Raw genomic sequence first — 60,948 nt, forward strand, 5'->3', positions numbered from 1 at the left:
AATTCCACAGAAAATTATTATATAGTATAGAGAGAAAGTCAAAAGAGACTTTGATGGATCAATGGATAAAAATGTAACGCAAATGGACACAAAATCATTTAGTTGACGAGACTTTTCACCATGAAATCCCTAAAGATATTTTTGTGATCCCTTGAAATACTGCTGACAGCAAAAAGACACCGAAAACTATGAATTTGATGACTCAATATTAACCGTATCTCTTGCTTCTTGCATTTTCTGAGGTCAGTGAAATGAGTTGGAAATAATTTTTTCCCCTGTGATTTGACATACTGTATTAAAAAAATCAGAGAATATTTATTAAATCTAATATTAAACAAAATGACAAAGAAAATTCGCAGAGGTATCGTAACCACAAGAGTTCGAGCACTTCATTTCTTAATATAATTAGAAAATAAATCAATTTAACACTTATTTTTAGAATTTTCAAGTGAGCAAATCGAAATCAAAGCTGATCAGGAAGTTCGTCACAAGATTTGCAGGTAATTAAAAATCAATTCACGAATTGGCACGATTTTCTCGAAAATCTGCAGATCTACATTAAAATAAACATTTTAAGAACAGGGTCGTATATCCGTCCGCCGAATTTAGAATAAATAAATTAAATTACTGCCTAAAAACTTCTCAAACATTTTAAGGGCATTTTAAGGTCACAGTGAATCTATTCAAAATAGTAATAATATTTATTACTATTTTTTATTGAGTAATGCTGAAGATCTAAGATTATGTTTATGACATAATTTAAGAAATAGAACTTTACTTCAACATGAAAAAATTTAAAAATAATAATTTTTATTTTTGAATAGTACGGTAGAATTTTCCTCGGAAGCTTAGGGAACGTCTTATTTATCTACGCTTATTATACTAGGTGATTCGTCAGATAAATTAAATTGTTTCTCGAAAAGAAAAATAATCTTATTTAAATTTTAAAAGCCAAAATAAACATAAATGCATAGTTTTAAGAACTTTTATTTGATAGGAGACATATTCAAGATAAGTAACTAGTTCCTGTTAGTTTTCCGTGGATATTTCCTATATTAGTATAATTATTTATTTCAAAAATATCAATTTTCTAAAGACTCTTCCGGGTATGAAACTTCCCTACCCTCATATGCTCCGAACGGTGGCCAGGCCAGCCAAAATATCGAAAGCCAAAATCCCGAGCAACAAAATCCCGAACGCCAAAATCCTGAAAAGGCCAAAATCCCGAAAGCCAAAATCCCGAATGTTCAAAATTTTGGAAGGGATAAAATTATATGGAGGAAAATGTTTAGAATAATTTTCCAAGACACAGGATATTTCTTTTTGGCTCCAGCAAGCGCGGGTCCAATCGTGGTAGTAAGCTATGACACTATTAAGAATTCGGGATTTTGGCCCAATCGGGATTTTGGCTTTCGGGTTTTTGGCGTTCGCTATTTTGGCTTTCGAGATTTTGGCTTTCAAGATTTTGGCTTTCGGGATTTTGACCGGGACCCGTTCCGAAGTGTAGCAAATATAAAATTTTAGTATTACATTTATTGGTTGACTTTAGATAAATCTGTAATCCAAAAATGTCATTCGGAATGATAAATCTCTATTAAATATGAAGGGATCGAAAAACGCTTTCATTTTTTGCAGAATTAGTTGTAGCATTTTGACTTTTAGAGAGCTCACAAGATTTTCAATAATTCCGACGTTGCGTTGGTGATTTTAGGTTCAAAGCATCCTGTTAAAAATAGTTTGTTTTCTCTCTGTCCCAAAAAATGTTGTATAATTCGGCCAAATTTCGAAATTAAGAAATTATTTCTAGAAACTCTTTTATTATTATTAAAAATCTTAAAAATGGTCATATCGTTCATTCACACACCATGAAACAGCATGAATGAAACAACGTGATTTTGCTAAAAAAAAATGACTTTTCTCGGTATCAAAGTTTTCCTCAAAAGTATGACTTTTTCTGGGACACGATTATGTTATCATAATATTTTTAAAATCTGTATCCTGTATCTGTATGAAATAGGTCCAGGTCAAAATTCCGAAAGCCAAAATCCCAAAAGGCAAAATTTCGAACGCCAAAATCTCTAAAAGCACCAAAGTCCCGAAAATCAAAACCTAACTAAAAACCAAGAGCCCAAAAAGTCAAAATCTCACATGGACTAAAATCCCAAAAGGCAAAATCCTAAATGGATCGAAATCCTGAGAAGCCAAAATTTGGAAAGTTATTGTAGCTTCTCAAGCTCAAAATACGAATATATGACACTTTATTTGGGCACAATATGAGCCGAACTCCTCGATTTATAAAGTAGAATAAAAATTTTTAATTCTATAATTTATTTTTTTTTAATTCTATACATTTAAATTAAGTACATCCTGTATCTATGTAATATAGGTCCCGGTCCAAATTCCGAAAGCCAAAATCCTTAAAGCCAAACTTTTCTGTTTCTAAAAGCGCCAAAATCCCTAAAAGCACCAAAGTCCCGAAAATCAAAAACCTAACTAAAAACCAAAAGCCCAAAAAGTTAAAATATCACATGGACTAAAATCTTAAATGGCAAAATCCCAAAACGGATCGAAAACCTGAAAAGCCAAAATTTGGGAAGTTATTATTATAGTTTACGCTTGTTGAGGCTAAGGCAAATTATCTGTGTTTTGAAAAATCAATAGCTTCACTTGCTTGTGCAAAGAGATTTTTTATGTTTTTGAAAATGAGAACACGATTTTGGCCTATTCGGTATTTTGATTATTCAGGATTATGGCCCACTTGGGACTTTGGCTTTTCGGGATTTTGACCAATTCGGGATGATGGGGCTTTTCGGGCTTTCGGCATTCGGGATTTTTTCTTTCGGGATTTTAGCTTCCAGGATTCCGGCTTCACCGGTATAAAACAAATCGCAGTTTCAATGAGAACAATATAATTATATTATTGGACTTAGACACAGAAAACTATCCCATAAAAGTATGTTTTGAGAAATCAATGTATTTTTATTACATTTGACCACTATAGAATCAATCCGATCAGCTGTGCTAAGTACCATACCATTATATTATTTTATAAGATTACTGAAATATTATTGAAATAATATTACTTTGGTAAATAAATACAAAATTAAAAAAATTAATTAAAAAGTCTACAGTAGGATGTATTTACCCTATTCACCCTTTCGAAAGAAACGTATTTTCCGTTAAATTTACTAAAATAATTAATTTTAAAATCTTACGATTTTGGTGGGGAAAAATAAGAAAATCAGGGCTAAATTAGCCAGATCTTAAGTTTGCTTTGGGAGAGATCATCTAGCAAACCTTTATTTATTAAAGTCTAAACACATCTGCCTATTAAGTATTAACCCTTTAAGGACAATCGGAACACCGGTGTCCCATAAAGAAAATAATTTTTCCTGACTACCTAAAGTTATTTTTTTTCTTAAGCAGTCTTCAGACTAGAGGTTTAACCCAGTTCCCAAAGGCTTCAAAATCTTAAATAGCAAGCAATTTTATAGATTTTTCAGAATCTAATGAATCATTTTTCTTTAATATCCAAAAGTCAAAATTTTACCAAAAATCTGGACTGATAAGGAATTAGGGAAGTTAAGCCATAGTCCAACCAACCAAGTCTCTAGCTATTTGCTATGCCGTAAATATTTAAGCTCAAAAATGGCGAATTTTTAAATTCTCAGATACATAATTAATTTTATTTATTTTATATACTTCCAATTTTTTATAAGCAAAACCCTTTCGGAAATGAATACTCACAATACTCATACGTAATATATTTCATTAAAGCGAAAAATATTATTCATTGGTATTGTCAGAAAAATTACTTAAATTTTTGGGCTATTTTTGTCCATATCGTTCATAGAAGCACAAACTACACCGAATCAGACTCTGTTGGACTTTCCAAAGTTAGATGTAACACTTATGTTTCTCAGTTTAATTTTTATTGTTGATTTTCAGTGCGAAAAAAGTGTCTCGTCGTTAAAGGGTTAACTAAAATACAGCAATTATTGTCTAAACAATTTTTTGCTAAGTTACGCGATACAAAATTTTAATTCTTTTACTAACATGAAGGCTATAGCCTACCTCTCACACAGGGATAGGAAAGAACGCAAAAATGGAACTGTTCCTTTAGCAAACAACCCCATCCCTAAACTTAAACTTGTTACACAACTTTAATTGAAAATAATTCGTTAATTAGCGATCAAAATCACAATCCAGATAAGATTTACAGTGTTTTGGTGTCACTCAGAAAATCCGTTGTATATAAATATCGCGTGAATATTGCTTTTGTCCAACGATAAACCCTGGTTAAAGTGCTACATTAAAAGTTTCCTGCAATTAGGACAATTTTTCTTATATAACGTCAACGTACAGTAAGCAATACTCTCTCACATGAATCACGCAATTCCCAGACAATCTGCGGTGTATGTTTTAATTTAGTCGTGTGTTATATTTTTTTTAAGTTAATTAAATTTTTTCGTAGCAAAGAAAAGTGAAAAGGAGGGTGAAATAGGCGAAGTGAAAACCCCTTCATATACTTTTTGACAAAATATATGGAGCAATATTACCAACCACTTGTTCCAATTGGTGTGATAATTTATTGCAGTAGCGTAGATGCTATCAGTGGTACATTTTAGAGATATATACCTATATGGCTTTCGAGGGTGAATAGGGTGGATTTTACATTCTGTACGCAAACGAGCATAACTTTCCTTCCTTGGGTACGCATTGGCAATAAAACTGATATATGAATTCTCCTATATAATCGATAGAATCAACTTGTTGAGAGATTTGTCGGATCCCTCATCCAGGAGTATGGTGGAATTTTTAAATTTTCCACCCCATTCCGCAAGATTATATCCAATTTTTTTTTGCTCTTCCATTTTTTTCCACCAGATTCTTTTGCTCACAGTTGAAATTATCCAAGGAGACATCCAAGTCAAGAATTGGGAATTGAAATTCAAATTGAAATCTCTCGCTGGTTGCAATAAAATGCAATTTATTAGACAATCTTCCAACCCTTTCAACTCTCAACATTCCATAAATTGCATAGTTAAATTGGTTGTGTCGCGACTTGTGTGTGCATTTATTTATGAATTCACTTCAAATTCACATCTAATCAGAGGGCAAACCCTTCCATTTTCCTCAAAATCTCATATCTCATGCCACATTTTACTCCATAGATATGCCTTCAACACAATCCAAAATGCATATTAGATTGAATTAAAGCATGAAATGGAGATGGTGCATTGAGAGGTTTGAATGGGGATTATATGGTAAAAAGAAAAAGTGTCTGGAGGGACTTTTTCCGTCAAGGGAATGGGATTCAAAATCACAATAACAACACACCACCAAATTTATGTTGTTACAATTCAACAGTATATATCTTTTTGCTGCAAAATTGGAGGGTTGTCGCGAGAAAAATCACTCTGGCGTCATCTCTCACATGAACCCATCACCAAAAATCCTTCCGCCACATATAAAACGCATAAGATGCACAATAAGGAAGAGAGATAGTACCCCTTTCATCCCTTTGAGAATGAAAAATTTCTGATTCATCAATTTGACAGTGTACAACATCCGTATCATTCACCCTTCAACTTTCATTCTCTCACAATCATTTTCAGCCTCCAGAGTGATGGAATGTGGACGAGGAGAAAATGTGAAAAATTCAGAAGGTGAGCATGCAGTTAATTCCAGGCTAGGCCTGGAAAAAAATCTAGAACGTAGTATCACGAGAGCTTTTTTCCAGTCCCCGTGAAAATTTATTTCGCGACATAAAGAAATCACTGCATGACGCTGGAAAAAAACGAATACATAAAAGTCAGGTTGGAAAATTTGTGTATATACATATATTTTCAGCAGGGAAATGTAAGAGAAGTTTCCAACATAAATTACCGCAAAAATTAAATTTTAATTAAACCTATCTACCGTGTAACGTTCTGTCAGAAACAATAAAACATTGAGTTCATTTCACAACTGGCACGAAGCATTCAAAATGGGCTTCGCCCAGTGAAATCTTTTATTAATTCTCAGGTTTTTTTAATAATTAAATTTTCCTCGTGCTAATTATGCAAGTGATTCAAGCTATAAAGCTCACTTTACTCTGTGAATAAAACATTTTTGCTTATAGTTTTAAAATCATATTGGTCTTTCAACTTTAGTCTAAGATGAGTTTAAAATCGCTTTAAGGCAATTATTACGTGTCATTGCTAAATTTAAATAGAAAAAAGTTAATGCGTAGGGAAAACTCTTAAAGCTTGGTGCGGTAAATGATGTCCAAGATTTATAATTTTATTACTCGAACTCAAAGAGAGAGCAGTTATATTTGTTTTTCAACTTGTCACCGTTCTGGAGCTTAAACGGGAAGAGATATCGACTTCCAGTCTTCGATGACCCCCAATAAAAAAAACAATATCTCTAGACGTTTTTTACAGAATGCCATAGAAGCCGAATCAACTGTATCACTATGTCAAAAAATCTCTTACTTATTAGGTTCGTAATTCCACCTCACTAAACCTCTTGAATTCCTTAAATTTTCCTCTATAGGAAAATTAAAATTTAGTGGCGATTTTTACGAAGCTGCTGAAGTTTACTCAGCTTCGTGCAAAATGTTTCCACCTTATGTAGATACGTCTCATTTTCATCGTAAACATCTCTCCAGACACAAAAAATGCACATCACTATTTAGATAGAATTTTCATCTACTTTCTAGGAGGTATTATGCGTTTTAAAATCAATTTTATGCTATTTTCCTATCAAAATATTAGTTTGACTAAATTCTTATTAATTTACCACTAAGTCGTTTTTAGGCTTGAGTCAAGAGACGGATTAATCAAAAACTGATGGAAATGTAATTTGATCGCTATTTTGACTTATAATTACGTTAAGCCGTCTCTAGCCCTAAGTCGTAAGTGTGTTTAGGACATTAAGAAGCCACAAAACCGTCCCCTAGATAACATTCATAAAACGCAACCATGTTATCACTCTTGCATATTAAAATTTTATTCATTTATTATTTGAGAGGTAGGCTTGGATGGCTTGGACCACAAAAATCGGAATAAAATTACCTCCTAAAGCATAAAAATGATTTCACATTAAAAAATAATTTATTATAATAGCATTAATTTTTCTCATTAATGCTATAAGAGATATAAGTCAATTTGAACTAATTTCTGCGGGTCAAGTGCATTTTTTATCAATAAAATAGATCGAACTCTTAATATTAATATATAAATATAAGACCCAGACCCAAATCATACTTTTGAATGTGCGGTACCAACAATTATTGTGAATTGTATTAAAATTTTAATTAACGTGATATCAAGATTAAAGATTCTCAGACACTTAAAAAAATAATATTTACTGTTTTTAATATTTAGTTGTATTCTCCGTTTGAATGTTTCAATTAAAATTATTTCAATCCCATAGTGTTTAATATTGTGAAAAAAATTGAAAGACAGTCTCTTTGAATTCTTTTCATTCAAAAATAATTACGAATTGAAAATTTATATTTCATTAAACAATTTCAATTTGCAAAAGTGCAATCTATTTTTTTTTAAATATTGTATAGGGTAAGTGCTCATAATTTTGTCCAGTTTCTTATTTTGGACACTTTGAAGATAACATTGGACACTAAAAATAAATTGATTAAAATGATGGATTTTTATTCCAATATTTGATGAAAAATGAATTCTATCTAAATATTTGTTCTTTTTGGAAGATTTTGACACTAAATACGTTAAAATTTGAATATGATTTGAGTTGAAATTGCTTTGTTGAAAATTCAGTGTGAGCAATTGCTTACGAGAAATATGACAGAACTTCGTGGCTTACTTCAGTCTTATTTAGTTTTGGTGAAGTACTAACAAAGTTTGTTCGCTGTTTTTGAGTGATATTATTGAATATTCATTGAATATTGTGTTGATTCACGTTACTGATGATTTGTACATTTGACCTGAAGTGAGATTTGCCTTGTGAATTTTATTTTTCGTGTGAAAAATGGGAAATTTTTTAAGACATTCACCAGTGAGGTGATGATTCTTATTTTGGACAGGTGTTTTTCTCACGAAATTTCGTGAAGTTTTAGCTTTTGTGATGACTAGGTTAGACAAATGCCTGGAGAAACAAAGGAGCATCATCTCTACGAAAGAGATGTAGCGAGAAATGCCTTGAAAGGCTCCCGGAAAGGTCAGGGAATGAGCGAATCTGCACGTACTTGGAGTATCGAAGTCAACTCACTTTAATGAATGATATGGAAAGTTTCTGGGCTTCTGTGACATTCTACTCTGAAAGAAATAATTTACAAAAGGGTGTAAAAGGGTGCAAAAATCGATTAATTTTGGAGATGAATATCGAATTAAACGAAAAATTTGCAATTGGGTGCAAAAATTTGCAATTTGGCAAATATTTACCAATTATTGCCTCCCTTTGTAAATTTTTGCAAATTTTTGCCTCCGAATGAGCACTATAGTAGCGCCATCTGTGGTGAAACACCATAAATAGAATTTGGCATTCTTGTCCGCCGCATTAACACAAAATCGACGTACACATACTCTCAATGAAAATGTTAATTGCACTTTTCAATTTTTACTCCACTACCACCGTAGACACTTTTTTTTCAAAAACTTTTCACTTTATCTATTATTTACCTAATTTCTTAGCAAATTTTGCCCATTTTTCCGCATTTAAACAGTGACATTTGCAAGAATTTTTGTCGTAGGACTATTACTGAATGAACCATCCAACATGTCAAAAATTTTTGCATTGGGATGCAACCTCGCAAACAAATCTTTCAAAAATCTCACTATTTAGGTCTTTTCGTCACAAAATATTTGTCACACAACACTCGAAAGACCTGAGCAAACTTCTCAACCACAAAATTTCATTTTCTCAAAAAAAATGTTTGTCAATTTTGCTGCAAAACACTGCTCAATTTTCACCTTATTTCTGTCGGCACCGTGTTTTTGTGAATCTTAGCACAATTCTCTACCGTAGGAGCTTTTCCTCCCATTTTCCACTATTATAGTTATTAAGAAAACACGCGAAAACTATCACCACTTTGCGAATTAACTGCACTGTGAATTATTATTTTGTCTGCCATTTGACAATTCTGAGCGACACTGGAACTGGAAGCCATTGGAAATTGCTTATTTTGCCGCGTGCAAAATGGCAAAATTTTGCATCCTTTTGCATCCTTTTGCAAAACAAAGTTGATTGAATTCGAATTGACCAAAAAATTGATTGAAATTAATCGATTTTTGCAAAAAACTCGATTGGAGCCAGGGTTACTACCCTTTTTGGTTAATTACATGGAGTAGGTGTTCTCCTTTTGCATCCTTTGGCAAATTATTTTTTTCAGAGTACGTTTCCCTTACATGAACAGAAAGAGGACTTGGTAAAATTGGTTCATGAAATGAAGAACAATGGGCATCCTGTTGAGGCGGATTATCTGTCCAAATTTACAGACAAGTTGTAAAAATTAATAACCAAGTTGTCCAAAATAAGAGTCAAATTCACCTCTACATATCAATTCATTTTTAAACGTATTAAAACTAATTTTAGTAAAAATGAGATGATAAATAGCTTGCCAAGTTTCTAAACAATCCTTCTGAAAAGAGAGTAACAAAAAAAGTCAATTAGTATTGAAAATATCGCACTTCAAACTTAGGATATCGATGCTTATATGCAGACTGTCCAAAATTATAAGCACTTCCCCTACATGGTGTTTGATTGTTTCTGAATAAAGTGTAAAATGTATCTGGTGTTTTATTAAAAAGAAGTGTGATTATAGTATTAAAATTCTCCGAATTGTGAAGAGAATTTTAATACTTGTTTGAATAATAACGGTGACCTAACTAGCACAGTATAAGGAAATACTAAAGAATAGTAAATTTTGAAGATTTAATATCTCATTCTGCAAGTTCAATAAAATAACATGTTAATGCTTAAATTTTGTAATATATTATAATATAGAATATTGCCTTAAAGTTATATGGGCATTTAATTTTAAAGTAGATGGCAAAGCATCGATGAAATTGACTAATAAATCACAAAAAGCATTAGGAAATCGAAAATTTATTAAATAATTGCGCATTTTAGAATATTTTGGAATGAGTTACAAGCACACGAACAATAAAAAATATAAATTCGATTTTAAGACTTTTTCGAAAAGTCAAAATTTCATAAAATGTTTGAAAATAAGTCCCCAAAGCGATTAAACTTTGTAGGTATGTTTTGTAGGGTTGGAGGGGGCAGAGTGAGAAAGGAAAAAAGTCTGGGCTAATGTCTTGGGGGGGGGGCTCCTAAAACCGGAAGTTGATATCTTTTGCGGTTTAAGTTCCAAGTCGAAAAAAGCGTATTATATGACTGTTCTCTCCTTTAAAAATTGTCTTTGTAAAAGTTGTAAAATTTAAAGATAAAAGTTGAAAATAGATAAAATTTAAAGATAAAAGTTGAAAAAAAAGTTAAATTTTGACTACCTACTTAGGAATTTTAATAATTCTCCCAACCAACTAATTTGTTGAGTTTAACATTTTCTTTTCAACATATTTTACTTTCTGATTACTAATGTTGATTTGAAGCTGTAAAAATAAAATTTATCAAACTTGGTGGGGAAAAACCATATCATATTAAGAGAATTTTATTTTAAAATATTTATATAGGAGAGAATGGGGAACTTTGAACTGGGGCAGCTTTAAAATTGAGCTTTTTCTCCTATTTTTCAAAAAACTTAATATTATCATCATACAATTAAGTTTCACAATTGGTTTATATATAACTAAATTATATATTAAGATAAAGTCCAGTTTCATTCAAAAATAGGAGAAAACAACTCTATTTTAACCTCCCCTATCCTTTATTTATTTAATAATAATGATCATTTACTTATTTTAAGATGGCTCCTCTTACAAATAACGAAGAAAGTAATAAAATAAATAAATTAAAAGCATCAATACAATTTTAAAAAGTAACCTCAAAAACAAATATTAAAATTACAATTTGTATATGAACTAATGAAATACTTCTCTAATGCCCTAAATCCTAGATACTTATGACTTAAAACGTGAGACGGTTTAACGTAATTAAAATAATTATAGGATTACATTTCCATCACTTTCTAACTCTGTCTCTCGACTAGAGTCGAGAAACAGTTCAGTTAATGGGAAACTAATGGGAATTTAGTCAAATCACTATTTTGATTATAATTACTTTAAACAGTCACTTGACTTAAGTCATAAGTGTGTCTAGGGCATATGGCTAAAATTATCGATTTCCATAAGATGATGCTTCTCCTATTAAAAAAACAAAACCATTTGTAATTGTGTTAAGTTGCTTAAAGTAAATTAATTTACAGAACTGTGCAACTTTTTTACGGTCCCTTCTGCTTTAATAAATTATACCACAAACACGAAAGAAAATGGAACATGGCGCTTTTTGTCTACTTGATTCCTATTTTTTGTTAATTTGCAATTTGTTTATTTCTTGTACGAATTTTCTTCATCCTGCAAAGAACCTGAATGAGTTAGTGGGAAAATTAGAAAGAAGTCTCTACAAAAGAATTATGTCAGATCCAAAAGAAAAAAGTTTACTCAACTGCAACCCAAAGTTTCTTTGCTGCTACTTTCAATTTTTTTTTTATTTCACTTTGTAAAATAAGTTATGTATGAATAATAGAAAACACGTGGTTATTATTCTTGAGTAACGGAATAGCATGGTTTGAGTGATAGACAAACTTTCCAAGATAATTTCAGCTGAGTAATGCTACAGATATTAATAGTTTGAGATATCCTTTGAGACAAATCAGTGAAAAAGTATCCTTAGAGAGATGGAAACTTTATACACGGAAAAGGGGTGTATTGATGTCATTTTTTGATACCTTCCAACACTTCCCCATCACCTTCTCTCCTTTCTACCAAGAAATGGGTAAAAAGGACTTGTTTCAAGCGTTGAATTATTAATGGGAAGTCTCTATGCAGTGAAATATGATCATGCTGTTATTGTGATATTTTTGTCATCAATTTGATGTCTGTGATGGAAGATCAACCTTAGGCGACACGGGAGATTTTCGTCATGCATCCCAGGGAATGGTACTTTCTTATTTATTATTGAAATTGATGTTCTTCCCAATATTCAAGTGTACATTGAGGACACACTTTCGGGGCAAGGATTCATGAGACACTCATGACTTTTTCGTCAATTTCAAAAGAAAATACCCCTCAAGCATTTTTGAAGATCCAACACCCATATCTCAATCCAGGGCAAAATGTATGACTTTTGGGATTTTCATCCTATTACCGTTCGTGCTGATTTAATGACATTTATTGGTGGGCACGATTGATTTTTATTGCTCTCTTGCTATTTCCCTGATGTAAAATTACTCGATCCTCTTCCATCCTGCCGTGGAAGTTTCATCAATCACGTGTGTGAAGTTTTTTTTTCTCCTTTTGGCGCCTTCTTTCTCCCCGGAAATTGCCAATGTGCGATAAATTTTCACATGAAAATTTTCGATGCTTTTCCCTTCCATGATGGCCTTTCACTGCCTAAATGGCTTTTCAACGCCGCTTTCCACCAAACCATGCTTTTCCCTCTCAAAAACATCACGAAGAATATGTTTGGTGCCTTTCTTTGTTCCATCTTCACTCAATCTCCGATTAAGCGATAAAACTGCTGAATTATTCTTCCTGGGGTGAATCCTTATTTATCCACAAAATACTCATCACGATGCACACTTTCACATATTATCCCAAAACAGTCTATTCTTCTCTCGAAAGATAAAATATCCATCGGAGAGGGATATCTCCTAAACCTGGCAACTTCATATTTGATGAATTTTAAAAGTTTTCTAAGCAATTTTGATTGAGTAACAAGCAAAAGAAATCTCCATAACTTTACCATGAACGTTCCTCCTTTCTGCACGTCCATTTAATATATTTTGTAGAGAATTTATGCGATTTCTGGGACAATCTCTTGCAAAATATTCAATTTATGTCAATAGTAAATGTGAGCAAAAAAAATTCTCATGAATTTTAGATCAGGAAATACTACCCCTCAATCGACTACATTTCTCTTTTTCGTGTGTGACATGAAGAGAAAGAGGGTCTCTTCTCCAATATTTCGTTATTCAATTGCCTCCTTTCTCTCAAGGGACCATGAGACCCTCCTCTTATTCTTCAAATATTAAAGAAAAAAAATCTATTCCAATGCTTCGAACTGTCTCCAAAGTAATTGTTTTTTTTTCTTGCTTTCCTTTGCCACTGATCTTATCTCCTTTTATTTGCAATAATGATCATTGATTGTGATGGACAGTTACTTGGGGATTAAAAAAGTGCATAAATTTATGATATTTTTTCAAAGGTACACAGTGAAAAAATGGTGACTGTTGCACAATTTTTTTACACCATTTTCTTTGTAAAGTTACTGAAGGGTTCTTTTTATGTACTTTTATGCCCTAGACACACTTACGATTTAACACTAAACCTCCCAAGGCCCGGTCAAATTGAACGGTTTAAAACTTTTTAAAATTAAGACCTATTTAAATGGTACAATATCATTATCAAACTTTATGCATTTCTTTTTAAAGTTTGAATTTTAATTTTTTCCCCTTTTACAAGAAAAATTTGTTGAGCATCTTACCCATCTTACCCTACCGTGGTTAGTTATTTGACCAAGCGCGCTTGGGAAAACGGCCAATAACTGTCGGTAGGTTTAGTGTTAAGCTGACAGACGGTTTAACGTAATTATAATCAAAATATTGATCAGGGCCCTTATTCTGCTGTGAAACGCAGATTTATCACTAATTTCGTGATAGTGCTTGTGTGTGTGAGGCTGGCTTCGGCCCACATTAAATGAAATTGTGAACAAAATAATCACTGTAAAGCACACAAACACCTTTCACGAGACTAAAATTGTTGTCCTTTGACTTACCAACTAAGAAAATTCGCGAAAAACTCTGGAAAAATCCGTCAACTACATTTAACTCCACTGCAGTTGTCAATCTTGAGCACACTCTTGCTTTCGCTCGCACTCTCTCATTCGCTCTTTGGCTGCGTGATGAAATTTCAAAATAATTACCGTTGGACATTCTATTTCATAAATTTAGCCAATTTTAATAAGTTTTCTTGCAACTACTGTGCCAAGCAAGAAAATTAAAATTTTCAATGATTTTCTTTTTTAATTTATAATTTTCACTATGTGTTTCTGTAAAACCTCGAGAAATCACAGGCAAGGGGGAAATATTAGCCGTACTCACTATGGCGCTGTTATCTTGTAATATCGTTATCTCGTTATCTCGTTATGTTCTCGTAATGTATTTTATAATTGAAAAATTATAACAAAATAACAGATAACGGAGATTACGAGATAACAACGCCATAGTGAGTACGGCTATTAAGTTGGAAATGGTGTACAAATTTTGAAAGTAATTCATATAAATTATGAATTGTCGCAAATATTTTAGATGGATGTGTCAGAATTGGTATTCAAAAATTTAGCAGTAATTTTTTCACAGCATGAAACTTATGCTCTTGAGTATGTCGCTGGAAAAAAGAAGAAAAAACACGGAATTGTAGAACGAAGTTTTGATGGGTATTGTTTATGAGTGGTCTGAAATTTCGTAGATTTTGTGAAAGAAAATTTGCTTTCCCGGAGTAAGTAGTCAGATTGTAGCATCTACCATCGCCACCATCGCAAAAGTTAATTACAAAGTCACCTATCCGGCAAATTTTGCTGAATTCTATAGAATTTACTCTAAGATGGTTCCGATCATTGCATTGTATGAAAATACAATATTATAAATTTTCGCCATTTTCCACAAGGTATTGTTCTGTTAAAATAAGCTTGGCTTATTTTCTTTGAAATTATTTATCAACTTGGTGGAATAATTTTTTGTACATAGAGTTTGTATCACTAACTTTAAATACTCCTGTTTCCTTCCAAAACTCTTTTTCCCATCCCCGTTTTGAAAGGGGTTTCACAAAAAATCTAGTGAAACAATGGGAATTATATATTTCTTAAAATTAATAGAAAGAATATTAATGCCTATTTCTTTGCGTTAAACAGCAATTTTCCACCTCAAATGCATTTAATTTTTCATCTCGGGACCTCCAGGAGCTCGCGAGATAAAATTTGCGTGATTTTTAAAATAACAGCCATTTTCACGATTTTTCCTCACTACTACACATGCTATGTCGCTGAAAGCGCCAAATCTCCACGCACACAGAGCCAAAGCTCTGTGTATGATGTGTATTTGCATCACGCAAAATCGTGATTTTTAGGCGTGATAAGCTCCGTTTCAACAGCAGAATAGGCCCACGATTACAATTCGCACATTTCCAGTAGTTTATGACTAATCCATCTCTTAGCTTAATCCGAGAAACGAATTAGCTAGACGGAAACTGATGGGAATTTAGTCAAATCATTATTAATGATTATAATTACGTTAAGCCGTATTTTAGCTTAAGTCGTTAGTATGTCTAGGGCATTACACTATCAATAATGTAATGTTTAAAAAGTTGTCAGTAAAATTAAGCTGCAGCAAATTGATAAGTAAATATTTTGATAAAAGTAAGTAAAAATAAAAAATTGATAATTAAAAAATGAAAATCAGTAAGTAGTGAAATATTATTGGCACATGGAAAATTAAGAGATTATGAACCATTTCCATATTTTAAAATTGATTTTTTTGTTTACCTAATTTACCAATTTTTTTTTACAATATTTACTAATTTACTTACCAAAATTTTTTATCCATTGAAATATAGGTAATTTTGCACAAAGTAAAATACACAATTTTAAAGTTAAAAATATATTTTTTAATCGCTATAGTGGCTATAGTAAAAAAAACTTTTATATTAAGTTATAATACAAAATAAGTTAACATCTCTCACCGTTGATAAAGTTGATAAGAATAATAAAATAATAATAATAATGGTGGCACAACGTTCCATAGAGGAACTAGGCCTTACCACAAGGGGAGTTCGGGACATCCATTACTATTTTTTCTTATACAGGGATGGGTTTGTCAGTCCCATGTTCCGTGGAATCAAGTGCAGTGAAGCTAACTGGATACAATTCGAACTCCGTTAACACCAGAAAAATTCCTGGTGACCTAAAGGGGATTCGAACCCGGGACACTTGCATCATAGAGCGAGTGCTCTTCCACTTGACCCATTAAGTACCCTGATAAAAATCATGGGGTGAACAAATATGATCAACGAGGGAACCATCATCACGATTTTCAACCGCTTATCCGTTTAATCGCTGATTAAAATCGTGAAATCTTCATTTAAATCCATTCTGGTATTGCAAATTTCAAATAACCGCAAAATTTTTTTTTCTTAGAACTGCCCCATTTTTGTACGAATTTGCCCCACATTGGGAGACTTTTATGTCTTATGTGACTCGAGTAAAATCTCGGGTAAAGTTGATAAGAAGTAGACGGAAAAACGAAAACGTAGTATACGGGAAATCGAGACAGAATTAGTCAGCAAGAATTGTTCATTGCCTATAATTTATCATAAACAAGTTTTCGTCAGACTGATAAGTATTTAAATAAATAGGCAGGGAGTTAGTTACACTGAATAAATTGTATTTTATTCAATGTAGGTTTTAAGGAAAACTATTACACCCCACTTGTCTAATTCGACTCCAAACTTATCTGTCCCAGTTTCCCCTAAATTAATTAATTTGAAACTTCAGAATTCCAGAATTTTACCAATATATGATCATTTGAAGATCGCCAATAGATATTACGGTGCCGGCCAAAACCTCAAAAACCAAAATTCGAAAAGTCAAAATCCTGAAAGTGACGAAATTATGTGCAGGATAATGTGTAGAATGATTTCCCAAAATACAGAAAATTTCCCTTTGTCTCCATCGAGCACAGGTGCAATCGTAAGAATTGCGGGAGTAGCTAAACACTTAAAAGACTTCGAGATTTTGACTTTCGAGATTTAGTCTTTCGGGATATTAGCTTTTCGGGACTTTGACACATTCAGGATTTTCTCTGTTCGGAATTTCGACTCATTCGGGATTTTGTCTCTTCCGGACTTTGGCTTTTCGGAGCCTTGGTTTTTCAGGGTTTTGACCCATTCGAAATTCGGGATTTTTACCGGAACCCATATCTTTACACTACCAAGATTTAGTTAATTTAGTCTTAAATAAATTTGTCTTAGTCAAAATAAATTAGGCGTTTGTTTGGTCACATTTAAAATAAAAAGCTAACGCTTCTGATTTTCTCTTGGTGGAACAGAGCCAGGATAACACTTATTAAGCCAAGTATTTGTTGTGACGAAATATTTTACACGAAATTATGTTAAAAATATAAAAAGTTGCATTTCTAAAATTTTGTCAAACCCCTGAACTCCAAATTCAAGTCATCAATAAGACAACAGATCCGGTTCGAAGGACCAGAAAATATATAAGTTTATGTAGGTGTGTAGATGCCATAACAGAGAGTCAGGAGAGAGTTTTAGTTTAGTTTAGTTTTGACAAGCGCTGTAAGCACACTCACGCATTGCATTTCCAATTTATAATTAATAAATTATATTTAACACTACACTTATATGAAACTAATGAAATACCAAAAGATGTAATTTTGACCATGACACGTTGTTGAAAGATTGACATAATGCTGTTTATGTTATTTGACATTAAATGCCAAATAATAAAAAATATCGTCTTAAAGTCTTATGACCAGCGCACAATAAATTTCATTTGTAAATATGTTTTCAAAATTTCCTATGAGAATAAGCGAGATGACTAGATCTATGTTTCATTCACTCTCATTGAAATATCAAAAACATGTTTACTAAACAAAAGTTATTGTGCGTTACGCATTACTTTGGAAAATAGCTAGAGGAAACTAGGGTACCACCAAACATGGGGTGGCGGTGGCACCGAACAGTGATTTTTATTTTTAAACTATTTGGAATATAACGAGCATTTCTTCAGTGAACGTACATCCCTATAGTATCTATGAATTTATACAGGTCTCGTCCTCTGAAGTCTAATACCTAACTAAAAAAACGCAGTGTTCGGTGTTAACCCATGTTCGATGGTGTCCCAATTTCCTCTGTAGTTAAACCAATTTTAGCAAGGGATGTAATGTAAATCGTTCCCATTTTTACTGACAATATAGTCTCTAGTTTCGCGAAACTTAGTTTGGTTTTCTCAGGTTTTGCGACGTCATTTAAGGACAATTAACAAGAACTTCTCTGCATTAGTCATCCTTGTTATTTAAGCGTATTTTATTTAAAAAAAAATTGGAATTAACGTTTATAAAAAAATAGCGTAAATCTCTTGTACAGTGTCCGCTTCGTAATCCGGATGATTGGGAGACAATATGACAGATGTCCGCTTCGTAATCCGGATGGATTTTTTGAATTTGTTCAACGTCTCGAAAATATAATACAAGGTTTTTTCTAGAATTAGAATAAAAGTTTTAAAGAAGCATAAAAAGACATAATTAGATAATCCTATGCTATTATGCATCATTTATTAATCAAAAACATCACAGAATAATTCATTTTCATTGCTGAATACTCGTGCATACATAACCTCAAAATGATTTTAAATGTAACCGTCGATAACTCGTCCGGATTACGGCGATCCGGATTAGAGAGCGGGCACTGTATAATCATTTAAAATTGCCGATGATACCCTAGATTAATCTTGACCTTATTTATTGAGACAGCTTTCTGAAAAAGAATGAAATATCGAGATCGTTTACAAAATCGTAATGTTTCCTTAAAAAACACGAGCGATTTAATTATGATTGAAAATCATTACGAAGGTTAGGGATAAAATGAAAGCATCTGCTTAGGTTTTTTTTCTGCTCTCTGTAACGAGTCTCTATTGTGATCTTTAAAGTTTCTTGATTTCAACCACTTCCCTTTTGCCATTCAGCAACAAAAGAAGCCAAGAAAGAAGAACACCCTCGCTTAACATGCAAAAAAAAAACATCCCCAGGCACGTGTTTTAAGGAACAACAACGGTTTTTGCCTAAAAACTGATCTGAAATTCCCAGAGTATTTGGAGTTAAGTTCTCACAAGAAACCACACCTTGGAAAGTGTGTCGATGAAACTCCAATCAATCACTTGGAGATGGTATTTAATTTCGCATTACACGTCACAGGGATTTAGAGAGAGATATATACAATTTTGAATGCCTGAGAACATTGTCTCTGCAGGAATCAATCTCTTCAACCCTCATTTTTAATGTACAAAGTGTCTTAATTGGAGTACCATTGAGTGAAGTTGTATGAAAGAAAGGGCATCAATTTTACTCAAGTGCGGTGAGGGCAGCTGCTAAAGAATTCCTCCACAGTTGCTCAAGCCATTATCTATTTCGGAATTTTTCAGAAGGAGAGTCTTCAAAATGAAGCAACTTGAAGAATTTCACGGATCTCACAAAATCAGATGAATTTCTCAGCATGGCAAAAGACATGCAATTTGTGTGTCAGTAAAAATTCCATCAGGACAGGGGAATCCCATCCTGATCAGTATCTCCAGGTGTTGTTGCAAATTTATCACAAAAACCAACAATACCATGCCCGAAGATCAATACTTGTTTTACGGATGATTGTGAAATATTTCTCGGTGATTTTTCATGGTGGACTTCTCTTCTGAGAATCTTCGAAGAAGATTGGTCCTCTTTTGGGCTTTATGGGTAAATCCTTGTCTAATTTGGGTGCAAAGAGTCCAATAAAGAAATCGTATCATTTTATGCATGAATTATTTTCCAAAGATATCGTCCTGAAAATTTGGAGTAACGGGGGTAACTCTCAATTATTTACAATACTTATTGGACGACTGGTTCTACAAATTTAATCTACCTAATAATGTTATTGTTTTACGATTCTCCTAGGGACATTTTTCCACTTCATTAATTTTCTGGCAAGAATTTTTTTATGACGCCATATGCTTAAATATGTAGTTCATTGAATTCCTCTTGCCTTTATAACAGCAAGAAAGGACAACGCGTTAATCGTCAGTTAATTTTTGCAAGCTGATTCATGTTACATACTCCAAAATCAAATGGTGACAAAATAAATAAAAACTTTCGAAATGCTCCAAGTTTTAGATTTTATGTGCTGTGAAAATTAATTTCAAAAAGTTTGTTAAGATGTCGTTTTGCGAAGCTATAAAGAGATAATTAATGCATAGATCTTAGAAGTTTGAACTGTTAACATTCCATGAAGTATCATCCAATTTGATCCCCTTCCCTATAAAATATAAGTCGTTTGACCCAAATTTGATTGATTGTATAAATTACAAATATGAACAAAGTAGATTTTTCGGAATTGAAGGAAAATAATTGGTATTGATTCAGAGTTATCTAGAACACTAAGACCTTTAAAATTCGTTAAAACTCGTTCTAAACGACTCAGAAATAACTTTTCTAGATTTTAAATTAATGACCTTGAAAACCCATTAAAAGGGACCATTCAAGGTCAATTTGTGAAAATTTTCGAAATTACCTAATTTCGAACAAGGGTATTTTCGCCCAAGTAGAGGGTTTTTAGTTTTGGAATTTTGTAGAATATATTCCTAAACAAAAATCTGGAAAAAAATCTATTGAAACTCTTAAGAGCATTTCATACAATTTCTCATCAATTTCCCTGGATTTTCTTCATAAAAGACTCTTCATAAAAGAGTTCATCAAGATTAGATTTATAGCAGATTTTCAAACACATAAAAGCATAAAAATTTTTCACAATCTATAATTCGTAAGGTAAAGTGCCCTCGAGTCGACCGGTTCCTAGACTCGACCGGGGGTCAATATTTGAGTGTTTTAATGGTGAATTTCTATAAAATTGTCACTGATTCGTATTTATTTATGGAATAATTGACCTATTAATGTTAGATCATACGCCAAATATTAGTGCAAATGTAAATAAATTGAATAAATAACTCTACCGGTCGAATTGAGGAACCGGTCGACTTGAGGGCACTTTACCTTATTTTCACCTAAATTTTCCCAGCAAGCAAGTTCATTAAGAATTGCTTTTTGAGATTTTTTTACGGAAATATATTAATGCTGAATTTTAAATAGAGAAAGCTTGTAGAAAAGTTCCAAAAATTTGAGACAAAAATTTAAGTTCCTTTTGATTTCTTTTACCTTAATTCTTTTGCTTTTATTCTTTTAGTTAATGAGCTATCCAAACTACTTCAAATCATAAAAATTGGATTTAAATAGGGATTTATGGTGCTATATGAAAAATTAACATGTTTTTAACACTTTACTGTTCTCAAGTGGTTCTTCTTTATCGACTTTTCTTTGTGTTGGCTCTTGTCACGGCTATTTAGAACAGTGCGGACTGTAACAACCGGAACAACAGTCGAGACAGGAACCAACACAAAGACAAGTCGGTATAATGCAGAAACACTTGAGAACAGTAATGTGCTAAAAAAAACATATTCGTTTTTCTTTGAAATAGCTCCATTAGAAAAGGGTAGAGCAGGCCGCGCACTTGAAGCCTTTTTCAAGACTCACCAAACGTTTACGAACTATATTCAAGCTTACTACATAACTCCATTGAGTCCATTAGTTTCTCTTAAATATATTAGATATTTAAAAATATGCTGCACTTTTCCATGTAATTAAATTTTTATCCCAAAATTTTATATTTTGGAAAATATGGGATAGGGTAAGTGTGCCAAATTCCGGCCAACTTGCAATTCCAGCCACCTTTTTCGTTCCTCGAATTTCCATGAACTTTTAGATTTTACGTACTCTAGAGATTATACAATGCAAAAGAATAACAAAAATTGAAGCTTCAACAAACGAGATGATGTGAGAAAGACATTGGAAGAATTCCCAAATAGCAAGGAACTATGAGAATCAAGGTGGCCGAAATAGGACACCAAAGCTATGTCTACATTTTTATTCATTTTAAAATGTATTAAGAATGATTTTAAAGTAAATAAAGTCCATAAACTTTCTACAAGGTTCTAAGCAACACTCCTTAAGTAGAAGGAATGAAAAAAATCAATTCCTATTAAAGATATTACATTTCAAACTTGAGACTTTGGCGCTTGCATGCAACTATGCCGAAATTTGGCACACTTACCCTACGTGCAAATAACCCCATCCACACCTATGCCGATTTTTTTTTTATTAAAGTCTAAGAACACTTTTTTAGGAACATTATTTATAATGTTCCTAATTATTACTTATTATAATTTATATACAACTAATTTGCAAAAAGAAAAATTTGAAAAAGTATTTTTTCTATAATTTTTTCCATCTAATTTCTCGAACATAGCTTTGTCAAGAAACTTATGGCCGATACTGTAGGGGGAAGTGAGTCACCTTTGAAAGTGGAGCACCTTTGAAATTGGGAATTTTCACCTGTTTTTAAATAAAATTGAGCCTTATCGTGATATAATTTAGCTGCACAAACAGATTGAGAAGCTAAATTACATTATGATATGGCTCAGCCACTTAAACAGAGGAGAAAAATCCCAATTTCAAAGCTGCCACACTTTCAAAAGTGCCCCACTTCCCCCTATGTGACTTCTGATAATGCCACATGGTAAACTCTCCGTTACAGAATCTCTTTATCGAAAAAACTCTCCTGAGAAATTCCCCTACCCTAACAGAATTCCCCTACTGGCTACGTCCGCAAACACCCAAGTCGCTATCTCCAACCGTTTAACTTCCAGCTTTTTCTGTCTAAATTCTCTCTGTCTCTTATTATTTGTCTTATTCTCTCAGTGCGATTACGTAAACATTAGGGAAAAATAATTTTAGATATTCAAAAAAAAATTCTTTATAGATCACCGTTGAACCAATCGTCCTTAAAAGACTTAAAATATTAAAGGGTATAAAAAGGTTTTAAAAGGTAGAATGAGAGAGGTTCAGAGGTTAAATAAAAGGAATCTTTAAAGAAATGTCTCTTTAGAATTATTTATTCCTTTTTATAATGATTTTAATTGATAAAATTAAAACGTTTTTAAGGTTTTAACCCAATTATCCAGAAAATAAAGTAACATAAATAATATAGACTATTTTTTCCTGTTTGATAAAAAAAACAATTGTGTGATTTTCAAAAACTTATATTTTTGAATATTTAAGGAAATATTTTTAAAATAAAAAGATCTTTTTTTACATTACACTTTTCCATAAAAAAAACTCCAAGCAAGCTTGCGATTGATTGAAATACGCTCTATATTTTTATGGCTTTTCAATGTGAAATTGTTCTATGTAACAGATTTATACAACATTTATTGAAATTTTTGTGACTTCTTAGAACAATTTCATTCGATGCAATTTCTTGAATTTTCCTTCTTTGTGAAAAATCTACTGATCGAATAAGATTCATATTTTTAATATATCATATTTATTAGTTGCTTCGAAGATTTAAACCAAAAAAGAACGATTTAAGGTGTCAAAAATGTGGATTAAGAGCACAAAGTTTTAAATTCCTTTTCTTGTGAATGAACTTATTGTGAGTTAGAACACTTGCATTTTCAGGAGACGAAATCGATTTATTATTATTTTTTCTTTAGAAGTGTAGCTTGGAACCTTGTAAAGAGTTTTTCGTCTTTATTTTCTCTGAAATCATTCTTAATACATTTTAAAATGAATAAAAATGCAGACATAGCTTTGGTGGCCTATTTCGGCCACCTTCATTCTCATAGTTCCTTACCCTTCGAGAATTCTTCCAATGTCTTTTTCACATCATTTCGTTTGTCGAAGCTACATTTTTTGTTATTTTTTGCATTGTATAATCTCTAGTATGCAAAAACTAAAAATTCATGGAAATCCGACGAACAAAAAAGGTGTCCGGAATTACAATCTGGCCGGAATTTGGTACACTTACCCCAAAAGGTGGAAATTTTACCAAATCAAAAAATTAAGAAACGATATTGCTCTCTTTCTCTCCAATTTTCGACCAATAAAAATTTAAACGTTTCATAAATCTCCTGAAACGATGAATTATTGATTAAATTATGGGACACTTGCCATTCTCTGTGCCATCCACTTTAATTGCTTATCCCAATGGTTAGCAGGTGTGCTTTTTCCAATTAAATCCAGAGTCTCATCTCACCTGAAAATTAAATTACTCAATCACAGAGGAAAATGCAAAAACTTCTTGAGGTAATTTTACAATTTTATTTAAATACATCTCTTTTTACAATTCATACTTGTTTTTTTTTTGTTTGTTTGTTCAAGAGGATAGTGAAAGAACATAGAAGAAATTCTTTATTTGCATCTTAATTCTAATCACCACACAAGTGATTGATGTCTCATTAACTCTTTTCAAATGACCATTTTTTCTCTTGTTTTTACTTCAACTTCAAGTGCTATATTTATTTACACAAAAATTGGTAAAGAGGAATGTTTGAATTGCTGATTCAATTTTCACTTTTTTCATATGTTTTTTTTTTCGTAATAATATTTTCATAATTTTTCTTTTCTCTTTTTTTTATAAATTGTAAGGAGGAGATAAAATAATAAGGTTTTCTGACTAGTTGAAACATTCCATTATTTCTTTTTTCTTTTTTAAATCTCTTCTCGAGACAAGGAGTCTTGTCAATATATTTTTTTTATTTTACTTTTCATATGTATTTACATTTTTTTTTCTTAGTATATTCCTACCCTTTTTCTCCGTTTCATTGCCCTTCATTTTATCATTTATATTTTTTTTTCTTTTTTGAAATAGTCACTAATGTATGGATTAACATTAATCTGTATCATATTCATAACTGTATAACTCTTTTTTTTATGAGAAGATTTTGTTAGTTTCTGTTTCTCTCAAAAAATATATTTTTTAAAAAAAAGGAAAATAAAACAGTTCTGCTGGAGGGAAAAGTTTTAAAAAATATATTTAAAAAAAAATAGACAATAATTTAAATAGAACAATTTAGGCCTAATCAGTAATTACTGCGGAAAGGTAATTATTCTAAGTAAAAAAAAAAAACAATAAAATAAAATCGAACGAATATCGTCCAGCAAAGTAACAAAAAAAATCTATTACAAATTAGTAAGTGAAAGTGCGTTAGAAAAGAGAGACATGATCATAATGAAAAATTGCTATATGTTAGCGGCACCATTGTAAAACTGAAAATTACTAAAGTTCACCGGTGTCTTTGGGCTGGAGCACATATAGAGAAAATCATCACTCTGTAGCTGTGTCTGCGTCATATTTGGCTCACTAGCACTCCGATGAATCTTTGGCAATGTCCTCAGCATATTCTCCAACATATTGAGAATCAGCCTGAACAGGGGCCTCTCATCCCTGACAAACTTTATACAATCCTCCGCCAAACGCTTCAGCGCCTGCGGACAATCTGACCGTGCCTTACTCATATCCGGCCTCAACAATCCCCGTCCCACCATAAACAATATCTGATCCTTGTTATTGATGTGACTATACGGCAACTGTTCAGCCAACAGCTCATACATCACAATCCCAAAAGCATAGACATCACTCTGGAAGGAATACGGATTGGAATCCTCCATGCGTATCACCTCCGGAGCCATCCACAAAATACTCCCAGTCGGCTGATTTGCCTGTTTCTCACCTGACCATCGCATCTTGGCCGTTGCCAGACCAAAATCCCCAATTTTCACCGATAAATCCTCATGCAGAAAAATATTATTGGACTTGAGATCACGATGGATAATATTCTTTGCATGCAAATAATCCATTCCCTGAGCCACTTGTCGTCCAATATCTATCAATGTGTTCAACTTGAATTTTGTCTCATTGACATGAATGTGCTTATACAGGCTACTACCCTCGCACCACTGTGTCACAATGGCCAGCGATGGTTCACTTACGCATCCCATAAACAGCAGAATATTGCAGTGACGCGTCTTCTTCAGCATAGCCACTTCATTCTTAAATGCCTGCAATTGTGCTGGACTTGGTGTCTTCACATTCAACGTCTTCACAGCCACCGGTCCGTGCCAGTGGGCCTTGTACACAGTCCCAAATGACCCAGACCCAATTCGACGACCTATCAGGATCTCAACAGCTTGGATGTTCTATACAAAAACAAAGAGGACGCGGAAGGAAATTGAATTGGATTAAAGGCAGTTCTTCAGCAAATTCTTCAAAGGAATTAAGGGACAAGCAAAAGTCCTGTAATTTACAAATAATGCACAAGTTCGTCATATATCATTGCTTTGCAGCAAATGCATCATAGGTATTGTACAAAGCATATGCTTCATAGAGATCAATAAAGATTTAAGGACGACTGGGTCACCCGTGACCCATAGATTAAATAATTTTTCCTGACTACCTGTAGTTACAGTAGAGTCTCTCAAATCTAAATCTCTCAAATTCGAACGCCGTTTGGACTCAAAATGTCAGTTGTGAGGTTATGCTAGAAAGTTCGTATTCTGGATGAATGAAAATCATATTTATGTGCTTCCTCCTGAATGTTTACATACATTATTATCGTATAAAATGAAAAGGAAGTATGTTACCAATAAGACTTGCGAGAAAGTACGGGAATTTGATTCAAAGTACAATTTAATCTCACATAAATTTCGTTAGTTTTGAAAAAATCGTTCGAATTTGGGAGGTGAGAAATGTCAAAAATACCCCCCGAGCGTTCGAATTTAGGAGACTCTACTGTATTTCTTTCTAATGTTTTTACCAAATCACAAAGTAGAAAGATGTAGGAATCTAGGATATTTTTTGATAATCTCCAGTTATTTGCTATTAAAAAATATTTAAGCTCAAAAATGACGAATTTTCAAATTTTCACAGTGGTGCTTGAATTTTAATATTTTTAATATTTATAATTTTTTTTTAAGCAAAAACCTCTTGGAACTAGAAACTATAATAACTATATACATACATAATATTTCTCAACAAAGTAAAAATTAGAGTTTATTGATATTTTCAGGAAAGCTTTATTATTTTTATGGGTCATATATGACCCAATCGTCCCTAAAGGTAAAAAACACCGAATTTGTCTCTAGTGGATTTTCGAAGATTTGAGGTTAAACCGTTTCATGTTTTTGTGTATGTGTGCGCAAAATAGTTAATTATTCGTGTAATATTGTGTGATATATCAATTAGATGAGATTTCCCAGTGCAATACAGACTGAAGAAAGTAATATTTTGTTAATTTATAAGATACTTCTGCGTATATGTTGTAAATTCATAACTTTTTACTCTTGTAGATGACTTCAAAAATGGAAAAAAAAATTTCATAATCTATGAACCCGAAATCATCCACATATTATGCCCGGAAGATAGCGATGATGCCGACAATCTTGTCCTGAACTAAAGCGACAGAATATATTTGGAACAAGACGTGGATGAAGTTGACTTTGAGGTCTTTATCGAAAACGCATCAATTCCGGAAGAACTCCCGGATCCATAGCAATGTGCAACTATACGTCTTAAATTCCCAGAGACAAACAACATTGCACCTACCCATTACCATCAAACATGTTTCGAAGAAAACTGAGGTGCACATGGTGCTATCAGAAAAAAGGATTATAAGACCAATTGTATTGGTGAGGCATGTGACATTTATCTCTGTGTTACTAGTACTCGCAATTGTTTCGATGAATATCATAAAAATTAAAAATGAAGTAAACAATAATACATTATTTCATAAAAATTATTGTTTTTTGTGTACAAGTCTTCAAGAGTCTTTGAGACCAAAAATTTAATGAGATTTTTTAAAATTAATTTTTGATCGTACTAATTTTTACTCGTACTCTAAATATTTTTTTTATTATTACAAATATATTCAAGTTATTTATCTTTCAAAAATAACAGAGCAAACGAGTAAACTAGTCGTCTGGAAAATTTTGTGCTTTTTTACCTTTATAGACGATTGGGTCATATATGACCCATAGTTTTCCAGAACTCCTAGGGATGGGAAAATTTCTTTTTAACCGTAAATCTTTTATTTAAGCTAAAATATCGAAGGAAACTTGATTTTGTTGAATTTCGCTCAGCGGAAAGCTTCTCGTCCTTAAAGGCGTCTACACATTGGGAGCAATTTTCGTCAAAAATTGCATTTTTGACAGAAATTTGACGTTTCCCCCTACAACTCTGCAGGCAATTTCCTTCAAAAAAGCAATTTTTGACAAAAATTGCTCCCAATGTGTAGAGGCCATAAAGGGTTAAAGAGCATAAGTTCGTCATATATCACTGCTTTGAAGCAAATGCATCATAGGTCTTGCACAAAGCATATGCTTCATAGAGATCAATAAAGATCTAAGAGAAATAAAATCGACGGCTCAGAATATAAAACGAATAAGTCGCGAATGCCCAACTTTACAGGAGAGCGATATTAAGCTGAAATTTTACATGCTAAGCATTTTACAAGTAGATTTTGAAAAATTCGAAGATCTATTTGAAAAGCCAAAAGAGACATTCTAACTTGATAATTCCGCAAGGTGGCTGAAGTACATCATTTCGAATTTGGAAGTGCTCAAGTGCCAAAATATGTAGGTCCTCACTATGTTGTTGGGACAACACACAGCTACGACACTTACTGCTTTTATGTTATTTAATCACTCCATAATCACTGAGTTAACTCTTTTGCGAGCTTTTAGTATAATATTTCATAAAAGTTCGAAACTGGGATTGATTGACTGAGTTCCATTTACCATATTTATCCAAGACTCTATAGGCAAATTAAACACAATTCGGATCTACAAGCCGTTGATGTTCGAAGCGCGTTCAAACTCAGTTTTGAATTTTCAAACTAAATTTTCGCAGAGGGCGGGGAAAATTTATGAAATATTACAAAAATAAATTGTTAAAAAAAATTAATCAGTGATTATGAGGATAATTATATTGAAATTAACTTTGTTGTTTTGATTTTCCCGATTTTCCTAACAAGCAGAAATAGATACATTTTGACACTCGAGCGAGACACTTCGAAATTCGAACAAGAATTACTTCGGTCACCATCCGGCAAAGATATAAAATGCCTTGTCTGTAATTTTCGAAACCAATCTTCGAATATCTTTTCCTTCGTAGAGATTTCGGTTATGAACGCTCGAATAGAGAAAAATCGTCTTAGACATAAAACAGCAAAAAAATTTCTCACGACAAAATTAAATGGATTTTTAAATATAAATTTTTGAATGATACCACAATTTTATATTTTTAAAAGACATTTAGATGAGAAATTAAATTGAGGGATTCATTTAACTTTGACTATCTTCTGCGCAGAAGTCTGTTACGGACGAAAATTTGCTATTGACCTTGCAATAATCCATCCTAACCATCCTAACATTCTCGTCAGTTTCGAGATGAAGAAAATTTAATAGATTTAACATTAAATATTTAGAGGCAAAATTTAAGACTTTTAATTTTAAAACTTTGTTTAAAATTAATGACGTTTGATTTATTTCAAATTATCTTCAAAATTTTAAATATTTTAAAGATTTAAAAGATCTTCACTACCAGCAAAATGAAGAGAAATGTAATGCAGGATTCAGTCTGAAGCTTTAGCCCAGTTCGCGAAGGTATTAAAATTGTTAATAACAATTTTAGTGGTTTTGTCAAAGTATAAGGGATCATTCGCCCATGGCTCTGTAGGGAAATTCTGTAATTTTCGTGACATTATCACGCGTGAGTTCGAAACCCGACAATGCCAATCGAGCTTTTTTTGTCATATCATATGAATTCGAAAATGCAATTCATTGAATTTTTAATGCAATCCCTTTACTTGATGATTTTATGAAAATACAGTACGTCTTGGTTGATTTGTTTAACAAATTACATTGTCATTTGAATTGCTAGAAATCTCAAATATGTGACTTCTGACAATGTCATGTGAGCTTAAATGGCAATATCACAGCTACAGAACCACATTTTCGAAAAAGCTCTCCTAAGATTCTAACTCAATTTGTCATATAGGATTACCAGAGCGTTACAAAATTCCCCTCCTGTGGGGAGTGGGGGTATTCTGTAATTTTCGTGACATTATCACGCGTGAGTTCGAAACCTGACAATGCTAATCGAGCTTTTTTTGTCATATCATATGAGTTCGAAAATGCAATTATTTGTTTTTTTTTTAAAGAAAACACTTTACTTCATGGTTTTATGAAAATACAGTACGTCTTGGTTGATTTGTTGAACAAAATTCATTGTCATTTGAATTGCCAGAAATCTCAAATATGTGACTTCTGACAATGCCACGTGAGCTGAAATGGCAATATCACGGCTACAGAATCGCATTTTCGAAAAAGCTCTCCTAGGATTCGAACCCAATTTGTCATATGGCATTGCCAGAGCATTGCAGAATTCCCCTCCTGTAGGGCAATTCTGTAATTTTCGTGGCATTGTCACACGTGAGTTCGAAACCTGGCAATTGCATTTTCGAACTCATATGATATGACAAAAAAAGCTCGAATGGCATTGTCAGGTTTCGAACTCAGGCGTGACAAAAATTACAGAATTCCCCTACTGGTCAGTAGTACAGTATAATAACTTTTGAAAGAAGAAAAGCCACTCCAAATCCAAGCTAAACCTATTCGAAAATCGACCGAAAGTCGAAAATGCATATATTCGCCGTTTTAGCGCTGTATGTCCTTTCATTTCGAATTTTTGGTTTTCTTATCATTTCAATCATCAACTCTTCATTTAAATTTTGTACTGTGAAGTTTGTTGCATATCAAAAGCTTTTAAAGAATTTTGACTCTTTAAAAATTAAAAGATCTTTATCCAAGAATATGAATCAGATTTTAAAAGCAGATTTAAAGGGCATCAATTAAATTAAAAAAAAAAGAAATGAACTCACCCAATTCTCTTCCGTTGGCTTTGGATCTCTCGGCGAGAGGAGATTTTTATTGCTTTCATCTGCTGACCTGGCCCTTGGCCTCTTCATGTGCTTCAGCGTATTTGTGGGCGATGCCTGCGTTGATTGCGAATGCTCCTGACCCGATTGACTCTGCAGAGCCCCACGGGCCTGCTGTGCTAGCATTTTCTGGTGCTCAGACAGCGTCTTAACGCTATTGATGCAAACATTTGGAGCTGAATTCGAACGATCCTGCTGATTTAGTGAACGCGGATGGACATGGCGTGATTGATAGGACACCAGACCACCTGTCTTGAGCAAGCCTGCGCAATTGTCGGGATTTTGCTCAAGCAGAAACTGATAGTAGCTCTCCATGTCGATCTTGTTGCAGAGTCGTGGCACTTTGTCGGCGCACCGTTGATGAAACCGAAAGTTGCACTGATTGCAGTAGAAACCGGTAAAGAGGAGGCGTCGGCAGCATTCGCAGAATGCCAAGGAGAAGAAGGTTTTGCGCATAAACTGCAAATGAGGCAGGATTGTTAGATAATTCAAGGGGGGGGGGGGGGGGACAGAAGGAAGGAAAGAAGAGATTCTTCTGCGAAAAGATAATGGACTTACTTGATGAGAAATTTGAGACATTACGGGAAATTTGTCCAGCACTTTCACATAAACCTCCTCAGCCTGAATACAACTGATGTCAGTGTCCCAGGGAATTGGCTGGGAGCTGCCTAACTGCGTTGTCACTTCACACATCTCACATGTGAGATTGCGACGTTTGAGCGCCTTCGAGAGGGCATCCCTGAGACGGATTCCCGGAGTCACCTGCAAAATAGCCAACCACAAAGGAAGAAACCCATCAGACCTGAAGATTTCATCATCTTCCCTGCCAAAATACTCACCTGCACAGATGTCCTCTGTTGATTGGGCAAATGGGCTCTGAGCACAAACTTTGGCTGCTTCGTCAATGTACTACAATTACTTTCAGTCTGCAAGAGAAAAAAAAGGCAGAGAGTTCAATTTCAAGGACAAAGTCACAGACACCTGACTTTTCTCCTCTCCCCCTCACCCCGGAGAAAGGAAACTGAATCCCTCCTGCAGCCCCCATTGGACACCCAAACCCCAAAATGAATCACTCACCTCTGTGTCAGGATCAGGTGGTTCAGGGGGCTCAACTGTAACCGTATTGGTGGCGTATTCGCACTGTTGCTGCAACTTCTCCATAATCTCCAGTTCCTTGTCCCGCAACTCATGGAGCTTCGACGCCAATTCCTGATACTCCTTAATGTACATCGGTGGTGGTTCTTGTAGATTGGCAAATTTTGCATTTAGCGCATCGATATTCTCTCGCGTCACATTTATTACACTCTGCAAATTCCGAAGTTCAAGTTCCATTTCCACGGGGTCCGACTGCGCGTCTTCGTTCATTTTGTCGGTGAAGATGGTTGGGATGGTATTGCCATTGAATTTGTCACAATTTGTGCTCATTGAAACGCTATTTTAATTGATATTTTCTACAATTTTTCATTTTTTCACACCAACTTCTATCTTTTTCTGTGATTTTACTCTTGACTCTTAAAACTTCACTGTGTGGTATGAAGTTGGTAACAATTTGCATGTCGTCTGTCTAACCCGGCTGAACTTGAACAGATTACTACTATCCACTACAAATACATTACAATCACATCACAAGTACTGTATAGAAAGAAGAGGGTTGGCCGAAAATTTTCCAGAAAAAAATTCCTTGCAAAATTACTAGGAATTACAGTAGACCAGAGGCGTGCAAGAACCGTTGAAACCGAATAAACGTCAAATGAAACATGTCAAACATGTACGTCAATGGTCAAAACGCTACCAGAACAAACTTATTTTGACGTTTATTCGGTTTTCAACGGTTCTTGCACACCTCTGCGAGTAGACTCTCGCTAATTCGGCTCTTTTAAGATCGGACTACTTTTTTATTCAGGCAGCAGTTAAATTTGAAAAAAGTTTATCGACATTTTTAAGTTTTCAAATGAAGATAATATTCTCAAATTTGACATGTTTCGCCTTTATTATGATGTTATTTTGCATTATAAAGGGGGTTTCATGAAATTTACCATTAATATAAATATATGTAAACTTAATATTAGTATGCGAAAGAACAAAAAATCGTTGCATTTCAAACAATTTAATGCCCAAATTTCTCTCTAATTCGTATGACATTTTGGTCCCAAATGCCCGAATTTGAGAGAGTCTACTGTACCAGAAAATTTCCATTTGATAATTTCGATAATTTATCCATAAAAACTTTTCACCATTGTTCGTTGGCTATATTCAGTAGACTCTCTCAAATACGGGCATTTCGTACCAAAACGTCACCCGAATTAGGAAGAAATTCGGGTAACAAACTTTTTGAAATGCAACAATTTTTTGTTCAACTGCATGCATATATTAAGGTTACGTGCTCATATATATTGTAAATTTCATGAAAATCCCCTAATAATGCAAAATCACATCAAAACTAAGACAAACCGTGGCAATTTGTTGCATTCGATAATCATAATCAAACTTGAAAAATGTCAACAAGTTTTTTTTTAATTTAACTGCAGCCCGAATTAAAAAGTAGCCCAATCTTAAAAGAGCCGAAATTAACGAGAGTCTACTGTACATGTACTTAACCAAAAACGGTAGTAACGGTAACCCTGGCTCCCTTGGCTCCAATCGACTTTCTTGCAAAAATCGATTAATTTCAGTCGATTTTTTGGTAAATTCGAATTCAATCAACTTTCTTTGCAAAAGCATGCAAAAGGATTGAAAAGTTTGCCATTTTGCATGCGCCAAAATAAGCAAATTTCAGTGACTTCCAGTTCCAGTGTCGCTCAGAATTGTCAAATGGCACACAAAATAATAATTCACAGTGCAGTTAATTCGCAAAGAGTGGTGATAGTTTTCGCGTGTTTTCTTAATAACTATAATGCCCTAGACCAGAGGTGTGCAAGAAACCGTTGAAACCGAATTAACGTCAAAATAAGTTTGTTATAGTAGCGTTTTGACCATTGACGTACATGTTTCATTTGACGTTAATTCGATTTCAACGGTTTCTTGCACACCTCTGCCCTAGACCATAGACACACTTACGACTTAAGCCGAGAGATGACTTAAAGGAAAATGATGGAAATGAACTTTAACCATTATTTCTAATATAATTACGCTAAGCCGTCTCTCGGCTAATCCTCATGTCTGTTAAGGCTCTAATAGTGGAAAATGGGAGGAAAAGCTCCTACGCTGTAGAGATTTGTCTTGTGATTCAGAAAAACACAGTGCCGACAGAAATAAGGTGAAAATTGTGCAGAGTTTTGCATGAAAATTGCACAAACATTTTTTTGGGAAAATGAAATTTCGTGGTTTAGAGGTTTGCTCAGGTTTTTGGAGTGCTGTGTTATAAATATTTTGCGACGAAAAGACCTAAATAGTGAAATGTTTAGAAGATTTGTTCGTGAGGTTGCATCCCAATCCCAATGCAAAAGTTTTTGACATCTTGGATGGTTCACTCAGTAATAGTCCGACGGCAAAAATTCTTGCCAATGTGTGTGTTTAATTGCGCAAAAATGTACAAATTAAGCTAAGAAATTAGGTAAATAATAGATAAAGTAAAGAGTTTTTGAGAAAAAAGTGTCTACAGTGGTAGTGGAATAAAAATTGAAAAGTGCAATTACAGTCGAGTTCCTCAAATTTGAACTCCTCAAATTTGAACGACGGTTGAGTTCAAAATGTAAAATTTGAGGTTTTGTGAAGAAAGTTTTACGTGGAATCTGAATTAGGACTATTTTTCTCTAGTGTTTCCTCAATATTATGGTATTATATTAACTCCCATAACAAATTCAAATTATTTAACAAAAATTACATTGATATATTCTCTAAAATTATCTTTCTTAAATTTGGGAAAGTGCATTTAACATGAATTTCGTTACGTTTTTGAAAATATTGTTCAAATTTGAGGAGTAGGAAATGTCATCTATAACCCCCCAAATGTTCAAATTAGAGGAACTCTACTGTAACTTTTTTACTGGGAGTATGTGTACGTCGATTTTGTGTTAATATCGAAAATAAGGGGTGCTCTTTCCGGAAATTTACGTGTTCCGAGATATATTGAAATATGTTTAACAATGCGCTTATTTTAGATTGCGATTAGGGGAAGTGCTTATAATTTTGGACAGTCTGCATATAAGCATCGATATCCTAAGTTTGAAGTGCCATATTTTCAATACTAATTGACTTTTCTTGTTACTCTCTTTTCAGAAGGATTGTTTAGAAACTTGGCAAGCTATTTATCATCTCATTTTTACTAAAATTAGTTTTAATACGTTTAAAAATGAATTGATATGTAGAGGTGAATTTGACTCTTATTTTGGACAACTTGGTTATTAATTTTTACAACTTGTCTGTAAATTTGGACAGATAATCCGCCTCAACAGGATGCCCATTGTTCTTCATTTCATGAACCAATCTTACCAAGTCCTCTTCTTGGTCATGTAAGGGAAACGTGGAATGTCACAAGAAGCCCAGAAACTTTCCATATCATTCATTAAAGTGAGTTGACTTCGGTACTCCAACTACGTGCGGATTCGCTCATTCCCTGCCCTTTCCGGGAGCCTTTCAAGGCATTTCTCACTGCATCTCTTTCGTAGAGATGATGCTCCTTCATTTCTCCAGGCATTTGTCCAACCTAGTCATCACAAAAGCTAAAACTTCACGAAATTTCGTGAGAAAAACACCTGTCCAAAATAAGAATCATCACCTCACTGGTGAATGTCTTAAAAAATTTCCCATTTTTCACACGAAAAATATAATTCACAAGGCAAATCTCACTTCAGGTCAAATGTACAAAACATCAGTAACGTGAATCAACACAATATTCAATGAATATTCAATAATATCACTCAAAAACAGCGAACAAACTTTGTTAGTACTTCACCAAAACTAAATAAGACTGAAGTAAGCCACGAAGTTCTGTCATATTTCTCGTAAGCAATTGCTCACACTGAATTTTCAACAAAGCAATTTCAACTCAAATCATATTCAAATTTTAACGTATTTAGTGTTAAAATATTCCAAAAGGAACAAATATTTAGATATAATTCATTATTCATCAAATATTGGAATAAAAATCCATCATTTTAATCAATTTATTTTTAGTGTCCAATGTTATCCTCAAAGTGTCCAAAATAAGAAACTGGACAAAATTAGAAGCATTTCCCCTATCTAGAAACCCTATTTTGTTTTTTCGAAAGTGTTTGTATATTTTTATAGAGCTCTTTGAGTAGATGAATTTAAGAAAAAATAAAATTTTTATAACGGTACCTCAGTTCTCGAGATACGAAAATTTCAACAAAAAAATGAATTTTTAAAAAATTTATGTAAATTACTATACATACCAAAATTTGTAAAGTAATTAGTTTATATTGAGATAACTCTTTAAGAAACCCTCAAAACTTAAAACAAATTTCTAATAGAAAATTATCATAATACAGGGCTATTTATTACAAATAAAAAAACAGAAAAGACCCAAAGTTCTAAGGATTTTTTTTCCTATTTGAGATTTTTATTATAAACTCAATTATAAACTTTTTCTTTCATATGGTGGATTTTTCTTAAGCTAAAATTTAAGTTCTCGGAAGCTATTGAAATAATTTTGCGCTAAAAATTTGCAAAATAATTTGTTTGCAAATTTTCAACACGAATATGAAAAACGAAATAATCGTTCAAAACGCAGGGTACGAATGCAACTTCAAGTGATTAATGAGGGGAAATTTGATAGTCGGATAAAGGGCCTGCTGGGATAAATCCGACATTTCAGTGACTCAAGCGCACCCTGGTGGAAAATTTTCAAGTTTGGCGAAAAAATGGCGTACGTCGGATTGCAAAAGTGAAAAAAATTGCAGAATATTTACGTTTGGCATCGTCAAAATTGTACAATTTGAGACAAAAACTATTCTATTTAGCACGGAAAAAGACAAAACCATGGATTACACTAATACTGAAGGTGAGATTCAATAGGAATACCACGTAGATGTTTGTTTGTTTGAGATGGAGCTTGTCAAATGCTGTCGCTACAAATAAATATTAAATGCTATTTTCTTATCACTTCCAGACCCTTCTGACCATTCTTCACCCAGCAAAAAGATGGGCAAATTTCACAATGTACTGCCACTATGGGGCAATGAAGCAAGTATGAACCTCAATCCACTAATTCTTGCTAATATTCAGAGCTCTAGTTATTTTAAAGGTGAGAGCCATTGGCATCAAACGTTTTTCAGTCAAAAATTTCATGTTATGTTTTTCTTTCTTTTTTTTTCTTGGGGAAAAAAACCAGTGACCTTGTTTAAATTGAAGACTTATCATGAGGTAGTTGATGAGATATTTTATCAAGTTAAACACCTGGAACCATGGGAGAAGGGCTCCCGGAAAACTGCCGGACAAACTGGAATGTGTGGCGGGGTAGGTAATGTTTTTATCGAGAAGCCTCGAGCTTTGATGATGTCTCTGGGATGCAAGGGAAAGCTAATTTGAGGATGATTTTTTTGTGGTTTTAGGTTAGAGGAGTTGGTGCTGGTGGAATTGTATCATCAGCTTTTTGCCTCCTGTACAAATTGTACACGCTAAAGTTGACAAGAAAACAGGTGAATGGGTTGCTAGCCCACACAGATTCTCCCTACATAAGGGCACTAGGTAGGTGGTAAGTTCACTCACGGACAGATTGGACTTTTCTCACTGCTCCCTCCCTTCAGAAAAGAAAAAAAACCGAGCCCTGAAGCAAATTATGTAAGTCTCTTGGTGAAGAAATCCTTGGTTTAATTGGTTCCTTTTCTCCCTTTTCTTACGGGAAGGTTTCATGTACATCCGGTATACACAGCCTCCAGGTGACCTGTTTGATTGGTATGAGCAGTATTTGCAGGATGAGGAAGAGATTGATGTAAAAGCAGGAGGTGGTCAGGTGGGAGAAACTGGAAAGGATTAGCGATTTAAAGAGAAGGATTTAAAGAGATTTTTGGGGTTTTCCAGGTGATTACCATTGGACAGATGCTAGTGCAGTGGCTGACAAAGCTCGATTGGTTCTCCACTCTCTTCCCGCGGATTCCTGTGCCGATTCAGAAGCAAATTGAGACGAAACTCAATGAATATGCACAGGATTACGGAATCACTCTCCAACCGGTAAGATTTACGGGTAACAACAGCAATGCCGGCGGAGAGAGGTACGAGAGGGGCGGCGGAGGAGATCGCAGCCGAGATGACTACCAAGGCAGAAGGAGAGATGAGCCACAGAGTCGCGAGAGGGATTCCTACAGAAGAAAATACGATGACAGGGATCGTGATAGGGAATCCCATAGAAATGAAACGAGAACACGATCGAGGTCCAGAGATAGGGATAAGTATCGTGATCGGGGGGAAGCCACGTCCAGCCGGGATCGGTATAGGGAGAGAGAACGCGAGAGAAGTCGAAGTTCAGAGAGATATCGTAGCCAAAAGAGACACCGGGGCAGTGAAAGGGAAAGGAGTGACAGGAGATATCGATAGGGAGGCATCTCTCCCAGCCAGACTTAACTTTTTTTTCTATAGTTTTGAGGAATAAGAGAAAAAGATCTTAACGCATTGAATTTATATACAACTCACCCGTTTTTTGTCTCCGGAAGCAGTGTGCCAATTTCTACCTCACTGCTGTTTGCACACTGAATGGGATTTCTAGCTCAGGATTAAAATGTGGAGTTTTTTGTCTGAAACAAAAAGAAAATGTTAAGTTTCCGCTTGTGCGAGGAGTAAGAGAAAATGTATATCGGGAGTTTTTTGATAATAAAAGCCATTTCTCTGGACAAAAATTTTGTTTTTCGCGGCAAGCTTTTTTCCCCCGTCAAAAGCTTAACCTTTTCGTTAAGTTTCTTCCCCTCCATTTATCCATGTCCACTTCCCCTTTGTGTTTTATCCGACTGACAGCTTCGAGCGTCGGCCATTTTGCATATAAAAGTTTTTGGAGTTTTATAATTTCTGTGTTTTTGCCCCCTGTAAATACAATTTGTTACATTTATGATACACCGTGGAACAGTTTAGGGTTCATTTTAGTGCAAAGTACTGAAAGGTTAAGCATAGGTATACGATAAGTGTGTGAAAAATAAGCTTGAACTTTGTGTATACAACTTCGGAAGATCCCCAACGCAGAAGGTGAGCGCCCCCTCTTTTTTCCATCAAAATTTTACGACTACCCACAATTCCCGGGGAACATCGAAGCATCTTGGTGAACATTTACTTGATAATTTTCTAATTGAACTCGTGTGTGGGGCAATTTGGCAGGATATGGAGGATCCCAATAGGATGATGGCACACGCTGGTGCTGGCTTAATGGGGCCCCAGGGCTATGGGATGCCAGGGCAGGGTGATGGGAGTCAGACGGGTGGTGAGAATGAGGTGCGTAAACAGGACATTGGGGAGATTCTGCAGCAAATCATGAACATCACGGATCAATCTCTGGACGAGGCACAAGCCCGGAAGCACACCCTCAATTGCCACCGCATGAAACCGGCCCTTTTCTCCGTTTTGTGCGAAATCAAAGAGAAAACTGGTAAGTTAATCCCATAAACACTTCCTCCGAGATATCCCTGTGCTCAATTCCCCAAAAAAATGCCAGAAAAACTTTGCTGAACAGTCCGCTTTGGGGCTGATGCAGCATCCGATAAAGCTTCTTCACTTACACACAATAAGATTCTTATGTTGAAAAGCCAATAAAAAAAAAGAAGAAAAATGTATCGATAAGCCTAGATTCGCTTGTTGTAAAAGAGATTTTTAATTGCGAATTAACCAAAAAGACGCAAAAACTTGAAAGTTAAAAGAAAGTGGTGAAGACGTATCAGCAATAACATATTTTTTAGAATATCATTTAAATATTTCTGCTAAAAGAAAATTAAACATAACCCTTTAACGACGAGACACTTTTTACGGACTGAAAATCAACAATAAAAGTTAAACTGAGTAATATAATCAATGATAAGTCTTACATCTAACCTTGGAAAGTCCATCAGAGTCTGATTCTGTGTATTTTGTGCTTCTATGAACGATAGGGAGAAAAATAGCCCAAAAATTTAAGTAATTTTTCTGACAATAACAATGAATAATATTTTTCGCTTGGAATTGGAAGTATATATTGGAAGTATAAAAAATAAATTATGAATTTGAGAAATTAAAAATTCGTCATATTTGAGATTAAATATTTACTACATAGCGAATAGCTAGAGACTTGCAAAAAATATTTTAGATTCCTTCAACCTTCTACTTTACAATTATGTACCGACATATGAAAAAAAATAACTTTGGGTAGTCAGGAAAAATTATTTTCTTTATGGGACACCGGTGTTCCAATCGTCCTTAAAAGAGTTAAAGGTGACATTTTAAAAAATGCATAAGCTATAACCGAAAACTAAATCGGACTGGTTATATTAGTTTGCCTAAAAAGAAATCATCAAAATCGGTTTATGGGTATTTAAAGTATCCTTGAATATAAATCTTATGCCTTAGATTTTGTCCATCTGAAACAGTGAGGAAATTTAAAAATTTCGAAACAGAAATGATTCCGAAAAACTTCATTTTACTCTACAACTGCGTTTGAGACAATGACTACAAGACACCAGTAGGGAGATTCTGTAAGATTGTCCCTATAGTCAAAGGATTCAAAGAGCTCTCATCTGTGTTATTTTCTAATAATTGCCCAGAATTAATCACATAAGAATTTTAAATTTGTTATATGCCAAAGGTGTTCACTGTATTCCGGTACCCGGTATTTACTTACCGCGTGCCAATTCTGAAGTGCTTCTAATCATGACCAATAAATAGTTAAGTTAAGGGTTTCAGGCTTCGCACACAATCTGGCTTCGAATTCGAACACTTCATATTTTTCCATGTTCATTTAATGAATCTGACCTATTCTTTCAGGCGATGTATGACTTAGTACTGGGTTTATAAACATATTGCCATAGATAGATCAGATTCATTAAAGAAATATGATATAAAGGGTAAAAATATGAAGTGTTCGAAGCCAGTTTGTCCAAAGCCAGAAAACCTTCCTCTATTTTCAGGACATCTACATAATTCTTTAGAGGAAATTTCTTCAACAGAACCGCATTTCATGTACTGAAACTAATTAAATATTCCAATTTATCTTAAAGACTTTAATAATTCAGTAGTTTAAGTAGGGTACTACTACATTGAAATACGATTTTGTCGAAAATTCCTAAAGAAAGCTGGGCCTTACAATTATTTTATTCAGGATAAGGTGGGGTAATTCGGAATCATGTCTACAGTAGACTCTCTCTCAATTGGGCATTTGGGGCGAAATGTCATCCGGTTTATTGATAGATTTGGGTGTTAAAGCTTCTGTAAATTCCACAAAAAGCGCTCAATTATAAAGAATCACGATAAAATAGGAAGAACTACAGCGAATTTGCTTCATAATTAAGCGTGAAAATTGTCAAGAAAATTTTTCGCCCGATTGAAAATGAGCCGATTGAGTGAGAGTCTACTGTATTTTGGAATTTTGAGATTTTCTCACTGTTTCAAATGGCGAAAGAGAAAACTAAAACCACGAAGAAGTACAAGACTTTACGTTTGAGAGTACTTCTTTGTTGTTTTTTCCTTTTCCCATCTAAAACTGTTAGGAAATCTCGAAGTTCCAAATTAGACGTATTCCAAATTACCCCATCTTACCCAGGTTGCACAATTGTTTTTTAGAGCCAAATTACATTGCTGTAGGGGAAACTGGGGCACCACCAAACACGGGGTACCACCAAACACTGCGATTTTTTAATCGGATATTCGACTTCATAGGATAAGACCTATAGGAATTTATGGGCACTATAGGGATGCTTGTCCACTGAAGGAATGGTCGAGAAAGTCCAAGTAGTTTAGAAATAAAAATTAGTGTTTGGTGGTACCCCGTGTTTGGTGGTGCCCCAGTTTCCCCTATCCCAGTTTCGTTTAAAAATATTCAAAAAAAAAAAACTCGCATAAAAATGTAGCCTCACATCCCCCTACATCAAACAAAGTTCTAATCCTTCTAATGAAGAAATTAACCTTGAAGAATGTTATTGATGTGCTTAATATACTCAAACATTTCCATTTTTCTTAAAAATGTATAGCTAAGTGAAACTAGAGTTGCTAGTTATGACTAGAAGCACTTAAAAATTGCACCCCTGATTTAAAGCCTTAAATTTTGTGAATATTCACACCTTAAAACTTGCTTCTACTCAAAACTACAATTAACTTCGATATTTTTCCTTTTGCACAAAAAATAAATAAAAATACAAAAAAAAACAAAATGTATGAATTCTATTAAAGACTGTATTCCATACTATTTAAAGTTGATTTTAAATGGGTTCAATATAACAAGAATATTAAAATTGTGTCAAATTTTGGACAGCTTGCAATTTCGGACACTTCTTTTGTTCCTCAAAGTTCCATATATACATTTTAAATTCTTTTAATTTCTAGAGTTGGTATAATGTCAAAGAAACAAAATTAGCATCGAAGTAGGATCCTCTAAAAAGTTCTTGAATAAGTTGTGGTTCTAAAAAAGCAAGAGACCTCGAGAAACTTAATGTACGATATAGCACACAAAAATTTCTATTTTTTATTCAATTTTAAATGGATTAAAATTATTCAGAAAAAACTAATACTATAAACTAATTTTTAATGTTCCAAAAAAAAACACAATTTGAGTAAATTACGGAAATTTTTTTAAATTTGTATTAAAAATATCTCATTTCAAACGTAAGGCTAGGGCTTCTTAAAAGTAAGATATCGCAAATTTAACACAGATCCCCTGCAGCACATAGTAAAAAAAGTAGTACGATTGTCGCGTGTAAAGGGAGAACAAGGATTATTGTAGTAAATTTCCAATGATTTGTAGCAAACAAAGTTGAAAAACAAGCAAAAGTTGAATTTTCCTAGTTGAATTCCGAAAAGTTCAATTACCAATGCATAAAATAGAAGAAGAATAAGTTAAACCGATGAGGGCCCAAATAGACTCAGGCTGATTCCCGAGAATATTTAGCCTGTAGAATTTGGCAATAAAGATTTATCTCAAACTCATACACTGGGGTCTTAGAAAAATCAGTAAAAATGAAATTTATTCAGTATTTCATATGAAACTGAAATTAAAAATTGTAATTTTCCAAAAAAAAATCCTTGGGAAATGAAAAATTAAGTAGTTATGGCTCCGGCACACCTTTTAGATCAGGAAAATTTCGTGTAGTCGAAATTCATATCCTTTTCTTTCATAAAAGTTTAGCATGTCTATCCCATTCTTTTGCACTCTTCTTCTTCTTTTGAATATCACACCAAATTCAATTAAGTTCAATCTAATTTTGAGACCGAAAGAGTATGACAGACTTATGCAAATCTTTTGAGAAAGAAAAGGACGCGAATTTTGATTTCATGAAATTATACCGAGCTAAAAGGTGTGCCAGAGGCATTATGAACCAATCTAGAATTTTCGGATTAACTTAAAGAAATTTAGTTATTTATGGCTCTGGCACACCATTTAGATCAGGAAAATTTCTAGAAATCAAAATTCACATTCCTTTCTTTGTCAATCCTTTTGCATAAGAGTTTCTCTCACTCTTTCGTACTCTTCCTCTTTTGAACATCGCATCAAGTTCAATTTAGTTCAATCTAATTTTGGTTGCAAAAGCTTAAGATAGAAATATTCAAAATGTTTTAGAAAGGGATGTGAATTTTGATTTGATTAAATTTATCTGACCTAAAAGGCGTGCCGAAGCCATTCCTGACAAAAATGGTTTTTTACTGACCATTTATATAGATTTATTTACTGACAAAATTGTTTTTTTTTATTGACTAAAATGGTTTTTACGAAATATTGATCATCCTAATACATGCTCCTTCTCTAATCCAATTACTTTCATTTTTTGTGTCGATTGCAATAGCTGTGAATTATAAGTTTCACCTAGAAATATTTTCATATTTCACGTCGGTCGTCTGAATCTTATCCATTCAACAGGAAATCTTTCTTTCTGTTGGTCTTCCAATCTGTATTATTTCTGCAAGATTATTTTTTTTTAATCTGTTTTGCATACAAAAGAATTGCCGCCAAAGGTCATCCTCGACTTTTTTTCTTCATTGACTTTTTGGTTTTTTTTTTTCTTTTTTATAAACAACTCTACAAGAAATTCCCACTAAGTTTGTCTCGTAAATCGCATTAAGTCTCGGTATTTTTTTCCTTATGCCAGAAGACTGTTAAGGTGCACAGTTGGTGGTTTCTTCGTCATTTAACCAAAGGAGATGAAAAGTCTCCACCACACAAAAAAAATGGCAAAGAAAAGATGCAAGCAGTTGAAATCCACAATTTTACCAGCTTGTATCAAAAACCATTTAATTTTGTGGTCACACTTGGCCAATAAAGTATTGAGAAGGAAGAGGGAGGAGGGGATGGATAAGCCGGTGGATGGAAAACCCAACCAAAGCCAAATGCACTAAATTGTGGCTTTGCCCATGGAAAAATATTTTCATGTTATGTGAGTGGAATACGCAATGAACTCCTGAGAATGTCTACGTCTACACGTTTTTGGTGTTTTTTCTCCCAAAATTATTTGTCTTTTTGTGTGGTGAGAAGTCGAATGGGACAAGGAGGTTCAAGGGGTTGAGATTGAATGAGAAATTTTTATTTCTACTTAAGTCAGGGGATGAAAAACAAGAATGTTTACATAGTGGTTATGCTAATGCATTTTGTGAATTCATTTATTTCATAAAATATATTTGTATTGTTCTGGTCAAATTTGCAGTCAGAAAATTCTCATAGCTCTCCATCAGAAAGGAAATTGAATAATCGATTTATGCACATATTTAAAATTCTAACACTCGAAGGTCATGGATCGAATTAGTTACCCTTAATAGATTACGGAAGCAAACAAACAATTTTTAAGAAGCAATTTTTAATAAATTTTTAATTATAGTAATGTTTAGTCTGTAACATCTAAAATTATTTGGAATCTGGAGATTTTTATTCACAACAGTCCTAAAATGATTAGGGAAGATCAGGGCAGAGTCAGGAATAATTTTTTTTTTGCTTTGAGTTTAATCCTAATGCGATTATCAGATCTAAGCAATGTAGACTAACTTCTTTAAGGAAGATATTTGGGAAAACAACTGTATTAAGGGCAATATATCTTCTTGATTTTTAAAAATTCCTGCAATTGCTTGTTATTTAAAATTTCAAGATTTTATGCGAACTTCAGATCTAAGGTAATGGACACACTTACGACGTAAGCTGACAGACAGCTTAACGAAATTATAATCAAAATAATGATTGAACTACATTCGCACAAGTTTCCCACTAAGCCGGCTCTCGGCTTAAGCTGTAATCTGTTAAGGGCATAAGGTTTATTCATTTGGCTTAAACGGTTGTGAATTCATATGACTAAGGGATCAAATAGACTCAGGCTGATCCTCGAGAAGGTGAAGGAACTTTATGCAAAATACTTCTAATTGACGATCCCAAGCCCTAAGTGTATGACAGTTTGAGATAAATAGTTACTACAAAATTTTACAGGCTAAATATTCTCGAGGATCAGCCTGAGTCTATTTGGGCCTATTCTATCAGTCTATTATTTCAGAATATGGACTTAGGATTGTAATTGTTACATTAAAGACAATTGATTTAGAAAAAAAACCTTGTTGTTTAAAAATTTAATATAATCGGTAACTAGTCTAAATCTCTAGTCTGAAGACTGCTTTAGGAAATGGGGTTTAACTTCATTTTGAAGGTCTGAATTCCGTGCATTCTATGCTATTAAAGTACTCTGAAAAAATTCTTGTTAAACGGACAAACGGACCTGTTCAAGTTTTGTCATAAGAATGTTGTTTACTAGTTTGACAAAACATTCTCACATCTAATATTTAAAAAACATCCTTTGGACAAACTTAACAAGATCTAGTTGGCCACCGATTTCACAAAACCTTTCCATATTCTGCTGGAAGAACATCCTTCTCACAAATTTTTCTCGGTAATTTGACAAGATATTTTTTTAGAGTAGGGGAGACTGGGGCAAAAAGTCACAAATCGAAAAATTCAAAATTCAATATCTTCCAAGGTAAAAAAGATAGCGGCTCAAATTTTTTTCTATAGATAGCCTCCATAGACCTTCTTCAATGTCGTAAGTTTCTTAGAATTCAAATAAGGAATTTAGAAAATAAAAAAATATCGAAATTTTTAGTCCTATTTTTCAAATATTTTCCTTGCAGAAGATAACAATTATTACCTACTTATTTTCCAAAATTGATGCACTGGTGAATATTTTCTAAATAATTTGGATTTTTTGAAAGCGAATCCGCTATCTATTTTAGAATTTCACAAAAGTTCTTTTTTCCAGAAATCCTTTTATTAAAAATGGTCACTTGGGGTAAAAAGTAACAAAAGGTATAGAGCAAAACGTAACAAAAAAGCGAAGCAATTTCTGATGTCTCACTGCGAAATGAGACGTCATTATCATGTCTCGCCGCTTGTTGTTTGCATTGGTCAAACGATTTGCAATCTTTCGTGTGTTTTTTTTTCTAAAATAGCTTGAAAAGCGGTTTCTCGTTTTCTCACTTTTCTCGCAGAGAAGACGGTGTTTTACCAAGGTGTAGATGAATAAATTTTCTATGAAAATATGTCCTCTAGGTATTTTTTCAAATTTACGGAAGCCTGTAATGAAGCAAATCAAAATATGATAATACCCCATGTCTGATACTATTTGCCCTAGCATTTTTTTAGAATAGTCACAAAATTACCTTTTAGAAAACGGCTCGATAAATGTATTTCCTTACAAAATAGAGCAAAAATATTTTCACAAAGTTGTAGAGCGGTAAATTTCCTATAAAACAGCGCTAATTAGAAATTTTTGAAGCGTTCGAGTAGCTTGTAAAAAAATAAAATATCCGTTTTGTGACTTTTTGCCCCAGTCTCTCCTATAGCTATAGGGGGAGTTGTGTGGGGCTACATTGATATACGATTTATTCGTATATGAAGTTGAGCCTTACAATTTAAATTACAATCAAAAGAACTATGATAAACAAAGGTGGAAACAGCGGTCACCTTTTAGATGTTAACTTAGAACTTCCTTCCATAAATGAACATTCCCTTGAGACTTCTTCCTGTTTGACCCAATAATTGTACTATACTTTTAATTAAGGTGAAATTCCTCTAAATACATGTTTTTGGATCAAAATTGTTTGTAATTAAATGCGTTTTAAAAATTTTAAAATTCCCAACAAGTCTAAAAAATTTAAATTGGGGCAGAATTAGACAGTAGAATGTTGACAGTAGTATACACCGCCCTCCTCTCTATTCTTTGAAATATTTTCCAGTAAGAGAGACCGGGGCAGTATTAGTAAGAGGTTTAAATTAAACTGTGCGATATTATAGTTTCCTTAGAAAGAATACTAAGCAAACTACTTAGAGTAGGGTAAGTGTGCTAAATTTCGGCATAGGGTGGAATAACCGGCTATCGCCATGTTTAGGAAAAAATTAAATTCATTTAATCATAACTTTTGAATCCTTGTTACAAGATAAGTCAAATTTGACACAAAGTTACTTAGATGTATTGGCTCTAGATACGTGAAAACAATAATCCTAGAACATAACGCTGGACTACTTAAAAAACTGATTTTTATTAATAATGCAAAAATAACCATTTCGTCGCCACTTTTTACCACTTTTCGCCAGTTTTGTAAAATTTGTAACCACTTCTCGCCACCCACTTGAAAAGAACCACACTCGGTTATTTTAGGCAATGCTATGAAAAGAACACATTCACCATTTCTCTTTCCTTGTGATCACTTTATTATTACTCTCTTTAAATGATTTTTCTTCACTTTTATTTGAGAAATCAAATTATGGGGCTTTTGCAGAAAATAAACAATGCAGATTTGACAACTGAGAATGTACGAAGTGAAGTTAGCGTCGCCTATTGAAAAGATATGGCGACAGGTGGTAAAATCAATTCCAGAATATTACCACTTCTCGCCATGCCTCATTTTTATACAAAAATAATATAAAATGAAATATTAATTGACTAAATACAAATTTTATGTATTCCACAAGTGCAATTAAATATTCAATAGACAAATTATTTACATAAATAGGTATTTTTGGCCTGATGAAAATTTGACGACACTTAGTACATTTGGTAAGAGATGTTGGATTCGATGCACTTACTTAAAATATTGCTCTAAAAAGTGATCAAAATCGTGAATCCAAAACGAATAATTATTATTTTTCGATTCTATGCGTAGAAGCAGAAACAATACAAAAAAATTGCGACTCATTTATTTCATATATTGCGAAAAATAGCGATTTCAATGTAAGTGGCGAGAAGTGGGGCACTGGCGAGAACTGGTGATTCCACCCTAGTTGCATGCAAGAGCTAAAGTTTCAAGTTTAAAATGTAATATTTTTAATACAAATTGAATTTTTTTGTTACTTTTTTATAAGGAGTGTTGCTTGGACCCTTGTAGACAGTTTATCGTCTTTATTTTCTCTAAAATCATCCTTAATTAATTTTGAAATGAATAAAAATGTAGGTATAGCATTGGTGGCCTATTCTGTCCACCTTCATTCTCATAGTTCCTTGCCCTTCCGGAATTCTTCCAATGCCTTTTTAAGATCATCTTGCTCGTCGAAGCGATATTTTTTTTTGTTATTTTTTGCATTGTATAATCTCTAGAGTATGCAAAAACTAAAAAATAATGGAAATTTGAGGAACAAATATGTGGCCGGAATTGCAACCTGGCCGGAATTTGGTACACTTACCCTATAATTAACTACTCATTGAAATATTTATTTGTCTGTTTCAAATATGTTTTTCACAAATTATAGGAAAAGAAAAAATCCATTTTCTGACTAAATCTGCCCTGGTCTTCCCTAATATTCAAATAGTTTTTCCTCTTTTAATATACATAAAATAAAATTTTATTTGCTAGTTAATCTGCCCCGGTCTCCCTTAATGGTATTTTTTTAATGCATTTTTGGAATGATTTTGAGTTGATTTATAAATTTATTTGAATTGCCTTTAGGTACACATAAACTGAAAAATTCGAGAGTTTAAAACAGCAAATTTTCTTTCGTTTGTGAAAAACTACAATTCAATTTTGCAATTTAAACCATAAATGTGTTATAAAATTTTATGTTTAATTTCTTTAGTTCATTGATAAAATTCATTATCTTTTCAACGGAATGAAGGTGTAAATTGATGGATGAGTAGGAAGAACATGTGAATAATGTTGATAATTTGATGAATGGATATCTTTTAATGTTATTGCTACTAAAACTGATAAACTACCTATATACAAAGTGTGAGGGGAACATAAAGTCATCGTCTTTGTAATACGCTACAAAACAGAAGGAAAACAGTGTGTAAAATATAATTCTAGGGAGTGCCATAAAAGGAGTAATAAAATGACTGTGAAAGAGATAAAGAAAGGGGAGATGCTAGTATTAGTTGATTTTTCTTATGGCACATTGAGTCAATGGAGAAGTGAAGAAGCTGCTGAAAAGGAAATGAGAGAAATAGAATTATAGACTCTGATTTATGTTTTGGAAGTGAAGATGCGATTTTTCACTATATTTCTGTTTTTGGCAGTTCTGTCCCTTCGTAATACCCAGGAAGAGGAACCACCAGATCCTCAGTTGATGCGTCTGGATAACATGTTGATAGCTGAGGGAGTGGCTGGGCCAGAGAAGGGTGGTGGAGCCGGTGCGGCTGCAAGTGCAGCAGCAGCGAGTCAAGGTACCACAATAAAATATTTATAAGGTCAGATGATTCACTCGCCTTTAACGTTATCAGATCTCTCGCTAGGCATCAACTCTGACAATGCCATTGAGCATTCGGATTATCGGGCAAAGTTGGCACAAATCCGTCAGATCTATCATCAGGAGCTGGAAAAGTATGAACAAGCGTGCAATGAGTTCACCACGCACGTCATGAATCTTTTGCGAGAGCAGAGTCGTACAAGGTGAAATTATTTAGGAATTATTTAGCCAAGTGGGAAGGATTAACTGGATGTATTTTGATTTCAGACCTATTACTCCTAAGGAAATTGAGCGTATGGTTCAAATCATTCACAAGAAGTTCAGTTCCATTCAGATGCAGTTGAAGCAGTCGACTTGTGAAGCTGTGATGATTTTGAGGTACATTTTCAAATATTTTTTGTTTGTATTTAAATCCAAACATTTCTTATCAAATCAGCAAGTTTTTTTTGCTAAGCTTTTTGACACTTTATTTATGCTACAGACTTTGCAATAAAGGTCATCTGAGTTTAATGTAAAAGAATTAGCAAAAAAAATTTTTTGCCTATTAACTAAATAAAGCAATAATAAATTTATTATCTCTTTAGGTCACGGTTTCTGGATGCCCGACGAAAGCGTCGTAATTTCAGCAAACAAGCTTCGGAGATTCTCAATGAGTATTTCTACAGCCACCTGAGCAATCCCTATCCTTCTGAGGAGGCAAAAGAGGAATTGGCCAGAAAATGCGGCATTACTGTAAGTAACTCAATTTTTTCGGATTTTCTTTTTAAAAACAGTTGCGAATTCAAATTTTGTTCCATCATGAAAGAAACGTTGCAACATGGCCTAAGGTTTTATCATTAGCACGGAATTTAAAGACTTCATCCGAGCTTTATATTTTTTGCTGAATCAACGAATTAAGTAAAGAAATCTGTTCCTCGTCATGAATAATGAAACACTTGAAAATCTGTAGTTTGGGTAAAAAACATCATGCAATAATTATTTCAAGTGTTTATTGACCAATTACAGTCACATAAAATGGTTCAATGGGTTTCAAAGGTTTCAAGGGCTTAAAAAAGCATATTTTTTATAATTAATAATAATAGTAATTTATTCACTCAAGCGTTACATAAACTCTTTACGTTTGCAACTCGAGTGACGGCTGCCGCCGACTTCACACTTCAGCCTTCCAAATTCAAAACGGCAGAAAAGCTTTCTCCTTGACTGATTTAGGGTAAATTAAGCTAATTCAAAACCTGCTCCAAATGGAAATTTTTCGCTACTCCAAATGGAAACGTCATTGTTTTCATGATAAATACAGTACTAATTATTATATTTATATATTTTCTATTCCACAGTTTCATTATTTAGTTAATTTTGCTCCAAAGAAAGCGAAAATCCATTCATATTCACAAATTTTAATTCCATGTTTTCCAATTAAAAACACAATAAAGTGACTGTTGTTTATTCGTTTTGTTTAACATTTATGTCATATTTCTGATTAATTTTAGTTAAAATAAGAGCTAATCTTAATTGTTAACGATACGTGAAGTTTTCAAATGAAATAATTATCTATTTCGTGAACAAAAAGGGTTTTTCTGAAGTGTCTGAAAATTCTTCAATAGGAAACCCCGGAAATATGATTTTTTTGGAGAGATTTTCTTATTATTTTAGATGGGAAAGGAAAAAAAAGACCAGGAATAAGAACAAATCCTGCACTCAGGAGCAATTCAACAAGGTTTTGGAAGCCTTTCGTCGCGGTTTCACTTACACTGTTTGTCTCCAATTAGAAACTTTCCCTTGTCTCCATTTGGATTAATTTGTTTCCAATAGAAGCATTTTACGCTCGTCTATTTTTCTAGTATTTAAGAAGTTTTCAAATTATATCTAAAGAATTTTCACTAAACAGTAACATTCTAGAAGAGTCAATGAGCAAATTTATGTAATTCTCTTCAGAAAAAATATGAACTTAATGAATGAAACTTCTGTCAAAGTTAGAGCGTCTGGAAATGGTTTTGAATTAGGACATTTACCCTAGTACAATTCTGTCCGTAACTGCAAAACATACTTAAACTCGAGGAATAGGGAAGTCTGAATTTGAGAAAAAAAATGCTTGACACTCTCGAAGATTCTTAAAAAGTCCGGCTGTGTGGATATCTCTAAAGACCAAACGATTAGAGATATAGATTAGAGTCCATAGGGAGACCCCACCCTTCCTCTTCCTTTGACCAAAAACCCGTTCTAAAATAAAACCTGACTTGTTCCAAAACCATGTTTGATCATCAGTATTGAAGCGATTTTAAACCGATAATTTATTTTTGTCCACAAATCAATTTTATTCCTCCAACTCCGAAGCCATTTTGGGCGATCTTTTGAGAGATTTATGCATCAGGGTTCAAATCGACGAACCGTTAAACTGTTAATGATAAGGAAGTTGTTTTGAGTTGTAGCATCTGAGTAATGAGTTCGAACGTTCCAAAGAGCATGGAACACTGTGCCACCCCTTTTATACTGCTCGAACTCCACGGAGAAAGCAGTAGTCGCATTTTGGTAGAATTTTGGAAATTTGAAGTTTCAAGTTTTTTGGCGTCACGCTGTTTGTCCGTCTGTCCGTCCGGCTGTCGCCAGCTCTAGAGGCCAAACGGTTAGAGATAGCGACTTGGGACCTTCGGGGGACCCTCCTCCATAAGTGGACCCAAGGATATTTAACATTCCCCTCGCCCCCCCCCCCGCCCCTCCCTTTCCGTTCCAAAAGATTACCCAGTCGGACATTTCGTCCTTAGACGAAAATACAGTTGAATCATTCCTAATAGTAATATTGGTTTTTCAATGTCAAAGGTTTAAAAGACACTAATGAGCGCATTTTTCAACAGAATGGTATCGTGTTTGCGCTCGTTGGAAAGATATTGGAATTTCCTATAAAACTGAACCGGTTCTAATTGGTTATGAGCCGGTAATGAACCGATACATAGCTGATAACAAATTTTTATCTGAAAATAAATTCTATTATTTTTAAAACTATTCTGGGGATCTTTTGAGTAATGAATCGATTCAAATCGTTTGAAAACCGGTTAATGATGCGAAAGTATTTTTGAGGTATTTAGCATCTAAAAATCTCGAGTTCGAGCATTTCGCAAAGCCTAAGACGCTTTGTCATCCTTTTTATTTGAATTATGAATTTAAAAAAATATGTATTCCAAAATTAAGAATTTGCTTAAAATTTTGATTATGACTAACCTTTGTTATAAACAATAGCTCTAAAAGTGAACGCCCTAAACGCTGCATTAACGTAAGGGCCTCGACAGACCTAAGGATTAGCCAAGAGACAGCTTAGCGTAATTAATTCGAAACAATGATTAAACTACATTTCCAGAATTTTCCACTAAGTCGCCACTCGACTTAAGTCGTAAATGTGTCTAGGATATAAGTCTCAGAATTCAGAAATGCTATTCAGAAATGCCTTGATCTGACCAAAAAATACCCTATACCTATATGGAAAAGTCAACCGGAATTGCGTCCGGTAACAGTGTAGGCTATTTTGCGTTCAAAATGAACAACGAAGTGTTGCGTTGTTGTTTTTTACTTGAAATATCAACTGTTTCTTATTAAAATTATTGTATATTCCTACGGTGCCTTTAGAGCCCATTCTAGGACAATTTAGATTTAGATAGATTTAGCTCTATGTGGATGTGGCCTGGTATCGGTTTGCTGCTTGCCCTGCAGCGCCGGGTGCCCCAAGAGACTAACTATTCTTCCTGGTCCCTCGTGGTTCTGCCCTACTGCATTTTCTCTTTCCCGGCTTCACAGGTTTCTCATTTTCCTATGATTTGTGATCGCAGACCTGCGATCTTCCGGGAAGGGGGGCCCTCTCGGGGACGGGGTCGATCCTCGGCAGTGCTGGGTTGATTGGACGTTGGTCGTGGTGCCGTGTCGCATCTGTCGGGGCGCCCCCATTTCCTTGCTGGGGATCTGTTCACTTGGTTTGGCGTCGTACTCATAATCATCTTTTTCAACCGCTTATCCGTATTGGAGTCGCGGGCCCAGGACATCCACATTAGCAGCTTAACCCTGTCGATTCTCCGCCACTTCAGGGAGATGTTCGTAGTCAATCCAAAACATTAGAATGCCACTAAGACACTAAATATTAAGGGTATCTAAAAACTAAAACACTAACCACTTCAGCAGGAACTAGTCTAAATAAAACTCTAAAAAAAGATACCCACCCCGGTTTGAAGATACCTTTTTAGTGAAGAGAAGGGGGGCTCATCACAAGACCCAATCTATTCTCATTACTATTAGACTTTTGAACTCGAACCATTAAAATCCAAAGGGAGTGCCAAAAGTGAAACAAAGTAATTTGCCATTAGTTATATAATAATTTATTACAGATAGAATTTAGATGAATTATCAAAGTTTTCCGTGTGGAAATGTCCGAAATGTAGTTTTCTGAAGATTTTTACATTCTCTCATAAGGCATCATCCTCTTCCGGGAGCGTCTCCTCCTCCTGGATGTCGATCTTGTGGACCTGCGAGAGCTTGAGCGCTTTCTAGACCTAGAAGCTCTCCTCTTTCTCCTGCGTGCATCCGTTGGTTGAGTTGGGGGAGCATCCATCGGAGTTCCTTCAGTTTTTGTATCTTCATTTTGGTTATCCATTATTGTTCTGATTTTTATCAGGACAGTTCAAAAATGCTTCCGTATAGAAAAAGTTTTACTTGAAAAATGATTTTTGTTCAGCAGATTGCTGATTTATTCACTGAATTTTTGCATTGCTCGTGAACTTTGATTTCTGTCCAGAAAATTGGGAGGGATGGGAACGATGGGAATATTCAAATGGGGACAGTCTTGACTGGATACCGAGGATATCCATAAACCAAATTTACCAAAATTCATAAAGTTAGTGCAGAATTTAAGTTAAATCCGAGTAAAGTGTTGTAATTATTACAATAAGAGATTCCTCACAATCTCACTTCGCTTTTGAAGATTCAGTTGTTAAACTCTTTGCGGATTGTAATACAGGTTTCAGACTAGAGGTTTAACCAATTTCTCGAAGCTCTCGAAATTTTAAATAATAAGCAATTTCAATGGTTCTTCGAAATTAAATGAATTAATTTCGTTTAATGTTTAGTAATGTTTCCAAAAATCCCATTCACAATTTTGTATCAAAAACTTCTTAGCTCTGGAATTATTTGTGGACCTGTAAGAAATATCCTAGATTTAGGCATCTTTAAAGTTTGTAAACATCCACAAGAATCTGATATTTATCGGATCTAAATAGTCTAAAAAATAGTGTTTCTCAAAATATCCATATTGCTAGCTTTTCCCCAACGGTTAAACCCCCCATCGGTATTTGAGTTTACATCATAAATGTCTCTCCGAGCGGCGCCGATTCCTCCTCAGAGCGTTCCTAGTGTTAGCTTGTGAATTACCTTTTCGGGAAGGGTATCGTAGAAAGGATTAGTATTGAGAGATAGTTCATGTTTGATCGTCTTAGGGAATAAATCGTTAGGAGGAACGCTGAGGCTTCTGGAGAAACCTCTGGCGGCCAAGCTTATCCAAGCGATTGCTTTAAGGGCTTCGCTCTTACAGATTCCCTAACGGATCTCACATTATTTTTCTTTGGTTACCACGGGTACCAAAAGATGAAAAAGAGTTAAAAGATAATTAACACTTTCAAGGTTTTTTTTGGGAGGTTTTATAGGAGACTCTGTCCTCCGTGAGTGACTGCTCCCCGTCTGTTCGTAAGTTTTTCTTTCATTCTAGTACTTTAGATTGGCCTTTACCGATCCGATCTACCATGCTTGATCGGTGAGGACCGTTCTTAACCATTAGAATTAAAGATAAGTTCACAAACAGTTGGGGGGCAAAGTCACCCGCATCAACGGTATAAAGGACATTGAGCAAAACGGTCCAACTTTTCGCCACGAATGAGAGCTATATCATCGAATAGGTATTGGCAAAGGTAACAACTTTTGTTCCGGGACCAACACAGAAACAAAAATGTAAAAAAAAGTAGGAAAAGCTCTAGAGCATAAAACATATGTATAAGACTTGTAATGAGTTTTCTTTGCAAAACTCCTTTTATACAATAACGGTTAATCGTATATTGGTCGTTTCTAAGAATAATTTGTAAAGAAAGACTTAAAGAATATTTTCCTGGAACGAACTATATCTGTACCTCTTCATTTTCCCTGCAATTTTCCAGATCTTCCTTATAAATCTTTTACGATCCTTCCAATTCATAAAAAAAAGGATTGTATCTAGGGAAATGTTTCTTATGCAGTAATATTCTTCTTGAAAAAAGAATTAAAACCTCTAAAAATCGCAGTATCCTAGAAGATACCGTTATTTATTATAAATACTTTGAGTAATAAATTCAGAGAAAAAAATGTTTTAATTAATTATACTGAGAACCTTTTGTTAAAATTCTTTAGTAACGGTGCCTTTACGACCCTATGAACTTCAGCAATCCTAGATCCTTTTTTAAAGGGAATATTTCTCTAAAGACGACAAGAGGATGCAATCGAGGAAATACGTTTAACAGAATTAAAGAAAATTCGAGGATATTTGAGGAAAATCTGGATACAACACAGAAAAAAATATTTTTTAAAAATGTTCATAAATGTTTGTGAATTCCTATGGGGGAGTTACAAAATGCTCGTGAATCGTATAACCCACAAACAAGTTCGTAAAAGTTTGTACTTTTTTCACAAACATTGTTCGTAACATGATCATTTGACAACCATTTTTTGTTCTTTTACTAACATTTGTTCGTAAATGTTCGTAAACACACAAAAAATGTTCGTAAAATTTTGTCATTTGTTCGTAAATGTTCGTAAAATGTTCGACAGGAAAACAAACATTTACGAACAAGTGACAAAATGTTACGAACATTTTTTGTGTGTTTACGAACATTTACGAAAAAATGTTTGTAAAAGTACAAAAAATGTTCGTCAAGTGATCATGTTACGAACAATGTTTGTCACCGAAGCGAAGAAGACGCCAAATCTGTGGCAATTTTCGTGCTACATGGTTCCACTTTTTTAATTTGAGTCCTTTCCCCTCCTGCTGCCAGCACTCGCATATGATTTCGTCATGCACGCGTCTGTATAAAACACTCTCAAGTTGATTTTTATTTGATGTTTCTTATGAACTTTCGCCACCGAAATCCATCTCGACTGAAGTATAGGCCTTAACTGTAAGGGCAGAATCACATTGACAGTAAAATGCTCACCGTCACCGTCAAAGCCCTCACCGTATTTCGTTGATTTACGCATTTTCATTGCAATTCTTACGCAATTTTTCCATTACGATATTACCTTGTCTCATACTCGGTGGCACTAGGTGAAAATAGTATAAGAAAATTGAATAAATAAAGCGAAAATGCGATAAACGGTAAGCAAAAAAAAACTGTAGGATTTTTTTGCTACAGTTTTCGGACAGTTTTTTTGCTCACCGTTTATCGCATTTTCGTTTTATTTCCTCAATTTTCTTATATTATTTTCACCTAGTGCCACCGAGTATGAGATAATGTAACACGGTAATTGAGAATTTGCGTAAAAATTACAATGAAAATGCGTAAATCAACGAAATACGGTGAGGGCTTTGACGGTGACGGTGAGCATTTTACTGTCAATGTGATTCTGCCCTAAGACGAAATCACTTACACGGATTTGTTCCCGACAATGGGAACAAAAAGATTCCCCATATGAGTAACAATTTCGTTCCAAAAATTACCTCGTCCACGGGCACCAAAAATTTTTGAAACAAATATGTTACAGATGTAGGAATAATATTGTTATAAAAAATATGTAGCAATTTGTTCCTGACAGTGGGAACAAAACAGCCGAGTGCAACAAATTCTGTTCCAAATTTCAGAAACAAATTTGTCTAAAACGAAATCAACTCAAATTTGTAGACATTCCACTGTATCAAAACGGTTCCAAAAGAAAACTCTAACAAAATTGTAACTGCATTTCATAACATAACTATGAAGAAAACTTTTTGGAACAAAAAATGTCTTTTCTAGGTGCAAATCGATTCCAAAAAAAATTGTTCCAAGGAAAACTTGTTCCAATATTCTGGTCAGTGTCCAAAAGTTTTTACCGTGTAGTCCCATCTCTGGCGAAGGGTTGGACCAGCTCCCATACATTTCTGCTCATTTTCCTTTTAATTATTAGTAGAATATTTCTAGAAAAAACAGAAATAAGGAGAATATTTGAATTGTTTGCAGGTGTCACAAGTTTCCAATTGGTTTGGCAACAAGCGAATTCGCTACAAGAAGAACATTGGAAAGGCCCAAGAGGAGGCCAATCTCTATGCGGCCAAGAAAGCAGCTGGCGCTTCACCCTATTCAATGGGTGGTCCTCCAAGTGGTACAGCTACTCCCATGATGTCACCAGCTCCTCCACAGGATTCAATGGGCTACTCCGGTGGCTATGACCATCAGCAACCGTATGATGGTAGCATGGGCTATGATCCCATTATCCATCAAGACGTAAGCCCTTGAGGGAATTATTTCTGAGCCAAGGTAAGCACATGAGTTATTACATTTTTTTTGTAAGAGAGAAAATATGTAGTGAGAAATCCCTGAAAAAAATTTTAATTATTATAAATTTTGATTCACAATCACTTAATTTATAGTGAAAAGAAAAAGAGAAAAAAACACATAAAAATGATGGAGAAAAAAAAACATTTACATTTTATTAATTAGGATGAAAGAGTAAAACTTTTTAATAAATAAGTGGTGTCCACGGAGAAAAAAATGATACAAATCATACACTCAACTGTGGGTAATTCATGCAAAACTGTGGATTTTCAATAATTCATATTTTTCTTTTAGCAATGATTGATATACGTACAATTTTTATTTTTAATGTCTTTTAGGGGTTGAATTTTGTTTTAGAGAAAATTTCTATTGCTAATTGTTTGTTTCTATAGTTGGATATTTTATTTTGTTCAATTCTTTCGTTACGTATCATGAAGACAAAAAGGTATTTTCATGCACGAAAAAAAAAGAAATAGTGGTGATATTCCATTGAGAATCGTAAAAGGGAAAGCTTTTTTTTAGTACTTGACTGTTCTAATATTTTTCAGCGTTATGGACTTTTATTTTGTTTGGTTTCTGTCACGACTGTTCCCCAGGCTTCATCGTGTTCTAAAATCACTAAACAGTCGTGAAAGACACCAACACAAAGAAAAAGTCGATAATGTAGACGCACTTGAGAACATTCATGTACTAAAAAAGAGTGTTTAGGAGAAAGATGTCTCCTTTTCATTGGAATATCACCATAAGTCAATTTTTTTCATAAAGGAGAATATAAAGAAAAATTGTGACTAAAAAAAAAAATTAAAAATGATAAATTCTACACATATGAAAACATGTATACCATTACTAATGAGTAAAAAAAATCTTATTTGATTATTAAAGTAAAATGTAATTCTATGAGAAGAGAATATCTTTTAAATTAACGGTACAAGTATTTAAAAATTATACCTTCTAAAATTTATTGATAAAAAAAATCGATCTTGATCTATTATACGGATTATACGTTTAAAATTTCACGTGACGATTCTAAAAAAAAAATAATATGCATAGTTTTTTTGGGGTTTGTTCTTTGGACTAATGTTGGATTTCTTTTGGTCTTCCAACAATTCTTTTTTAAGTTAAACCTACACAACGCTAAAATAATAGGGAATTTGTTTGGTTGTGTACAGTGCACTAAAAAATCTACGCAAATCCGGAAATATTTACAAAAAATAAATAAAATGTATACTATAGTTTTTTATATCTGCAAAATATTAATTTTTACGTTCTTCCAACAATAGTATACTGCTAAAGTAATAATTGAGAGCAAAAAAACTAATTGAATAAAGTATACAAAATTGTGCATTAAAAAAAAAAGATAAACTAAAAAAAAGAAGAATCTGTAGGAGGTGTATTGTTTAGAAGACAAAAACAATTATAAATATCTGGGGATAAATTACTTATTGATAGAGGAAAAAAACTAAGAGACAGAAGTAAAGAGTAAAGCACAAAACACCACTTTTACAAATTTATTTCAGTGGAAAGTAATGTAGTGAGAAAATGTAATTGAAAAGTCTAGAATAGTAAGGAATATTTTATATTAGAACATAGAATAAAATTACATACATATTAATTTAACAATTTAGTAAGATTAAAATAGAAATAATGTATTAAGAAGAATTAGCAGCTGTGTCCGTGAGAAGTAAAAAAAAGGAAAATATTTTGCAAGGTGCAATAAGACGAGGAAAACAAGTTTTTTTTTTGTAAGGAAACAAAATAAAAGGAAAAATCATTTTATTTCTGTGAATCTCTGCAATTCACAACAATAATGACACAAGTACTTACTAATTATTTTGCTGATAATATTTATAATATAATACTTCGTACTAAATTTAACAAATATCTAGTAAAATATACGACTAATAGTTACAAAAAATAAATAAAATACGGACAATATTTTGAGGAAAAGAAAAAAATCCCATGTTATATCCAAAACACAGTATACGATAAATTTTATAAAACGACATTTCGATTTAAAGAAATAAAAAAAAAACCAACATTTACAATTCCTTAACTGTTTTCAATGAATCTCTGAAATAACAAAAAAAAGAAAATTCTTACTGTGTTTTTGGATTTTGGTATCATTAAAATAATTTTTCTTCTGACCATTCAGACTATGCCCAGAAAATTATCCCACGAACAAAAGGTATACTATGAATAAAACAATATAAAATATATTTTTAAACATTTTGTACGACAAAATGTGTTCAAAAAGAAATAAAATGTATACAAGACACCGGTATACGAAATGTCGTTTTATTGAGAAAAATTAAAAAAAATACTTGCCCTAAAATTTCTCATAATCAATTTAAAATTTAACAAAAAAGAAAAAATACATAAATTATACGTTCCCTTTTGGCAAACACAGTTAAAACATCATAAAAAAATACAACTTGAAAAAATTAATTCAAATTTTCATTGAGGAAAAAAAAGAACAATTTAATTAACGAATATATGTATACGAAAGCGATTTGAACAATTTAAAACTTTATGTGTACTTAATAAAATGAATAATAAAAGGACAAATTACGAGTTTTTGTTTAGCGTCCAGCGTCTTTGAGGCAACAGAACTTTGTTTATCACGGCGTTGTGGTTAAAGTAGGGGAAAAAGCGCTACCTTTGGACGACTCAAGCTTCGAACAACTTATCTTTCTCAATACGTTTTTTAATGAGTTTGACCCATTATGCTATTGCAATTTAAAAACTAGTCCAATTCCTCCAAGTTCCCGAAAAGGGCCTTCAGTAAAAACCATTAAAAGCATAGAAAAAAATGAGTTGTTCGAACTTTGGGTTATCCAAAGATAGAGCACTTTCCGCTAGTGCAACATTCTTGTTTTT

At 33.7% G+C, this 60,948-nt stretch overlaps 3 protein-coding genes across 3 annotated transcripts; 2 read left to right on the forward strand and 1 right to left on the reverse strand.

The window, feature by feature from the left end:
- Positions 1 to 24,800: 24,800 nt before the first annotated feature.
- Positions 24,801 to 32,413, reverse strand: LOC129809556 (raf homolog serine/threonine-protein kinase Raf). Its single transcript, XM_055859482.1, has 5 exons — positions 31,864 to 32,413; positions 31,626 to 31,712; positions 31,345 to 31,548; positions 30,730 to 31,245; positions 24,801 to 25,990 (listed from the first exon to the last, which is right to left on the reverse strand). Exons 1-5 carry the CDS (start codon positions 32,209 to 32,211, stop codon positions 25,034 to 25,036), a joined length of 2,112 nt encoding a protein of 703 aa, XP_055715457.1. The 5' UTR covers positions 32,212 to 32,413; the 3' UTR covers positions 24,801 to 25,033.
- A 4,148-nt stretch (positions 32,414 to 36,561) lies between these two features.
- On the forward strand, positions 36,562 to 38,579 carry LOC129809567 (pre-mRNA-splicing factor 38B). The gene is made up of 6 exons (XM_055859494.1): positions 36,562 to 36,748; positions 36,857 to 36,991; positions 37,079 to 37,203; positions 37,299 to 37,434; positions 37,593 to 37,699; positions 37,768 to 38,579. Exons 1-6 carry the CDS (start codon positions 36,727 to 36,729, stop codon positions 38,278 to 38,280), a joined length of 1,038 nt encoding a protein of 345 aa, XP_055715469.1. The 5' UTR covers positions 36,562 to 36,726; the 3' UTR covers positions 38,281 to 38,579.
- Positions 38,580 to 38,668: 89 nt separating this feature from the next.
- LOC129809568 (homeobox protein extradenticle) lies at positions 38,669 to 60,324 on the forward strand. Its single transcript, XM_055859495.1, has 7 exons — positions 38,669 to 38,919; positions 39,049 to 39,316; positions 49,380 to 49,526; positions 49,584 to 49,752; positions 49,817 to 49,927; positions 50,134 to 50,281; positions 57,757 to 60,324. The coding sequence occupies exons 2-7, from the start codon at positions 39,052 to 39,054 to the stop codon at positions 58,030 to 58,032; spliced, it is 1,116 nt and encodes a 371-aa protein (XP_055715470.1). The 5' UTR covers positions 38,669 to 38,919; positions 39,049 to 39,051; the 3' UTR covers positions 58,033 to 60,324.
- The last annotated feature ends 624 nt before the right edge of the window (positions 60,325 to 60,948 follow it).

The sequence above is a fragment of the Phlebotomus papatasi genome, chromosome 1 (assembly GCF_024763615.1).
Source record: "Phlebotomus papatasi isolate M1 chromosome 1, Ppap_2.1, whole genome shotgun sequence".
NCBI classification, from domain to species: Eukaryota; Metazoa; Arthropoda; class Insecta; order Diptera; family Psychodidae; genus Phlebotomus; species Phlebotomus papatasi.

What these genes read in the sequence shown, in the direction of transcription:
- LOC129809556 (XM_055859482.1), bottom strand. Translation starts at nt 32,211, where the DNA reads ATGAGCACAAATTGTGACAAATTCAATGGCAATACCATCCCAACCATC. An exon ending in AACAGAGGACATCTGTGCAG is followed by an intron (nt 31,549 to 31,625) that starts GTGAGTATTTTG and finishes GCTATTTTGCAG; the next exon opens with GTGACTCCGGGAATCCGTCT. An exon ending in AGCCAACGGAAGAGAATTGG is followed by an intron (nt 25,991 to 30,729) that starts GTGAGTTCATTT and finishes GTTTTTGTATAG; the next exon opens with AACATCCAAGCTGTTGAGAT.
- LOC129809568 (XM_055859495.1), top strand. Translation starts at nt 39,052, where the DNA reads ATGGAGGATCCCAATAGGATGATGGCACACGCTGGTGCTGGCTTAATG. An exon ending in TGCAGCAGCAGCGAGTCAAG is followed by an intron (nt 49,527 to 49,583) that starts GTACCACAATAA and finishes TAACGTTATCAG; the next exon opens with ATCTCTCGCTAGGCATCAAC. An exon ending in CCAGAAAATGCGGCATTACT is followed by an intron (nt 50,282 to 57,756) that starts GTAAGTAACTCA and finishes AATTGTTTGCAG; the next exon opens with GTGTCACAAGTTTCCAATTG.
- LOC129809567 (XM_055859494.1), top strand. Translation starts at nt 36,727, where the DNA reads ATGGATTACACTAATACTGAAG. An exon ending in GGATTACACTAATACTGAAG is followed by an intron (nt 36,749 to 36,856) that starts GTGAGATTCAAT and finishes TATCACTTCCAG; the next exon opens with ACCCTTCTGACCATTCTTCA. An exon ending in GAGCTCTAGTTATTTTAAAG is followed by an intron (nt 36,992 to 37,078) that starts GTGAGAGCCATT and finishes GAAAAAAACCAG; the next exon opens with TGACCTTGTTTAAATTGAAG.